This window comes from Sphaerodactylus townsendi, linkage group LG07, assembly GCF_021028975.2.
Source record: "Sphaerodactylus townsendi isolate TG3544 linkage group LG07, MPM_Stown_v2.3, whole genome shotgun sequence".
Lineage (NCBI taxonomy): Eukaryota > Metazoa > Chordata > Lepidosauria > Squamata > Sphaerodactylidae > Sphaerodactylus > Sphaerodactylus townsendi.
In genome coordinates, this window is record NC_059431.1 from 2,706,690 (window position 1) to 2,767,637 (window position 60,948).

Genomic DNA, 60,948 nt, shown 5'->3' on the forward strand with positions numbered 1-60,948 from the left:
TGATTCCCAGCTCTGCCGCCTGAGCTGTGGAGGCTTCTCTGGGGAATTCAGATTAGCCTGTACACTCCCACACATTCCAACCGGGTGACCTTGGGCTAGTCACTGCTTCTCTGGGCTCCCTCAGCCCTATCCACCTCACAGGGTGTTTGTTGTGAGGGGGGAAGGGCAAGGAGATTGTAAGCCCCTTTGAGTCTCCTGCAGGAGAGAAAGGGGGGATATAAATCCAAACTCTTCTCTTCTTCTCCTTACAGGACAGAAAGGGATGGGGGGATAAATCGAAACCCTTCTTTTTCAAAATGTCCCTCTTCTCCTTCCGTTTCCCACAAGAAGCCATAGATGCTTCAAAATCTTTATAAGGTTCTCTGCAATGAACAACCTCTCTGCCTTGAGACATTTATAAGGTTAATATAAACTTTGATTTGTTCCTCTGCAGAGATTGTCTAAGACGTTTAATTTTATTAAAAAAAATAAACCTGTCCCTTCCCTCCCTTTGGTAGAGAAAATACCAAATATATCAACTGGGGAAAGGGACAAGGAGAAGGAAAAATTATGGTCCTATTTCCCCCTCCCCTTGAAACACATCTCTGTACTTTTTCAGAGGAAATTTCATCTATAATTTACACATGCCAGCAAATGGAGTGGCATCCTTCCTTGAAATGATTTTCACGTTTGGCCTTCTCTGTTTCCAATGGGATAACAAAACTTTCCGAAATCATGTTTGGCAAAGAATAATAAAATCACGAAAACTTGAGAACCAGATGTGGTCGATGGAAATATTTAGGAGATGGGCAAGGGAAGATGTGACTTTGGGGGGGACACTTTGTGGTTCCACCAACAGCTAACAGATCTTTCTTTCTTTTTTTGAAGTATATAAATCTTTGTTGGTTTCAAAATTATAAAAACCATTATAAAAAAATACATAGATTACATAGTTTACATTTCTTTTACATATTCTACTGTAACAAATATTGACATTTTACTTCCTCCATTATTACAATCTTAAACTTAAGTCTCAAATTAATTCCTAATTTTGTATATACATTCTTCTTTTTTCTTTACTTCATTTAGCTTAAAGACAAATTTCTATTATATTTATAGCATTAACTTTGTGACATAAACTTGGAACTATATCATCTATTTCTTTCCTTTTTTTCATATATTTCAAGTGGATCACAATCTTTTTTAAGTATTTGTCAAATTAGATTTTTTGGTTGATTATAGATGACAATTGTCATGTCCAAGATATTCTATTAACTTATTTACATCCAATCTCTTTCCTCTGGGGCTCTTGGCTTTTTCCATTTTTTAAGCTAGCAGTCTTTCTAAGCCACCTTGCAACCAGAGGAAGAGCAGAGATAAAATCCTTTATTTGGCAATTTGAAAAAAAATGTTACTTTTGACAGTATGCTTCAGTGGTCTTTCAATCTGTACCTTTGGGCTCATTTTATCTTGGTGCTGATGGTTGATTTTATTAGGGACTGGGAGCTGTGATGTCATGGTGGTTTGGGGGTGGCTTGGTGCAGAAATCATGGTCATCCTCGAGAATCCCTGTTTTAAACATGTTTTTGCACCACTGGTACGCCAGAGAACATGTGATGCGTGATTGTTTTGGTCACATATGTGTGTGAGGGCTTGAGGTGTGCTGTGATGGTGGTTTGGGGGTGGCTTGGTGCAGAAATCATGGATGCCTAGGGGTCTGTGGATACTCTTTTACCTTTTTCCATTTTATTACTGATTTCGTTATTTTGACCCATTTTGCCAGTCACAGAGGGTCTTAGGCAAGCCATCATCTTCCGGCCTCAACCTGCATTTACAGCATGGGGACAAAACTACTGGTCTACCTTATAAGGCTGTTGTAAGATTACAGAAATAATGTAGGTGAAGAGCTTCTATAAAAAATTGCAAGATAAAGCACTGGATCTTGCCATCAGCCATCGATACAGAGGAGGGGGGAAATGGTACCTGGGGCAACACCTGCTCCAGCCGCCCCGCATTTACCTTAGCCGGCGGGAGCCTGCTGCTGGCCGCCCTTTGACCCAGCCCTGCCAGGCTGCTCTGCCCAGGCCCTGCCACGCTGCCCAGCAGAGCCTCCGCCAGTCAAAGGAGCAGCCTGGCTGGGCTGCTGCCGGGTGCCCCTCAGCCCTGCCCCACCAGGCTCCTCCTTCGGCCGGTGGATCTGTGAGCGCTCCGCCTCTGCATTGATCTTTCCTGTACTGCTTTCCCCTAACTGGTTGTGTTCCAGCAGGAAAGGTGATATCTGGTATCAGAGGGTGGGATCAGCAGGATTCTCTGGAGTTCCCTGAGAGTAGGATTACCTAATTATTTGTGTGTGCGAGGGAGGGTTACTAATTGGTGACTTTGCCCACATGATTTTGACCTTAGTTAGCCCCTCCTCTCAGCAGTAGCGCCAGAACTTGAAACAGTCCTAGGAGGTGCACCGGCGTGCATGGCAACCTAGATGCATTAGTTTCCAGCCAAAGGACAGTAACAGCTAGATCCTTGCCAAAACCCAGCCAAATGCCTTGCCCCAGATGCCCGACCACGCCCCGTCGTGCCCGTAGCCCATTAGCCTTCTGACACAGTTTGAATCCCACCGCCATGGGAACCTGTTACTAAAATTTTTGGATCCCACCACTGCCTGGTGTCATGAGATACATGTAGGTTAATAACCATGTGGGTCAAGGGACTGCACTGAGGAGGCAGAAGGGTGCCGAAATCTCTCTCCTGCCTCATATCATTGGAGAAGGAAGGTGTAGAACAAGGAGGGGCAATCTCCCCATCTTCCCCTTGCTTGATGCTGCATCACTACCCACATAGGTCCATGCAGCTCTCAAGATGCTGGAAATGAACATTCATGAAAGAATTACTAGAGGAAGAAGATCTAGATAAGGTTGGTAGGCACCTTCCAAAGAGTTATGCAACTGCAGATTTTTCAGGATGATTAAGCCAGCAGTGTTTTTCGGTTGAGGCATGCTGGATTTCCTTGGGACTGGGGACCAACAGTCAGTTGGTATTTGCCAAGCAGACTATCTTTGGGGAACATACCAGGAGAGACGGTCCCATAAGCAGGCCAGCCCCAGATTATTTAGGACTTTGAAGGCTAGTATAAAAAACTGCTTGCAACACCAAATTACACATCAATAACTTTACATAATTGTGGGCTTATTTAGCTGCATTAATGGGCTACACTGGACAGTAACATCCACACTTTACTTTTACAAACCTCTAGACATTAATAAAAATGAAATACCTTTCCTGGATAGCCCTTGTTATCCAATCATTCTCTCCCCTCCCTGTCCCCCAATTTTTAATTTACTATGAAACAATGGGAGAACAATATTGAAATCTTCTTTATATATGTCAAACGAATTACTCACCTGGGGCATTTTAGGTTATGAATGTCTACTTAAAAGCTTTTCCCAATACTGGGAACCCTTCATATGAATTCCTGCCACCTGCAACGAAATTAACTTTTAAAAAAATCTTGTTTTCCTTCTGAAATCAACATTTAAGGCTGAGAAAAAAATTAGGAAAAATGCATAAAAATCTACGTCTGGTCTAAAACAAAAGTGGATTTTTAGAAACAAACAATATGAAATGTTAAAATGTAGGAGTCTCCTTCCAGGCACTGAGAGGAGGGTGGGGGAGCAGAGGCAAGAATGTGCTCTATTACTTTTTAATACCCTCCCCATGAAGCCCCAATCATTTTTTTTTCAGAATACCAGCAATGTCATATGGTAAAATGCTATTATGCCCCAAACGTTCCTAGTTCATCATTCTTCATTTTCATGTTGCGCAATAAATCTAACAAGTACACAATGTAAAACCAATTTACAATACAGTTTGCAAGCTGGATAATTGAATGTACACTTCTGACAAGGTTGGCTTCTCTCTAATATAGCCAGATAATGGGATAAAACAGAGTCAAATATAGGCAGCTTAGAGCGAAATGAATTTTTTAATGCAACACTAGCATAAGTGGCTTTCAACCAGCACGCTTCATAAGGCAGTTGCGCTGTCTGGTATTATTTGCGGCAGTATTGATAGCTGGTCAAAATATCTCCTTTTTTTCTGAAATAACATTGCTGTCCCAAATTATCCATAACGGAAGTTGAGGAAACTTCTTACTGAACAGGCTTAATCTTTGCAGTGGTCAGAAAATGCTGGCCAATAACAGACAGGCTGTATTACACGCAGCTTTACATTCATAACTCTTCATACCCCCAGGCAGTGGTGGGATCCAAAAATTTTAGTAACAGGTTCCCATGGTGGTGGGATTCAAACAGTGGTAAGCGCCAATGGGTAGTGAGGTGAACGCGACAGTGGCGTGGCCGGGCATTCCGGGGGTGGGGCATTAATAATTTCTCTGTTTCTCTGTTATAATCTTTGTCTAATTGTCCTCAGGATGTAGTTCATATCTGAGAAAGCCCAGGAATCAAAATCTGTTCCTATGTGTTTGATTTTGTGGCATGTCTCTTTGGACCAGCCGAAAGGTGAGTATCTTCTAGCACAGTGGTTCTCAACCTTCCTAATGCCGCGACCCTTTAATACAGTTCCTCATGTTGTGGTGACCCCCTAACCATAAAATTATTTTCGTTGCTACTTCATAACTGTAATTTTGCTACTGCTATGAATCGTAATGTAAATATCTGATAAGCAGGATGTATTTTCATTGTTACAAATTGAACATAAAGCATAGTGATCAATCACAAAAACAATATGTAATTATATATTATGAAATATTTATTTCTAATTACAAATACATGAAATATGTGTTTTCCGATGTCTTAGGCGACCCCTGTGAAAGGGTAGTTCGACCCCCAATGGGGTCGCGACCCACAGGTTGAGAACCGCTGTTCTAGCAGGCATTTTATTGGCCTGGGTGTGATGGCTTGGAAATGTATTTTGAGCTGGTATTTGATCCCTCAGATGAGTACTTCAATCAACAGAAGATTAGCAGAATCATCTATTAAAGTTCTTGCTACACTATGGAATTGGCCTATGAGTCCTCTTCCTCACCCAATCAGGTTTAGAGGATGATCCATGGTTTCGTTGCTGGGATTAAACCAATGGGATAACTTCCTGCTAATATATTTTTTAAAAAATCCCATGAAAGAAGAAAACTGGTTTGGGGGAAAATAAAAACGTGTGGTTGACTTTCATCGGACTCACGGAGACCCCGTCCACAGGGTGTTCCAGACAAGAAACAAGTAAAAGCAGTTTGCCAAGGAAGAGTAAATGCAACAAGGAATAAATACAGCAGTAAATAAAACCTCTTCTTCCTGGTCGAATCTCGAGATGTGTGTGTGGTTTAGAACAGTGGTGGGATCCAAAAATTTTAGTAACAGGTTCCCATGTGGTGGAATTCAAATTGTGGCATAGCGCCAATGGGGCTGGGTGGGGCATGACTGGGGTGGGGGTGGGTATTCCGGGGGCGGGGCATTCCTGGGCGGGGCTGTGGCAAGGACGCAGCTGCTGCACTGGTCCTTGGGTGGGGAGGCTTAATGCAGGCGCCAGGCTGCCACACCAGCGGTGCACCTCCTGCTGGAGCTGCTTCAAGTTCTGCGGCATACTGCTGAGGGAGAGTAACTAAGGCCAAAAAAATCTGCATTGGCAAAATCACCAATTAGTAACCCCCTCTCGGCACACACAAATAATTAGTAACCTATTCTCGGGAACCTGTGAGAACCTGCTGGATCCCACCTCTGGTTTAGAACCATGATTATTGAATCTAACACGCAAGATCTTACATATAGCACAAGATGGGGGTGTCTGCCACGCAACCGTATTCTCCTCCTGCAGCTTTGCTTATTACAGTCACTTTGGTACTTCGCACTGATTCTGGGCATGCTAAACCAATTGTACAAAATCTTGGCTCTGTTAACCGTCAGACCACTAAAGCAATCATGTTCCGACGCTTGCAATTTTTGCATTCCACAGAAAGGGATAGTATTTAATTATTGGAAATGTGAAAAGAAGAACGGTAATGAAATTATGACCTTCTTCAGGGCAGCGACTTCCCACAGCACAAAGGAAGTCCTGTTGCAACATCCTAATAAATCAAATCTATTGTGCCTTTTTGCATTAAAAGTTGATAAGCGTCTTTATTAACTCCCCCGCGTTTCAGAGTCCCGTGATCAAGCGCAGCTAGTGGATCAGAGCGGAGATTTTATTAAGGGTTAGAGAATCCAAATGTTATAAAACTGATTTAGATTTCTCGCCGTATAATTAACTGACTTCCCCGCTGAAACATTCACTCGCCAAGCTCTGCCGAGGGCAACTTGTAATGCCAATAAGGAGCGCATTTACACTTGACAGCAAGCAAGGAGCTTTAAAACATATAAACACAGTTAAGCCAAACGATTCCGCTCGACTTACCCATTCTGGAAGCGAACAAGCCATTATGTGTGTAAACGGAATAAGCCGCCAAAGCTTCCATTAGGTTACACTTGACGTTTTCAGGGCAATTGCGTACATTCAATTGCAACCGGAGGCTAGTAACTAGAAGAAGACATTTGGCTAGTTATTATTTGTTCTGCTCAAACCTCTGGCCTTACAATCCCCGTTCGGGAGGTTGAGCCGGATTGCCAAGGAGGATCACAGGAAAGACATCAGAGCAGTTAATGACTTTTCCTAAGTAGCTAACCTTTTTTTTTTTAATTGACACATCAGTCTGAAACATTGTTCATTGTCGGCCTCTTTGAAGATGGCTAAAAAAAAAGTCAATGCACAGCCCACTACACACATAAACATATGAAGTTGCCTTATACTGGTCCGTTCCGCACAGAGCAAAAGAGATATCTGTGGGACGTCTTTAAAAGAGGCGACTGCCACTTTTCATTCTGCACACCTGTCACCGCTGCTGCTCGGGTAACAATAAGTGATTTCAGCTCAGCAACGTAATGAGGCGCAGGAAGCCGACGTTCTTCAAAGCAAAAGGATTTTATTTGCAGGTGATGGTCACAGCCCGGTCAGGAGAATTGCGCTCTTGCAACCCCGTGCAAGAACTTTTATTCCCACACTTCAAAGGGGCAAAGGGGCAGGGAAAAGGGGAGGTGAGGGGGCAAGTCCCTCACCAAACACCAATAGGAAAACAAACAATACAAAAGCAAGATACAGTCAGCTGGGTGTTGGTCTAAGCTGCATTCCAGAGCCACCTTTCTTGTCCCATAGTATCAGCTCTTACAGGCTACTGCTTTTGCTAACAGACACCAATTTCAAAAATAGCATTTCTAAACTTAAACATTAGGGAAACCTTAAGGGATAAACACATATACTTATAGGCAAGACTTTCCTAAGTTAACAATAACAGAACCTTAAACTAACTGGAGAAACTAGTCAAACAAAAATCCTAAACAGCAAGCACATCATAAATTCAACCAAAGAGGGGCTTAATACATCTTAAAAGGGCATAAGCAAGAGGGAAACCATATATCCTTGGCACAATCATGCATATACATTCCCTGTGGGCCTTATGGAGGTTTATGAACTACACAAGTCTCCGCATCCGGGCATGGAGCCAGTGTAGTCAGGCAACCTGACTCAGGAAAATATTTTGTTTATTTTCCTGTGGCGGTAACATACCCAAAGTAAGACATCTAGGGGGCATCGTAAAAAGAGGCAGCTTCTAGTGTGCTTTTCAGACAGCAAAGGTGTCAGAGGGGGAAAGAGGTTATTTCCGGCCCAATCATTTTGCTCTCTGATCAGCTTCACCCTCAGCAACGCACCGGACATTTTGTGTCCAGCTGAAGGGATTCTCTCTGCCGCCATTGGCTGAAAGTTACCCCAGGATGTTTGCTCTGCAGGCTCAAATCCGGGTGACCCTTTAGGCCTAAAAGTACATATGCTGTTGTACTTGGCCAATTACAACAATATATAGTTTTTATTATTTTTTGCATCTTGTATTTTAAATTATTTTCAATGAGCTATCTCCGTAGCTACTCAGACACACATACAAAATTGTAGCTGCTCAGAGGCGTATCTACCTCCCACTGAGAAGCATTGGTGGGCACTAGCAGCCCGGACCACTGTCGGTCCTGCAGAGGGGCAGGTCAGCTATTCTTCTAAATGGAAGGCAGACAGACCTTCTGAGAGACCACAATTCTTTATTTATGTTATTTGTATTTAGCCAGAAGAAGAGGAGGGCCGGGGAGTTTGGTTATATCCCACCTTTGTCTGTAGGAGACTAAAGGTGGCTTACCATCCTTTCCTTCCTCTCCCACAACAGATACCTTATTGAGACGAGGCAGGGCTGAGAGTTCGGAGAACTGACTAGCCAAGGTCACTCCGCTTGGGAATGTAGGAGCCCCAGTCCAATGACAGATAGTGATAGAAAGCCATCTGGCTTCCTGTCCCCACAAGATACTGGGAAGTAACTGTTTCTCTTGGGACAGGATGCCAGGTGAAAGTTTAGTTATCTACAAAGTGTGAATCCATAAAGTAAAGATCAAAGGAAAGAGTACTGATGGCAGTAGTGACATATAGCAGGCTGGTTGCATATATCTTATAGCTGCATTGATTAAGTGTTGCAAGCAGTTACATTGAGGGAGTAGGAATGCATCTCCAATCCCGTTACTATCTCCCGACACATCACTTACTGGCGAAAATTTTAAACTGGAATGAACCTGGGAACTGCATACCAAGAAAGCTCTAAGCTTATTGTTTCTGGAAGTTGCTTAATGTTTGTGAACACTTTCCCATTGTCTGACTTAGAAACATTGGAGAATAACTACCCAACGCACCTTGCTGTAGTTAGCTAATTACAGCGTTAGTGCTAGGGCTAATACAGACACTGTGTTGAAAGCATAATGGCTGATACTACTGTGCCAGGCAGTTCTGGGGAGCTGACCCATTTGGAGGCACAATAAAAGCAGTGTGGATGGGATTTCTCTACCTTCTCCACCCATTGCTTTCTGCTGCATGTTCTTCCATGCAAGATAACCATTGCTCAGAATATAGGAGACAATGAATAGGACATGCCAAAGAGATCATGGGATGGACCCAAGGGTCCCTTCATAGGGACTTCAATGTCACTTCTTGGACAGGAAGACCGATTCTACTTGCGAAGAGGCACCTTTGGTTCAGGCGTGTTCTGCAACCAACTCAAGCGGTATGCACAGAATCTTACAAAGGTGTCTTTTCAATCAAAACCTTTGCTATGCTTCCCAGGTTGATGGTCTCAAGCAGTAGGTAGGCAGAGAAACTTCCATTCTTCTTGACTGTTCTGAGTCTCCAACTCTACCGTTGTGTTCAGCCTCCTTGATATACAGCAGAATGAAGATGCAGCGATGGAAACCACAAAGATGAGAAGAGGGATAAAGTAGTTTGATAAAACAGCAGTCCAACCACTACTGGCAGAACTGACCAGGAGAATAAGGGAGCATCCTTGAAAACTATGGTCGAATCCCACTTGAAATTTACACATGAGTCAAACCTGTTGGATTTGTGAAGCGGTGTCCTCTTCATGAATTTCTCCCTCCCCACACATGAGCACAGCAGACACCCAGTTTGCAGAACTCTTAGCAATCCCACTTTACCAGGTGAGCTTGCTTTGCTGGTCTCCCTGATTGGCTGGTGTGCCTTGATGGGGCGGGACCTTTTCCCTGGAAATGTACATTGTAGGGATGTGATCAAAAACCAGCAATGTAAAGAAGTTTAGCGTTTAACTGTTTAACTGTGCAAACCAGTTATCGTTAATGATTCAGTTACATGTTTGACTGTTTAACGTTTGCATCCTTCTGCTGGCTGATCGCCAAGGAAACAAAACCAGGGAAAGGCTAGCATGCATGCCTTGGCTGATTGGTTGCCAGGTCACCATCACACTCCAGGGGCGGGGGGAAACAAGTCAGGGTTTCAACCCTCACCTCCCCTCGGATCAGTTCTGAACCGTGTCAATGGGGTCCTATGCCACTTGCAACCAGGAGTCCCTGCTGGGCAGCGGATTAGCAGGGAGAAACGGCCAGAAAGCGAGATCTGCCCGCATGAAGCCATGGGAGGTCATCCCTCAAACCTGGTTAGTTTGTGTTCTGAGCCTGGCTAAGAATGTAGTGGGGAGTTGACCTGTACTATTTCATCTTTCCCCCTGCAATGAGATCACCCAGCTGTACTGTTGCATATTGACAGTTACCGAACATTGCACAGGTACAATTGCAGTGGATATTCTGTTGTTGGATTACATTGATTCATGTCTAAGAGTCAGTCTACTGAAAAACGCGGGTGGTTTGCAAAGGTGGAGGCATAAAACAAGGGATAATAAAATAAACATGCCAATGAATTAAGAACCACAAAAGCCATAAAAGCAGAATAAAAGCGATTAAAGTAAACAGCGGGTTAATCCCAAAGGGTCAATCAAATCTAACTCAAAAGCACAGAAAGCGTTGGCGGCCATAATTGTTTTAAAGTTGATATTAACAGCGAACTAAAGCCAATATAAATAACACATAAATATTGTATTAGTGAAGTCTTAAGCTGAAAGGGCAGCTATTATCATTAGCATCCAAAACCGATACAGTTTATGGCCGGGTTGATAACCTTTACTTTCCAAAGCGATTTTGCCCTCCCCACAAAGAAAAGTCTGGAGCCGCCAAACATATTTGAACCTTATGTTGAAGGTAACACAAGCATTAAGTCTAAATTAGCCTATAAACATTATTAATAATTCTGATTGAGCATTTATTAATATGTTTTGCCACGTAATGGCTATCCTTGGCAGTGAACTATTCATGATTACCTGGTACTTTAGCTTTGCATTTCCATTACAACAATACCATAGATCCAGCAGTCTAGTCAAGATAATGTTGGCAACAACTTCTTTATACAACACACCAATTTAAGAAAATCATCAGTCAAAACACTTTGATTATCATTACAACACATATACTGCTTTAAAATGGAATTAGACAAGGTCATGGAGGTATACTGTTAGCCATGTCAATAGCTTAGAACTACCAGAGCGGCGCTGCCTGAAAAGGTTGTTACCTTTACCTTGTGAATGTGGAATTCGAGACATAGGCGGACCTTGATGTGATTGAGTCAAGGTTTTTCTAACATGTTGCCCATCCATTTGCCTACATGTCTTGAAAATGTGCGAGGTGGGATCAAAAATTTAAGTAACAGGTTCCCATGGTGGTGGGATTCAAACAGTGGCTATTAGCTCAATGGGAGCTGGCGGAGGCACGACGAAGTGGCGGGCATTCGAGTAGGGCATTAATAATTTCTCTGTTACTGTAAAAACTCTTACTGTGAAAAAAAAGTTCCTAATTTCAGCTGGTATCTTTCTGTCCATAATTTAAACTCATTATAGCAAGTCCCTATTGGCTACTGCCAACAGAAACAACTACTTCTCTTCTAATTGACTGCCTGTCAAATGCCAATACTTTCAAATGCCCAATTTTGTTTCTAGAAATCAAAGAAGGATACTTTCCTGAAACAGAACTTTACCATATTTGAAACATGTTTTTAAAACAGCCCAACAGGGAGGAGTATCCCATTTCTGTAAGCTAACCAGCCACATAGGAAACAACAGGACTGTATGATTTTTTGGACCCTAATGGAATTTCCTAGCGGAAAAGAAAGCAGACCAATGAAGTAGCTTATCTCGGCACACACAAATAATTAGTAACCCACTCGCCGGGGAACTGGTGAGGACCTGCTGGATCCCACCTCGAATGTGATAAGTGCCGTGCCAAAAGACTGCTTTGTTTTCCAAACCTGAAAAAAAATTGATAAAAGCCAAAGAAAGCCGGCGAGTATCCAGTTTAGTGGGTTCTACTGAAAAAAAACCCAAATTTAAAAAACCCCAAATTTACCAAGCACAATTGTTTGTACCCAGCCCTAGTTACTACCACCCATACTGTACTGTATTGTATTGTATCCTGAACTATGATTTTACTGGTTCCCCTTATCCGATTTCCACTTGCTTGATTTTTTTTTGGTTTGAAGTTCCTTTGTTTCCAAGACCAAAGCAAGACCAAGATTTACTCTTTAACTGTAAGGGGTTTGATGTCCAACGAACCCAACTGACATTGTAACATTGTAATTAAGCCAGAAATTCCAGAGGAAGAGAGGGGTGGAGTGTGGATGGAGGTTGGGAGGCGGGGTTTTGTCAAGCAACAGGGACAGGCATTTGGGAAGGGGGGGTGGAGTAAGCATACAACATTGTGATGATGCTCAGAAACGGACAGAGCAAAAGAACTTCAAACTAAAATCAAGCAGAGTGGAAATCGATGGGCAGGGGAGAACTGTGTAAAAAACACATCTAGAAAAAAAAAACGGGAAACTCCCCCCCCCCTCCACACACACACACACGCACACACACACACACACACACACACACACACACTCTCGCTCTGAACTCAAAGCAAAAGCAGGCAGGACAAGATCTGTGTATTTACCCACAGTAAGCTGATGAAGTTTAAAGGGCTGGACTCTCAGAAGTGAACACAATATCAAAGTCCACAGGTAGCACGGGTATATACTCCACTTGCTTTCCTACCATCAGATCACAGAAGATGCCAGCCGCGAATGCAGACGAAGCGTCAGGAGAAAATGCTACTGGGACACAGCCATACAACCCGGAGAAAACCCACAACACTAATATCAGCGTCAACTTCCAGGGGAAACGTCAGGGCAGGATTTAATCTCAAAAGTACTGAAAAAAACCTAAGGAATGGCAAAAAAAAACCCCTAAGGCAGTGATGGTGAACCTTTGAGACCGAGTGCCTAAATGGCATAAAACCTACTTATTTATTGCAAAGGGGTGTAGCATTGGCAATTTAACCTGAATAACCCCATGAGGCAGGGCCAGCCTGCTGTTACTTGCCTCCAACAGAGTCCCACATCGCCACTCTGCACCTCTCTAGCATATCTGCATGCCCCCCCCTCCCGGCAGCCACCCTGGAGCACAGGCACCAGGCCCACCAATGAAGTCCTCTCTGCCAGCTGAGTTGCACATCAAGTCCAGAGGCCAGGCCAGCCAGATGTGGGGGGGGCAATTTCCTCCAAGTGAATTCTGTGGCATGCCCACAGAGGGGCTCTGAGTGCCACCTCTGGCACCTGTGCCATGGGTTTGCCTGCAGCCCTAGGAATAGCAAAGGAGGAAACCTGAAGCTAAACACCAAAATGAGTGCAGAAATCTGAAGTAGTATGGGGTCCAGAACCGACCCGAAAAACCCTATGCCAAAACCCTAGGTCCTTTACAGGTCCTTTGCCTGCTCTCCTCTATGCATATATACAACATTCATAATTGATAACAGGTTTTCTGACCTTTCCCGACCTTCTGGACACCCTTGTCATCATCCCAATGCAAATTGAACAGGTACATGACATGTAAATTAGCAGTAGGGTAGGCAACAACTTCTTACTGGTTGAGGGCCCCTTCCATACACGCAGAATAATGCACTATCAATCCCCTTTCACAATGGTTTGCAAGTGGATTTTTGCTATTCGCACAGTTCCAAAGTGCATTGAAAGTGGATTGAAAGTGCCTTATTCTGCGTGTCGGAAGGGGCCAAAAAAGTCTACACACAACAAAATCAGTTTCCCTCACAATGGGACTGCATTGGTGAACCTTTGGCCCAGCGTTTGGGACTCTTTAGTTTGGAGAGGAGACGTCTGAGGGGGGATCTGATTGAAGTCTACCAAATTATGCATGGGGTAGAAAATATTGACAGAGAGAAATTTTTCTCTCTTTCTCACAATACTAGAACCAGGGGGGCATTCATTGAAAATGCTGGGGGGAAGAATTAGGACTAATAAAAGGAAACACTTCTTCACGCAACGGGTGATTGGTGTTTGGCATATGCTGCCACAGGAGGTGGTGATGGCCACTAACCTGGATAGCTTTAAAAGGGGCTTGGACAGATTTATGGAGGAGAAGTCGATTTATGGCTACCAATCTTGATCCTCCTTGATCTGAGATTGCAAATGCCTTAGAAGACCAGGTGCTCGGGAGCAGCAGCCGCAGAAGGCCATTGCTTTCACCTCCTGCATGTGAGCTCCCAAAGGCACCTGGTGGGCCACTGCGAGTAGCAGAGAGCTGGACTAGATGGACTTTGGTCTGATCCAGCTGGCTTGTTCTTATGTTCTTATGTTCTTATGGGAGGCTGAGGCTGAGCTCCACCGTAGCCAGACGGTCCTGCAAGAGAGTTGGCGGCTGGTGAGCAGCACTCGGGAGCAGCTGCTAAAGCAGCAGGAGGCACTGACCACAGAGGTCCAGGAGAGACGGGCCGTGGAAGAGGCGCTGAATGCCACGCTGGCCACGGCTTGTGCTGGTGAGCTCATGAGCACCCCCCCCCCCCAACACACCTCCTGGGGGTGGGGAGGAGATGGCCTTCCTGGGCACAGGGAAGAATTGCGGTTTAATGGAAGAGGTTGTCCTGGGGGAATCCTGATGACTTGCTGCAAACCAAGCCCCGGTCAAGGCCAGAGTCACTCCGTGCAAGACACCCAGTGCATCTTCACTAGCTTACCTGCAAGAATATTATGGGGCACCTTGTCAAAAGCTTTACTAAAATCAAGGTATGCTACGTCCACAGCATTCCCTTCATCTACCAAGCTTGTCACTCTATCAAAAAAAGGAGATAAGATCGGTCTGGCATGACGTGTTTTTCAGAAACCCATGCTGACTTTTTGTGATCACAGCATTCCCTTCCACGTGCTTACAGACTGTCTCCTTAAAGATCTGCTCTAGAGTCTTTCCTGGTATTGATGTCAGGCTGACTGGGCGGTAGTTGTTTGGGTCCTCTTTTTTTCCCCTTTTTGAAGGTGAGGACAACATTAGCTCTCCTCCAGTCCGCTGGGACTTCTCCTTTTCTTCAAGAGTTCTCAATGATTATAGCAAGCTGTTCTGAGATTATTTCTGCCAGTTCTTTTAATACTCTGGGATGTAGTTTATCAGACACTGGAGATTTTCATTCAATTAAAGTATTCAGGTATTCCTGTACTAGCTCTTTATTCTGTGCTGAATTTCCCCTACTGTATCTACTGCTCCATTTCCCCCCAATTGAGCACTGTTTTTCTTTTGGGGGAAAAACCGAGACAAAGAAGGTGTTGAGTAGTTCTGCCTTTTCTCTGTCCCCTGTCAGAATTTCACCATCTCCACGCACTGACCCTATCATATCCTTTTTCTTCCTTTTGCTATGGACATAACCCAAAAAGCCCTTTTTATTGTTTTTAACATCTCTCACAAAAGTCTGAGCTCATTGTGAGCTTTGAGTTTTCTGACTTTCTCCCTGCACCTCTTGGCTATTTGTTTGAATTCCTCTTTAGTAATTTCCCCCCTTTTTCCATTTTTTGTACATGTCCCTTTTATATCTCAGCTCTCTTGAGAGATCTTTAGACATCCATCCTGGTTTCTTTAGACACCTCCCATTTTTTCTCCTAATTGGAAATGTTTGAAATTGTGCCTTCAGGATCTCACTTTTAGGAAACTCCCATCCATCTTGTACTCCCTTCTCTTTTAGTATTCTTAACCATGGGATCACACCCAGAAGTTTCTGAAGTTTTCTGAAATCAGCTTTCTTAAAGTCTCGAACGCGCGTCCGACTAGACCTGGCATCCCCTTTCCATTGTATAACGAACTCCAGGAGAACATGAGGTTTTTTTTAAAAAATGCTGCCTCGCCAGGGAGCTCCCAAAAGGCTGCTTCCAAAACCGAACATAATAATGACATGTGGCTACAGCCAGGGGTGAGCACCAGGCCCTGGCCCAAGAGAAGAAAGGATGAGATGACCCACGGGCTCATGGAGACCCTTGTTGGTCTCAAGGGCGCCACCACAAATGGAAACTGCTTCCTCACAGCGGGTACCACACCTGGGTGCCATGCCTCCGGCCACCTGAGCCACGCCCCCACTGGGGCTGCTGATGCTGCTTTGTGAATTATTGTGCGACCAGTTCATAGTTCAGGTGACCCGAGGGTGGCTGGAGGCAGCCACAGCCCGTGGACGGTGGCTTCAGCCTGGATTCTGGAGCCAGGGCGAGAGGAAACCGAGGATGGAGGGGCACACCATCGTCCCGGGCACTCACGTCGACTTGTGTCTTGCGCAGGTTGGTGCCCAGAGGAGGCCTGGCTGCTCCATGGGGGAAAGTGCCTCTTCTTCTCCACCCAAGAAAAGAGGTGGGCAGAGAGCAGCGCAGACTGCGAAAAGAGGGCTGCTCAGCTGCTTGCCGTCACGTCCAAGCATCCCGCAGAGATACCGGTACCGTGCAAATGGTCACAGCTGCCCCACAGAGGAAGCCGGCAGAAGGCCCTCCTTCACAGTTCTCCTCCTCCTCCTCCTGGCAGCCAACTGGTCCCCTCCCCCTTTTGTGGGCTCTCTCTTCCGTGGGCTTTGGCGGGTGGGCACTGCAAGTATGTGCACGGATCCCGCGCTTTTATCGCAAGGACAGCCAAAGGGTTGCCAGCCTCAACAAACCGGAATTGCTTGTGACTTCAAAAGCAGGTTGAAGTGACCGAGAATTGTGGTCAGTGAGCTGGATGCGCGGCCCTCTCGGGAGCCAGGGCTCAGCTCCAAGGAGCTCGCCTGAAGGAGGGGCTCCCCCAGCTGGCTGGCTCTCCGTGGGGGCTTCTGGGCGGCCTATTTGCTCTTGTGTGAAATGCCAGGCGTGAGGAGCAGGCAGGGGTCAGCTGGGGGACGGAGCGGGCTGCCCTTGAAGACAGCCTGGGAGCTTTGGGGCAGCGAGGGCTCTTCCGGGGACCCCCTGCAACGAGCACATGAAACCTGCAGCCACACCGGTGCCCACCTGGCTTCTGGCGCAGGAGCCCCCGCGAAGGTGGCGCTTTTCACCTTTAAACCTGCCAGTCCAAAGTGCCCGGAAGGCCCCCTTCTCCCCCCTCACCCCCCTCTCTGGGTCTGAGGTGGGACTGGCAGGGGGGGCTTGTCCCTGCCAGGTTGTGGAATCCCCTCCCCGAGAGGCGTGCCTGGCCCCGTCTTCCCAGGCCTTTGGTGAAAGCAGGGGGCAGCTCCACTTCCTCCTTGTGCCAAATTGCCCTTAAAGATTGAAGTGGAAGCGGGGGTGACACCAAACCTCACTTCATACCGATTAATGGCGCATTACAGATCTTAACTGCTTCTATGACGGATGTGAGTGGCAGGCATGGGGGAGGGGGAGGGGCAGAGAATGTGACTGAATAAACACTCCAAATAAATGTTATGCAGGTTGGCACTTTCCTTCTTTTTTTTTGTCCCAGAAACCTCTGGAATCAAAAGTCTACTGGATCGGAAATAACAGCACATGGACTGAAGAAAAGAGCGTTCACACCCCGCAGCGTGAAAGGTAAGCACAGAGGAGGAGGAGGCTGCATTTCACCCTTAACTGGCAGGTTTAGGGGAACACAGATTGGGCCTCATCCGCCGGATTCCTCCGCCACGCGACCTGCCACTCATATTCCGCAAACCACTTGATCATTTGGGGCTGTCAGCTTGGATTTAGCCACACGATTTTGGCCAGAGGGCATTCCCAGCCCTGCAAGTGCAGGTCAGACTGAGCTACTAGAAGCCAAACAAGGGCTCTGCTGTTGAGTGGTGGTCTCTCTTGGCAGACTCTCCTGGCCCGCACAGCTGGTGTGGGGCCGTGGACAGAGTGCTGGGCTACAAGCCCGAATTTAAATTAACCAATACTTCGATCACGGCCATGCCAGCTTCCTCTGGCCTGGAGGCCTGTTTTTTTTAAAAGGGCAATTGATGATGATCATAAGACTAGAACTGGTTGCTTATCAGGTTCTTTGAGTTCCCAGCAGTCTTTTTTTTAAAAAAAAAAATAAGCCTCTAGTCCATAGGTGTCAAACTCGCGGCCCTCCAGATGTTATGGACTACAGTTCCCATCAGCCCCTGCCAGCATGATGCTGGCAGGGGATGATGGGAACTAGTCCATAACATCTGGAGGGCCGCGAGTTTGACACCTGTGCTCTAGTCCCACTAGCTGCAGAGCCAGGAGGAGGAAGGCGCACCTCCGACTCGAAAGGGGCTGGAGACTTTTAAAAAACGACGACTGGTCACTCAGATAATTTGATATGCACACTGAGATAACGTTACGTTGCTATTTAACTGTCTACTGAAAAATGGCCCCGGGAAGGAAGGACAGCGGCGGCCAGGAAAGCGTGCTGTGCAGGAGCCCGGTTGCCACTGGCTGCTTCGGCAGCTGCAACAGCCACAGGGATCCACAGAAGCCTGTCCCCGTGTGGAAAACGCCAAAGCCCTGCAGCACACTGGCTCTTCCAGGACTGTTTTGTTCAGGGGTGCCCAACTCTGGCGCCCCGGATGTTCATGGACTACGATTCTCACCCATTGGTCATGCTGGCAGGGGCTGATGGGAATTGTAGTCCATGAACATCTGGGGCGCCAGAGTTGGACACCCCTGGCTTAGTTGCTGCTTAGTGGAGATCTGGGATCCCACCTCCCCCACCAGGAGGCAGCGCTGAGACGCTGCTGCTAAGCAGGAGACCGTGGGAGACGACGGGAGGGTGAGCAGCTGAGCAGGAGATTCCGCCTTCCTCTCTGACAGTCGGCAAGCCAAGTGTGCCACACTGAAGAAGGGCAAACGGGCCCAAGACTTTTGCCAGAAGAAGCGTCACTACATCTGTGAGCAGCCAGCCTCGCCTCCAGCCCCGGTGCGCCTTCTGAGACGGCTGGCGGGAGACCCGGAGGGCGCCTCTCCAGCCTGAAGCCCCAGAGAGGCCCAGGTAAGTACAAGAGCCCCCACGCACCCGGGGGCGCCTCCATTTCCTGCCAGCTGCACAGAGGCCCCGCCCAGTCCCACCTCTCCAAGCTGAACAAAGCGAGGTGAGAGGGAAGGCATTTGTCAGCTGCTTCAAGACTCCTTGCAGGACAGAAAGGCAGGGGACAAACCCAAACGCTTCCTCTTCTTTCAGCCCTTTAAAAGGGCGCCCCCCCCCGGCCTGTTCAGCTTGGTAGGGAAAGTGAGAACGGGGGTGGGGGTGGGGGCCCTCTGGGCTTCGGTTCAGGCATGATGGGGAGGTGGGGTGAATGGAGGTGGGGGTATGAGGTGGCGTTCTTCATTTCAGAAGGCAGCTGCTTTGGTTTGCAGAAGAACAGCAAGACTGGAGTCCAGAACACCCCAAAAGTCTCCTGGGTGTCTACAGTACTGGGGGCGGGGGCGGGGCCGTGAGAGGTTGCTGTCAAGTCGTCCCTGACTTATGGCAGCCCCCCCCCCCCCGGGGCTTTGAAGGCAAGAGATGCTCAGAGGTGGTTTACCACTGCCTGCCTCTTGTGTAGCAACGCAGACTTTCTGGATGGTCTCCCGTCCGAATAATAACTGGGGCCGACGCTGCTTAGCTTTGGCGGTCTGAGGAATCAGGGTTCACCTGGGCCACGCTGCTCAGGAACCGCCCCCTCCGGTGCTGCTGTACTCCACTCCAGCTGGCTTAGCTCAGGAACAGTGGTGGGCCCGCGTGTGCCAGGCTTTATTGGGGGGCGGGCAGCGCAGAGAGCCACAGGGGCCCCCACTGAGAGCACCTCTTTGAGCTAACTGGCAGCAGGAGGTCCACCAACTCTTCTTCTTCTTGACACAAAACCTCTCCCAGACTCTGCGGAAGTCCTGAATGTGATCCCCGCTGAAGTCGGACTGCGGGCAGGATATGGACTTTCCCGACCCTCAGGGCTGCCTCCCCTTCACCTGGCTCAGGTAGTCTCTGCTACACTGGCTCAGCATTTCCCCCATGCAGCTCAATGGAATAAATTCTGCGATCTAGATACAAGTGTACAATTTGGTCCAAATTCTTGCCAGAGGCACCAAACCACCCCCTCCTCGAAGACCAGGGAAACATTTTAAGCTCCCACAGCAGCCCCCCCACCCGACAAAAGAGTCTGTTACTGCCAGATGTTTTCCAGACATTGAAAGAAGCCCAGCCAGAACGGTCAGGTGAGGACCAAGGCGCACCCCCCCCCCCCGCCCGCATCGCTAAGGTTAGCTGAGACACATAAGCACAGGATACAAAGAAGGGGGCAGGGGGAAAGGAAGGGTGGGACCCAGGGGTGGGATCCAGCCGGTTCGCACCACTTCGGCAGAACCGGTTGTTAAAATGGTGCTTGTAAACAACCAGTTGTTAAATTATTTGGATTTCCACCACTGGAACCGGTTGTTAAATTATTTGAATCCCACCACTGGAGGGACCCCCCCCCTTCCAGCAGCATTGGCCTCAAGCCCAACAGGGACTCCTTCCTGACAGAAACCTCTCCCCACCCCCACCCAGCTAACAAGCAGACCGTTCTGGCTCAGCAGCAAAAACCAACCCTGCAGGGCGGGGAGACACTTGTCAAGTTTTATTTCTGGAACACTTTAAATAAGGTGAATATATTAAGTAGCATTTGCCATCATTAAAAATGCAGCCGCGTCCTCCTCTGCCAGTGCACTGAATACGGGGGGGGAGGGGGAGGGGGGGAGCCGGGCCTCATCCAGAACGACCCCCGGCCACCATTATTGCTCCAGTGCAGAGGTGTTGGGCTGCGTGTGCTGGGAGTGTCCCCCTGGGACAGGCAGACCTTTCGGCTGGGAATCTCCTGCCCCCCCCCCTCTTCCGCAGCAGCCAAGGGCTTCCCCCACTTAAGAGTCTTGAGGACGCCCCCTCCCCCCGCCCCGTTTCTGACCCGTGTGCAAAGGGACCACAGGGGAAACCAACCACAACTGCTTACAGGACTCTCAGTTCCCTTCTCTGTTCTCCCTCCCCCCCCACACACACAAAAACAAAAGGTCACGTCTGGGCAAAGACGACCCAGCCCTGGAAGGGGGTGCCCCCTCCGCTGGCCCAGGAGGCAGCTGCAGCACCAGCCTTGCAAGGAAGATGGCTTGGGGATATTGGGGGAGGGGAGGCACTGAGGCCCGAGGGAAGTGACTGGGGGCTGCCGGTGGGCCGTCTCCTTCTCCCCCATGGAAGCCACGGGATGTGCGCAAGTGTGTGAGAGAGACGCAGCCCTCTTATTGCACTTCCAGCAAGGACTGGGGAGGGGAGGGGCCACCCCCCTTCTCAACAGCACCTGCAAGGCTGGGACCCACAACCCCTCTCTCGCCTGGCACCAACCCAATGGTACATGCACAGCCCCCACGCCCCAGGTTCCAGGGCAGGCCGAACACTGCCTTGGCTCTGGCCCACGCCTTGGCCCAATGCTGGGGGGAGGGTGCCCCATGGAGGCTCGCCCCCCCTCCTGCCCTGCCCTGCCCTGCAGGGGGACTCTGCAGCCTCTTCCTCGGCCCACCCTTAGGACTGGGCTTCGGGCAACTTGAGGCCGGGCTCGGCTTGTCCCGGCCCGGGGGGCTTGTGCTGCCGCGGGTGCCGCTCCGGCCACAGGAGGCTCTTGGCCTCGCAGCCCAAGTTCTGGTAGCGGGGGGTGGTGGTGGCTGGCCGGCGGCAGACGGAGGCCAGGCTGAAGCCGAAGGGGCCGAGGCAGCAGGCCGGGCAGGACAGCACCTCCTCCTGCTCCGCCACGCCGCCAGGGCCACTCAGGGCCAGCGCTGCCCCGGCCTGCTCCGGCTGCACGCTTAGCTCGGAGAGCCCCCCGCCCCAGACGTGGGGCTTGCTGTTATTGTTCAGGAGGAGACCGTTGGGGGGCCACAGCTGCACACCGGAGGTGGCCGTGCTGATGCAGCTGCCGGGGGCCACCGGCGGAGGGGCCGGAGCAGCCGGCGGAGTCTCAGGGCTGTCTGGGCCGTGGTCCGTCGGCTGGCGAGGCGGGCCGGGGGCGGGTTCGAGGCTGCTGCAGTCAAGCGCCAGGAGGCGGTGGCTGCGGGGCTGCGGCTGTCCTCGGCGAGGCATCTCCGGAGAGGTAGGCAGCGAGCGGCATCGGCGCCCTCGGGAGACGGGCTCCGAGAAGTCACACTGCGCCTCCACGGCAGGAAGCCCGCAGCGTGATGGGCGTGTTCCAGCCCAGGGAAAGGCCAGTGGAGAGGAGGCAAGGTCCGAGAAGGTCAGGAGATCAAGGGACTTGCTGGGCGCAAGCTCGAAGAGCTTGATCCAAAGCCCCCCCTGGGAGGAGTCCCTGGCGGGCCCGGGAGAAGGGGTTGGACTCCCGCTCGCGGAGTGGCTCTGGAGCCTGGGGCTTGAAGCCCGCAGGGCGAGGGCGGGCGGGAAGACATCCGACTGGCTGCGGGAGAGGCGCTGGTCTGGCGGCAGGAGCTGCTGGGCACGCAGGCCGGAGGGCGGCTCGGGGGTCGCGGGCTCCTGGGCTGCTGCTTTGCCTGAGGACAGAGGAGGGGGGGCTCAAAGCTGAACTCCCGCAGGACGAGCCACACCCAGGCTCCGACCCACAAAGCAGAGGCTCCAACAAGGGGAAGGGGGTGATCACCAGGAGGGCACGAGGATAGCGGGGGGGGGGGGGCATGGCACACTTCCTGTCAGAGGAGGAGTGGCGGCGCCAGCACCATCGACCCAGCTGGGCAGCCAGCGAGGGGGTCTTCCCTCGGAGCCAGAAGGGCAGCTGCACAGCAGGTAGGCGGGCGGGCGGGGGGGGGGCACCATACACTGCTCAGGCTGGCAGGTCAGGCTCGTGCCGTGCACAGGGTTCCTTACCAGGTAGGCTGTGGGCACGCACCGTGTGAAGGGGGTGGCTGTGGGGGGGGGGGGCGATTTTCCGCAGCCCCCAAGCGACCCAATGGCCTGCGCCCAGGGACCTGTAACCCCACGTGTCCCCAGCCCCCCCGCAGTGGGCCAAAGCACAGCCCCAGCTCGTGGGTGAGGGGGCAGCCGTACCGGTCAGGGCTGCCACGGGGCTGGCGGGGGTGCTGGGCCCGTCGCTCTGCAGGGTGGAGGCCCCCCCTTTGCGCTGCTCCTCCAGGATGGCTTCCAGGCGCTGCGTGATCTCCAGGAAGGAGGGCCGGGCGGTGGGCTCTATCTGGAGGGAGGGGAAAGAGAGAGCAACTTCAGTATGGAGCCCCCCCCCTTAACTGATCAGCCGCCAGCTAGGCAAAAAGTGCTGCTCAGAAGGGCCCCCCTCCCCAGGCCCAGAGTGGGGGGGCATCGCTCAGAGAGGTCTTATTCGCTTTATGCTCTTGGGTGGGGGGTGGTGGGGGGCAGCCATCTCTCACTGAGTACAAAGCCCCCTCTGCCGCTCACAAGAGTGCTGGATTTCAGCCCAAAGGGTTTGGACCCTTGGCCAGGTATGGAGGGGGCGGGGGGGGGGGCATGGCTCACCCGTCAGCACACAGATGCAAAAAGCAAAGCATGTGCCCCTCCCCTGCAAGTGGGGTGAGGGGAAGGGAGGGGGGCGTGGCAGGGAACACTTACGCTGCAGCAGTGGAAAGCCAACTGGAGGAAAGGCGCAGGGCAGTCGGCTCCGACCAGAGTGCAGAAGGCGGCCACGTCCAGCCCAAAGTCCTGCAGCAGACGAGAGGGCCGGGGAGGGGAGGGGAGGGGAGGGGAAGAGAGGCAGAAGTGGCAGGTCAGCTGGGGCTGGGCCCTGGACAGGCCACGACAGCCACTGTCTCGTATGGTGGTAAAAGTAGACTTTGCCCAGGAGGGGAGGGGTCTATCAATGACTACTCTCCATTTTGCCTCCTTTCCCACTGAGACTCAAGGCAGACGACCACACCGTGAAAGTGGCACCGGAGGGCCAGGGAGCCTGAGAGTGGACCTGAAACAAAGCTCTGCAGCCCCCGCCCCCCCGGATCAGACCATCCGTCCCCCAAAGCCCCCTCGGACGGGCCGGACGGGGCTCTCCTGGGCCTTTCACATCATTTGCAACGTATGCCTTTTAGCAGGAGAGGCCGGGGGTCGAGCTGCATCCCAAGCGAGCCTCCTCCCGCCAGGAGACAGGGATGCTGGGCCGGAATTTCACAATTAGAAACCAACTTCCTTATTTAAAAAAGCAGCAGCACTCAGGGCCTGATCTATTGCATAGCACAGGCCGGAGCCCAGGCACTCCAAGCAAGGCGGCACAGGCGGAAGACGGCCGTCCTCCTCCCGCACTGCCCATCCGCCTGGCCTGCGCCCGTGAATGCCGCCATCCTGAGCCCTTGATCACTGTGTCCTTCTGGACATTTCTGCACCTTTTTCAGCAGCCGCATTCTGGCCCTGGAGGCACTGGGGGTGGGGCCCGGGGGACTTCTGGACGCCACACAGCCAGCCGCAGCCCCCTCCTCAGTTCGCTAGCGGTCGAACGGCCAGAGCCCACCCTGAGTCAGGAGAAGCCCAAGCTGGGAGCTTCCACACGTCCAGCTTCCAGGGCCCCCCCCGTTCACCCCGGGACCATCCAGTCCACTCGGTCAAAAGTGATTTGTCCACAGCCAGCTCAGACAAGGTCCTGGGGCTAATCATGGGGGGGGGGAGGGGGCTGCAGCGTCAGGGGCTGCCTCTCACATGGCCAGGTGCAGAAGGCCAACGGCCACTTTTGGAGGAATTTTCATCCAGGACAGACTGGCCAGGGATGCTGGAGGGGGTTGGCCTTGGGGCAGGGGGGGGGGATGGAGGTAGTTGTGAATGTCCTGCACAGTGCCGGGAGTTGGTCTAGATGACTCGGGAGGTCCCTTCCAACTCTGTGCTGCTGTGTCTCTACTTCAGCATGGAGGCTGGGGGCCTCCAGCTCTGAGCCTGAAATCGCCTCCGCCAAGTCAGACTGCTGCCCACCCAGCAGAGGCAGCAAATGAGCAGACTCGGCCTCTGGAAGCCAAGAGAAGAAGAAGACAATCCAGGCCAGCTGTAATTTCCACCAGGAATCCATGGAAGGGAGGAAGGTGGTTGCGCACCCCCCCCCCCCGAACCTCCAGCGGGGGTTGATGAAGGACTGCGTGACTGAGAGAGACACAGGCACAATTTTCCTTTCAGGCCTCCGTCAGGCACAGCCATCACAGATCCCTGCCTGGCAGGGCCACCCTCCTCCCGCACTGCCCAGGGACGAAGCTTCAGAAGAGACTGCTTAAGTGTGGGGGTTTCCAGATCAGACATGAAGCACTGAAAATAAAAGAAAATCTAACGCATAAATGAAAACAATACACGTCGTCTATTCAGGCAGTGGCGTAGCTGCCACGGGAAAGGGTGGGGACAAACGCCCTGGGAGGGCCCCCATTCGGTCATGTGGGGGGCGGAAAATCGCTCCCCACACCCCTCCCTCTTCTCACCTCAGCTGGGCCTGGCCCCGCCAGGCGCCCCTTAGCCAGATACCCGTCCCACCAGGCCCAGCAGAGGCCACAGCCGACTCAGGTAAGTGTGGGGAGGCGAGGTCGCCATTTTGCCCCGGCGCCATTTCCCCCCGCTATGCCTCTGTATTCAGGTCTGTTCTGAGCAGCAGATTCTAAATTCTAAAGACCCTTTAGAAACCATCTGCAGGTCAGAACAACAATGCCAAGCCAGGCTACTCAGAGGAACCTCTCCAACCCCCGCCCCCCGGTCAGGTATGCCTCTTCCCTCCACCCCACCTGTCGCCCCAAAATGGCCATCTCTGCGCAGATGGGTCATGACCAGAGCAAGGTGTAACTCTTTTCCGTCAGTACATCTTCAAGGTCGCTTCTCTGGTATTCCACAAAATGAGCGTTGCTGTCGATTTTGTCCTGATACAACTGATACACTTTCTCATATTCTGCTTCATTGTCCAAAGTACAACAACATCAGAACCGATTTGAGAACTGTGTTACCAACAGGATTTATGCTCCTTTCTGATAAAATAAAAATGGCTAAGCTTCTAAATAACTCTAATGTTGAAATCTCTGAAGCTGTTGCTATATTTTTACTCTGTGTACTGCAAGTTGCGCAATAATGATCTTCTTATTGTATTTGAAATTCTTGACACACACCGGTTTTATGCCTAATAAAGGTTTTGGATTTGGATTTGGCCATCTCTGCAATGCACAATTTGACCACAAGGCGGCACTCCCTTCTCAGCCAGAAGAGGCTCCAGGCAGAAGACCATTGATTGGCCTTGAGACACTCAGAACTCCACAACAAAGTTTTTCACACCTTGTTGTTCTATTAATTTGTGGGAAGATGGGGAGGCGCATTCCTGCCGTTTGAGTCCTTGTTGCCAACCCAATAAAGACTTCTGATTTTACATCTAGAGTCAATTTACTGATCAAGACCTAACGCTTTCCCTCATCTTTTTATCTCGAAACAGTTGCTGAAGAGTTCTGGTCAATTCAAAAGCTTGTACACTTCTAAGTATCATTGGGTGGGTCCTCCTAGTAAACGACACGGCATGGACTGTGTTTGCAGGTAAAGGGAAGGAGCAGCTTCCTTCTGTCCCCCCCTCCCAACCCCATGTGACCTCCTAAGAGCCCCTCCCACAAGACCAGCTGCGCTCTCACTGGAGGGACAGCAGGCAGGGCAGAGGCATGTCCCCCCCCCCAGCTCCATTTCTGATTATCAAGCCAAGCACCAGCGGGGGTGGGGGGGTGGGGGGGTGGCAGAGAAGGGGATTCCACAAAGCCTTTGGATCAGAGCCGCATCTGAACTCCACGCCGAGCCAGGTAAGAGCTGAATACGTTCCCAAGATGGAGCTCCCTGGCCACAGGCCCCATATGAGAATTTTGCGACAATGTGGCTCAGACGTACACATTTTCCACAAATCCTGGCTCGTCTTAACCATGCGCACGGCCAACTCCCCCCAGAAGGGCCAGCCTGGAACAGGAGCAACGAGCTCCTGCAGCTGCCTCCGCATGCATGCCAAGGACTGTGTGGGGCGCAGGCAAACAGCAGCCGCGTCAGAGAAACCGGCAGGACCCAGGAACAGCCCCGGTGACCTATCTCCATCCCTGTTGAGAGGCTGGGGGTGGGGCTTGAGGTTCACACGGGAGCACGCCGTCCTCCTGAGGACCCAGGTGATAGCAGCCCCCCAGGGCCCAGATCTCTGGGCTGTGGGGGCCAAAGGAGATTCAGCCTTGCAGTCAGAGTCTGGTCACATCAGGTTCTTTCGAGTTGGGATCTGGGCAACAGCGGAGCCTAGAGCACCCTAGACAACTATCAGGGCAGAAAGAGGGGGCAGAGCGCCTGGACTACCTTGTGCAGACCGGGAACAATAGCAATATAAGGCACATACACACAGTGAGACCTTAAGGCACAGACAGTTTTAAAACCAGGTGGAGGGCACGGCCAGGCGAGTTCCTCCTCTGCTCCGCCTACGGAGAACGCTCATCCTGCCTCCAGGGTGACCTACATAGTTATGCTTCCTTGTTTCATCTTCACAGCAACCCTGCAAGGGCTGTGAGCCTGGGGCGAGGGGAGTCACCCGAGTGAGTTTCCTGGCTGAGTGAGATCTGAACCCAGATCTCATGTCAGAGAGTTGACACGTGAACCACCGCACCACACGCGCTCTCAGAAGCACCGAGAGACTTCTGGGCCAGCCACCGGTCACTCCAGCAGCACCTACACTCCCTGCCCAGTCTTAATGGTGCCCTGCGGGCCAACGCATCATTAAACAGTAGCCAGCCTGTGCCAAGGAAGCCACAGCCCAGAGCCACGCCAGAGCTGCACCACGCGAGGAGGTAGCAGGCGCCGAACCAAGCAGGAAGTCAGCAGCTCTTTGCAGAACGCCCCCCCCTCCCCAAAGCAGGTGACTCTGGAGGACTCATGCGCAGCCCCTTCCCACGGCCCAAATCTCCTCCAGCCAGAAAGCCATGAATAATCTCCCTGGTGCGGGGGGGTTGGGGGGTTGGGGGGCTGCTGGAAAATCCTGCCTCCTCAACTTTGGGGAGTGATTTGAGCAGATTAACACACATGGGGGTGAGGCTGACTCTGCAGACATTATCTCCTGGGACTTTGACAAAAGGCCTTTGACAAGGTCCCTCACCAAAGACTCCTGAGCAAACGTAGCAGTCCTGGGATGAGAAAACAAGTTCTCTTATGGGTGCAAAACGGGCTGGATGGCAGGGAGCAAAGAGGAGGAATCAATGGACTGTGCTTGGGCATCTTAGTGGATAGTTCCATGGGAATGTCAACTCAGTGCATGGCAGCTGTGAAAAAGGCAAACTCTATGCTGGGGATAATTAGGAGAGGAGTTGATAATAAAACCGTACATTTGCTCATGCCCTGTTATAAAGCCGTGGTGCAGCACCAAGAGACTTGGAGGATCAGGCTGTGGGTTCAGTTCTGGTCGCCACATCTCAAAAAAAAGGATACGGAGGAGATAGAAAAAGTGGCGCGAGGCGCAAAATTTGAGTATTATTTTGAGGATCTGGTTAATCTTCCTTATGAGGAGAAAAGCGCTTAGGGACTCTTCTTCATTTTGGAGAGGAGACGCCCGAGAGGGGATAGGATTGAAGTCTATAAAATTATGCATGGGGTAGAAAATGTTGACAGAGAGAAATTTTTCTCTCTTTCTCACAATACTAGAACCAGGGGGCATCCATTGAAAATGCTGGGGGGAAGAATTAGGACTAATAAACGGAAACACTTCTTCACGCAACGTGGTATTTGGCGGCGGGTTTCTGGAATATGCTGCCACAGAGGGTGGCATGGACGCTAAACCAGGATAGCTTTCAGTGCTAACTTTGGACAGATTTATGGAGAAGTCGATCTTTGGCTACCAATCTTGATCCTCCTTGATCTCAGATTGCAAATGCCTGAGCAGACCAGGTGCTCAGGAGCAGCAGCCGCAGAAGGCCATTGCTGTCACATCCTGCAGGTGAGCTCCCAAAGGCACCTGGTGGGCCACTGTGAGTAGCAGAGTGCTGGACTAGATGGACTCTGGTCTGATCCAGCAGGCTAGTTCTTCTGTTCTTATGAAATGGGGGAAAGCGAGTGGGGGCGGGGGGAGTCCCACAAGGCCCGGTATTGAGGTCAGTGCCACAGTTGTGGATGATTCCACATTGTTCAGGATGGTGAAAACCCAGGATGGGAGTGAAGAGTTCTTGGAGGGTCTCTCTCAGCTGAGCAAGTGAGCAGCTGCGTGGAAAACAATGTCCGTGGTGGGCAAAGGGAAGGGGATGAACGCTGAGACAAAAAATCCAGACTTCGGGGATAGGCTACTGAGGTCCGAATCTGCTGGGACTGAGGGGGGGGGGAAGACCCTGGGGGGTCCTAGCAGGCCGTTCAGTGGGAGTGCCAACCCAGGGGGCTGCGGCGGCGAAAAAGGCAAACTCTGGTTTGGGGATTGTTAGGAAAGGGGTTGAAAATAAAACAGTCGAAACTGTTGGGTCTCGTACAGGGCAGCGGAGGGCCTGCAGTCTGAATGCAGCACAGTATTACACCAGGTGTAGAAACAAAAGAAGTCTGGGGCGGCCAATGAAATGGATGCCAAATTGTCTCAGGACAGACAAAAGGAAATATGTCTTCACGCAAAGATAATTAAACTGTGGAATTCCCTGCCAGTCAAAGCAGCTGCGGCCTGGAGCACTGACGGGTTAAAAGGAAGGAGAGGCCCATCCGTACCTACTAAAAGGAGCCTCCACAATCAGGGACAGGAAATCTCTGGATCCCGGTGCCAGCAGGTGGCATCAGGGACCGTCTCGGCCTCTACGGCCTGCTTGTTTGGACCTCCAGGACAATTGCTTGGCTTCTGTATGAAACTGGATGCTGAACGAGCTGGGCCATTGGTCTAATTCAGCTGGGTCAAGGGCAGCGGCGGTTTTCCACCAAAGAACTGGTTCAGAGAAAACTGGTACAAACAGGTTTTTAGAAGGGAAATAACACCTAAAGATCTAGCCAAAGTAGATCAAAGTTATCATGCAAAATGTGGGAAGTGCTCGAATGCTGGCATATCCGGTGGACATGACCAAAAGCAAGAAAATACTGCATGATGATTCATGGTGAGATGCAAAAGATACTGAAAGCAAAATTTATATCAGATCCTAGATGTACGTTATTAAATATCTTGCCAAATAATGCATCAACAGTGCATAATCAATTGTTTAAACCAGGGGTCTTCAAACTATGGCCCCCCAGATGTTCATGAACTACAATTCCCATCAGCCCTGCCACTTGGCCATGCTGGCAGGGGCTGATAGGAATTGTAGTCCATGAACATCTGGAGGGCCATAGTTTGAAGACCCCTGGTTTAAACGGATGGTGACAGCAGCTAGAATTGGATTTTCAACAAGATGGGAAGCAGGCCTTGTGGAATGGATGAACAAGTCAACAGAATAGTCCAGAAGGGCAAAGGTGATGTCCCAGCCACGCAGCAATCCCTCCGCAGAATACGAAAGGAGCTGGGAAGCTTTTCTGAATTATGCTAATTGAGGAGCTGGGATAGTTATATAAATTAATGACTTGTACAATTAGAGCGTATGAGCATATATGAACTAGAATAAATGACTGAGACGGTATAATAATTTCTTGAGCCTTAAAACTATGATTGGAATTTAGGATGAACATAAGAACATGAGAACATGAGAAAGAGCCTGATGGTTAAGACCAGAGCCCATCTAGTCCAGCACTCTGCTACTCGCAGTGGCCCACCAGGTGCCTTTGGGAGCTCACATGCAGGAGGTGAACGCAATGGCCTTCTGCTGCTGCTGCTCCCGAGCACCTGGTCTGCTAAGGCATTTGCAATCTCAGATCAAGGAGGATCAAGATGGGTAGCCATAGATCGACTTTTCCTCCATAAATCTGTCCAAGCCCCCTTTAAAGCTATCCAGGTGAGTTGCCATCACCACCTCTTGTGGCAGCATATTCCAAACACCAATCACACGTTGCGTGAAGAAGTGTTTCCTTTTATTAGTCCTAATTCTTCCCCCCAGCATTTTCAGTGTATGCCCCCTGGTTCTAGTATTGTGAGAAAGAGAGAAACATTTCTCTCTGTCAACATTTTCTACTCCATGCATAATTTTATAGACTTCAATCCTATCCCCCCTCAGACGTCTCCTCTCCAAACTAAAGAGTCCCAAACGGCTGTAAAATCAAATGATCCAGATGCAGGCAAGCTTCACAAGGATATGTCTGATTTTAATTTTGTATTAAAAGCAACAAAAATTCAGCTGGCTGGTCTCAGGTTCTTATGTTAATTTCCACGGAATGGGGAGAAGTCAAGAGAACTACCCCCCCCCCCCCGGACAAAGTGCTTTACATTTCTGCATTCAACTCTCATAGCAGAGCCCTACAGAGCGCATAGAAGGGGGCTTAGGACTGGCTCTGGACCATTTATTCCACCGATGAGAGTGGTGGGGTGGGGAGGGGCAGGCCTGTGGCTCGGTGGAAGAACCCGGGCTTTGCACGCAGAAGGTGCCAGGTTCAGCCTCCACAATCTCAATTTGAAAAGGATCCGGCGGCAGCAGAGGTGTCAGGCCTCAGGGGGAGACCCTGGGCAGCCGCTTCCAGCCCGAGCAGGGGATATTGCCCTTGATGGACCACCCGTAGGCTGGTTCAGCCGAAGGCAGCTTCATGAGTTCATGTTTGCCAGAGAGGCGGAACTCTGCATCAGGCACGAGGGACCAACGACACAGAGCCCGGCTCTCTCCGTGGGCAGCAGCTCACTCCAGCACAACACACACAATCTGCAGGAACCTACAACCGGTCCGAGATCCCCACTCCTCTCTGGCACTCAGCCCCTGGGACTCCACCGCTCTGCTGCGTAGATTCCGTGCAAGCAGGGAACATCTCTTCATGCCAAGATCTCTGGGGGCCCCCTCAGACTGTGGCGCGCTGCCTTCAGGAAGGCTCCAGAACCCCTGACCTGCACCTGCCCAACGAGAACAGATCTGCTCTGCTCTGCTCTGACAGCCAGCGTTGCCCCCCAGGGCCTCTCCGCTCTCTCCTGACTCAACAGGCAAGAGCCTCTTCCAAGTTCAACCATCAATCAAATCTGCACATTCCGGGGCAGGCAGCGACCTCTCTGCTCGGCTGGGTGAGCCAGACCTCTGGGGTTCCTCCCTGCAGGGAGTCTTGGGGACGGGGTGGGGGGGGGGGCAGACCATCAATTACTCTCCTTCCTCTCCCGGCAAAGGTAATTAAGTGTCCGCCTGACTCTCCTGGGGAGGAAGCAGAAAGTGGGTGTGGCTTCTCCGCACTATTCCGAGGAAGCCGAGGGAACGGCCCTGCGCACCCCCCCACGTCCCCCCCCCGGCCATCCTGAACAGCCTCAGGAGGAAGAACGGGCTGGGAACTGAACTGGCCCCCTGGCTGCAGAGAAGCAAGACGGGTCTGGCCAAAAGTCAACTGAACAAACGGGGCGTCTTCCGGACAACGGAAGCCGCACCTGAGACTGTGGAGCCCCCTCTCTTCTTCCCCGGAGGCTTCCCCTACCTACACAGCCACAAGGAAGGCCCCCCGTGTGGAAAGGGTGGCAGGTGCCTGAGTGGCTTCATGAGAGGGTGGGCCGTGCCGTGGCCCGTGCCCGCAGTACAAGAGGAGCACTCCTTAGTAAGAGCCAGCGCCACCGACACGGCCTTCTGTGGATCAGGTCAAGGCAGGGGGCCCAGAAAAGGGTCTTACCTCAGTGCGGGGCAAGTAGTCTGGGTCAGCCGGCACCCGGGCCAGGATCTCACAGAGGATGATGCCGTAGGCGAAGACGTCAGCCTGGGCGGGTGGAAGAAGGAGGCTGTGAGCTGGGAGAGCAAGAGGGAAGCTGCCCCATGGCCTCCCTCTTCTGCAGCCCCCGCCTCCCACCACCCCTCGCCCCCCGCAGAAGGTGCCGTAGAGCAAAGGAAGTGGGAGAGCGGCTCTTCCCCCCCCCTTTCACACCGACAACCAGGCCCAAATCTCGCCCCCATCACACCAGAAAGCCCCCCTGCCCATGAGTAGGCCCGCACGAACATGAGAAGCAGGGACCCGGTCCCCCTTCCCCGTTACCTTCTCATTGTACAGCTCCCCACGCAGAACCTCTGGGGCCATCCAGTAGGGGGAGCCCACCACAGCCAGGGGTTCCTTTTCCCCACCCTCACTGGGGGAGAAAAAGAGAGGTTAGTGCAGAGCCCCACCCCCCACCCCGGGTGGGGGCAGGGAAGGCAAGTCAGCTGGGGGCAGCCTGGAAACCTGCATTTTGCTGGAGATTTGACCTGTGCGAAACCGTAGTTTTTAGCTCTAAAGAGTTTTTTTTCTCTCTCTTTGCATAGAACGGGCAGAGCGGGGGAAATCTCGCTGTACCCAACCAGGCTTTAGAAACGCTAACAGCCTCCCAGCCCAAAGACCACCCACAAGAAGAAGCGATCGGATCTGGGATCCTGCAAGCCGCCCCTGCCCTGTGGAGGAGGGCGGCAGGCCTGACCAGATATTCCACTGTAAGGGGAAGTTTTTAAAACACTGTAACATCTAACTTAAGGAGCCTGTCTTAGAATAAGATCAGCTAGGGCAATTGGCCATGCTGGCAGGGGCTGATGGGAATTGTAGTCCATGAACATCTGGAGTGCCACAGCTTCACCACCACAGAGCTAGGGTGTGTTTAGAAAAATGGCACGCTTACACCTTTCCGAAAGAGGGAGAGAAAAACTCCCTGGGGGGTGGGGAAGCCAGGCAGAAACTTGGGCGGCGGCTGGTGTCCAGATTCCTTGGCGGGCAAGACACAGGGCCTGTGGGTCGGGGGTGCTCTTCTGCTTCAGGAAAGGTCTTCAAGACTCACCTGTAGGTTGGGATCTTCTCAGCCAGGCCAAAATCGCCCACGACAGCAGTGTAGCCGTTGTCTTCACATTTCACCAGGCAGTTCTGGGACGGGTGGGAAGGAGAACCGCCTACAGTAAGGGCCCTCAGCAGCCTCCCCAGCCCAGGAGAGGTCCTGCAGCAGTGGCAGGAGGAAAGGGGGCAATCTACCTACCTTGGAGGTGAGGTCGCGGTGGAAGATGCCCTTGCTGTGGAGGTAGCGCAGGCCGCGGGCGATGTCCAGGGCCAGCTTGCCCCGCACAGGCCAGGGCAGGGGGGCGGGGCTGTCCAGCAGCTGCTCCAGGTTCCCGCCATTGATGTACTGAAGGGAGACATGCCCGGAAGGGGTCATGAAGGCGCAGCACCTGCCGGCAGCCCACCCCTCTTCTCTTCCCACCTCAGGAGCCCCACACGTCCCTCGGCCCCGCTGCAGCCACTGCCCCCACCAAAAGAGGCCTGATCCAGCCCTCCCCCGCTCCGTTGCCCCACAGCCCAAACCCAGCCGCAACTCTCACCTCCGTCAGTGCATGCAGCTGGCCCTGGTGCACACAGACACCCATGAACCTGGAGGGGGCAGAAGGAGAGCACAGAGGTCAGCCCTCGAGCCCGGGACGGGCCCCTCAACTGGGCACCTCAGCGACATGAGCCAAACCACGGACCGGACCGCTGCAGCGGGAGCAGTGACGTCGCCCCTCCTTCCTGGCTGAGTCGGCAGGTTGACTGAGAGTTCACAGCACTTTTCAACTGTCAGTCAACTCTGTTGCTTACCGGGGCTCTCATCTGGGACAATTAGTTGAAGCAGCTACAGGAAAAAGTCCATCAACTGCTTTTTAATGGAAGAGTTCGGATTTATATCCCCCCTTTCTCTCCTGCAGGAGACTCAAAGGGGCTTAATACCTCCTTGCCCTTCCCCCCTCACAACAAACACCCTCCAAGAGCTCCAAGAAGAGCTCCAAGAAGCTGTGACTAGCCCAAGGTCACCCAGCTGGCATGTGTAGGAGTGTACAGGCTAATCTGAATTCCCCAGATAAGCCTCCACAGCTCAGGCGGCAGAGCGGGGAATCAAACCCGGCTCCTCCAGATTAGATACACGAGCTCTTAACCTCCTACGCCACTGCTGCTCCATTAAGAAGTTAAGAGTTGGGCTGGGCCTCCTCCTTCTCTTGCTGTATCAGGTCATCTCGTGTACGCGGCGCGCTGACTAGCTTATTTGCCCTCACGTTACTTATAACCAGCAATCAGATCTTTAAATGTGATCACGTCATTATAAAAGATCAGATTTAGAGAATGGAAAGATTGATATTTTTCTAGAAGTATACATTTCTGAGACAAGCCCATCAGATTTCTCTGGCTGGAAGTCCGAGAGCAAGAATGGGTCAGATCTCAGGGCGAGATTTCTGGGCAACTTGGGCTGCTCGATAATCCCTCAAAGCAATCAGACAAAAAGCTAATTCTGATTCGTTTCTTAAAGCTATTACTTGCTATAATATGATTAGGTGAGGCTGGGAACTTGGTAATGTTAGCATCTGTCTCCACAGTGACTGCAGGGCTCACTTTTCCATGCCTGCATTTTTTTCCTGTCCTGCTCAATAAAAATAGCCTTTTTTTCTCTCAGTCAAGGAGAAAAGTTCTGTCCTGGTTTGCTGGTTAACAGTTCGAACTGCCCAACTGCCCTCCTTACTGTTTTGGTCTTATTGGGGTTAAAGAGTCCTCTGATGAGGGACTCTCCCCAGGACACAGCCCCTGGCCCTTTTCACAGATGGATGGCCAGGCTAGTTCAGTGATGGCGAACCTTTTCGAGACCGAGTGCCCAAATTGCAACCCCAAACCCACTTATTTATCGCAAAGGGCCAACACGGCAATTTAACCTGAATACTGAGGTTTTCGTTTAGAAAAAAAGGTTGGCTCCAAGGCGTGCGTTACTCAGGAGTAAGCCCCATTGCCAGCAACCAAGCTTACTCCCAGGTAAAGGATTGCGCTTTAGTTTAACAGTGCTTAACAGGGTTACCTACACTGCTTCCTCAAAACTAGGTCTTAGGTTTAATGCTAATAATCGAGCCCAGCGGCCCAGGCCAGCCTAGATGTGTGGAGGGGGCACTCTGTTTGCACGTGCCCACAGAGAGGGCTCTGAGTGCCACCTCTGGCACCCGTGCCATAGGTTCGCCATCACTGGGCTAGTTACTGCTGGCTGTCCATGTTCTGGCATCCATGTGCCATTTAAGCATACGGTATACTTCGTTTAAACCCACAGTGCTGATTTGACACACAAACGATGTCGGGAAATGCACACGGCTCTAGGAGGCAGAGGGGCAGAACATGGCACCAAAAGTTCCATTCTGCCCGAGGGGATTTGGGAGAGAAATCTGCAGGGAAGAGGAACCTGAAATCCTCTTCAGGCTGGAGCAGCTCAGAAGGGGGCATTTCCTGCCTCCTTAGTTGGGTCAAGTCTCTCCCCCTCCCCAGCACAGGTGGCTGCAAGCCCCCCTTCCCCCCCCCCGCCCCGCTCACCGGAGGATGTTGGGGTGCGAGAGGCGGTTCATGAGCTGCACCTCACGCAGCATGTTGGCTCGGTTGCTGATCAGCTTGTTCATCTTCAGCACCATGATCTGGCCCGACTGGCGGTGGCGCACCTGTGGGGGAGGGCCGTGGTGAGTCTGAGGTGGGGGAGTGCAAGCAGGCAGGGGTGGGTTTGGAGGGCGAGCAGGACCACCACCCCCCTCCCCAACTTCCCTGGGGCGTGCAAGGGCCACCCACAGGAACGCAGAGCAGGGCCCGCGTTTCTCAGTCCCGTTGAGGACAGGATGTCCCCCCAGGACTGCCTGGAAGAGTCATCCAGAGATAAGAACATAAGAACATAAGAACAAGCCAGCTGGATCAGACCAGAGTCCATCTAGTCCAGCTCTCTGCTTGTAGTAATGCACTGCCGACCCAGCAGCACCGTGGTAGAACGTTGGGTGGGGGGTGGATCCGCGTCTCGTCTCGTTCTTACGCTGACCGCGTGGGTCGACTACACTGCTACTCGCAGTGGCCCACCAGGTGCCTTTGGGAGCTCACAGGCAGGAGGTGAACGCAATGGCCTCCTGTTGCTGCTGCTCCCGAGCACCTGGACTGTTAAGGCATTTGCAAGATCAAGGAGGATCAAGATTGGTAGCCATAGATCGACTTCTCCTCCATAAATCTGTCCAAGCCCCTTTTAAAGCTATCCAGGTGAGTGGCCATCACCACCTCCTGTGGCAGCATATTCCAAACACCAATCACACGTTGCGTGAAGAAGTGTTTCCTTTTATTAGTCCTAATTCTTCCCCCCAGCATTTTCAATGAATGCCCCCTGGTTCTAGTATTGTGAGAAAGAGAGAGAAAAGTCTCTCTGTCAATATTTTCTACCCCATGCATAATTTTATAGACTTCAATCCTATCCCCCCTCAGCCGCCTCCTCTCCAAACTAAAGAGTCCCAAACGCTGCAGCCTCTCCTCATAGGGAAGGTGCTCCAGTCCCTCAATCATCCTCGTTGCCCTTCTCTGCACTTTGTCTATCTCTTCGACACCCTTTTTGAGATGTGGCGACCAGAACTGAACACAGTACTCCAAGTGCGGTCGCACCACGGCTTTATATAAGGGCATGGCAATCTTTAGATCAGGGCTGAGTGGCCACCACTGTGCAGACGACACTCAGCTCCGTTTCACACTTCCAGCGGATCTCAGGGGAACCCAGAACTGGTATCTGGAGGCAGTTCGGATACACTGAAGCTGAATCCCAACTGGACAGAGGTGCTCCTGGGGGGCAGAAGGTCTGACTCGGGAACTGGGGTATCTCCTGTTCTGGACCGGACTGCGTTCCCTCTCAAGGGGCAGATTTGTAGCTTGGGGGTGTTGCTGGACCCAGGCCTCTGGCCTGGCCAGGTAAACAAGTTGCAGCGGTGGCCAGTGCTGCTGGTGAACCAGCTGTAGCCCTTCCGGGCAGGAAACATTTGGCCACTGTGATCCCTGCCCTGGTAAAATCTAGGTTAGATTACTGCAATGTGCCATATGTGGGACTGTCCTTGAAGACTGTCTGGTCGCTTGTCCATTCCAGACATCTTTGGAAATCCTACTTTGGGTGCTGCTGTCATCAGAGGATGATGGGAGGCAGCCCAAGAAAGGGCCTTTTTGGTTGAGGCACCAAAACTTTGGAAGTCCCTCCTGGGGGAGGGAGGGCGGGCGTCTGCCTCTATCAATATGATTTGTTAGCAGGATAAGACTTTGTAAATTCTGTCTGGCAGGCCCTTCCTAGGAGGACTCTGCCCTAGTTTTGCTGTTACGTGTGGAGGGTTTTTTAAACTTGTTTGACACATATACTTGATTTTAATCACTGGTTTATCATGGAAAATGTTTAATGTTTTGGTGCTCACTGCCACGGGAACCCTACAGAAACGTTTTAAGCACTCCATCCTAGTCCTGCAATGAAGCCTCCACCAGCGGCCTTGACTGGTGTTCAGCTGGTCGAGGACCCCTCAGTCCATGCCTGACCCCAGAAGGCAGCCCTGCTCCGCCCCCTGCATCTCTTGCCCATTCAGACCCCCAACCAGGACCCCAGCCCTGGACCCAGGCAGCCGCAGCAGCCAAACAGTCCCTACGGAGCAAAAGGAGGCGGCGGAATGGAGGGTCCCGCTTCTGAGCGCACACTGTTCAATGCCCACTCAGGAAAGCACACCCTGCAGGTAGAAACCTAGTGCCACACGCTCAGACTGGGCTGAGCACATCCCCCACAACCTGTTTAGTTCTCCCTTCAGAAGCCTTTTCTGTTTCCACACGAGGGAGCACTCAGACATATCCCACCTGCAGCCCTGCCCAGCAAAGAGAGGCATTCTGGGAGAATCTTCCATCTACCCAGAAACAACAGCTGGTTCTGAATTCAGCAGACTCATCCTGGTCAGCAGCCAGCCGGTGGGGACCTTTCCTGACCCTTCTCAAAACAGCTCTGCAGCCGGCCCTTTGGTATCAGGGGCGTTATTTACTCCACTTGTCCGGAAAATTTATGCCACCTGTCCAGGAATCTACCAAAGGTGGCTGACAACATTAAAAAAAAAACCAACGAAAGGATATTACCGGTAATTAAAATCCAGCATTAAAAAAATAGCCCAACACAGACCACAAAAACAGACCACTGGCAGCTTAAAATAACAGTTTCCAGACTTTCTTTCTCCCACCCTGGACATTGGACAGGTATCTAGACTCCACTTGCTTTACTACCATCAGATCCTCTGAAGATGCCAGCCACAGATGCAGGCGAAACGTCAGGAGAGAATGTGACTGGAACACGGCCATACAACCTGGAAACCCCACAACACCCCAGTGATTCCGGCCGTGAAAGCCTCCGACAATACAGTTTCCAGACTGTTTGAATCAACCCCTTCGTTAAAAGCCCAGGGGAACGGAAGTGTGTTTCCGGGGCCTTCCTCGGGACCCAGAACCTCCGCCTCCCCGTGGAGAAGCACTGATTTCTTCCTGGACCCAACCGGGTCCAATGTGCTAGCACTAGCCACAAAGGGCAGGAGCGCACTCAAGCCCAGATGTGGTGGGCTGCACTCAGTCGTGGGCCAGCCACACCAGCTGACAGCATCCCCACCCAGACTGAGCCTGAACAGCCCCGCACTGTGGAATCGCATTGCAAGCGCCCCACCAGAGGCCTGTAGGTGTCTGGGCCGACAGTTCCACTCAAGGTGCTGATGGTGGCCAGGAGAGCCCTTCTCAGGCGGGAGACCCTCAGTGGCCCTTCATTCGGTGCCCCTCTGTGGCTCTCCGTCCTGTGGACGTGCAGAGTTCCAGACGAAATCTGGCTCATGGACTCTTTTTTGACCACTCGCCACCTGGGGGCCCCTAACCTGGGCTGAGAGGCAGATTCCTGGACAGGCGGAATAAAGAGCCATTTAGGTGATCAGCAGCACCTTGAATTGAACCCAGCAAGCCAGTGGTGGCAAACCTATGGGACTCCTGATGTTCATAGACTACAATTCCCAACAGCCCCTGCCAGCATGGCCAATTGACCATGCTGGCAGGGGCTGATGGGAATTGTAGTCCATGAACATCTGGCGTGCCATAGGTTCGCCACCATGGCAGTAAGCGATCAGTAACCAACACTGCAGAATCACTGTGATGCAAACGCTCCCCCTGGATTCGGATGATAACCACCAAGCTGTACCAACCTGGGTTTCTCTTAGGGGGCAGGCCCCCACCCCAATATCTTCCAGCTCCCGGCTGCACGGGACCACTACCCGCATTAGATGTCCTGCCCCAGAAGGGCAGCCCCCCGCCCAAGAAGGAAGCCCTCAGCCCTGGCCACCTGGTCCACCCCAGAGAAGCCAAAAAGAGGTCCAGAAGACACTTCCTTGATGTCATGGGGTGTTCCTGGGTTCTGTGTACATGACTGGATCCCGTCTTCCCTGCTGCTGCAGCTGAGCCCCACTCAGGAGCGAACCCCTGGGCCTCATGCAAAGCACCGCAGGGCAACAGCCCCACAGTTCCAGCCTCGGGGGGGGGGGTAGGAAGGGGAAGCTATTCCTGAGAGCAATCATCAACTGTCCAAAGAACGCAAACGCAGTAGCTGCGGCTTCAACGCTCTGACATTCTCTCAAGACAAAGCAACCCTCTGTCGCTTCACTCCTCTGCCACAGGTCCCCTCAGGTGCAAGCCTTTCCTGAAAGCAACGCTTCACCACACACACGAGCACGAGACACTCACCTGAAGGGTCAGGTGAAATTCCTGACAGCTTGCCAGGAGGACTGCAGCCTTTGGCACAGAAGCTGTTGGCTGCCAAGCAGGTCTGCTTCACGACTGTGCCCGGGATCACCAGGTGTGACACTTCCTTGAAAAGCAGCTGCCAAAGAAGGCACCTGGTGGGCCACTGCGAGTAGCAGAGAGCTGGACTAGATGGGCTCTGGTCTGATCCAGCTGGCTTGTTCTCATGTTCTTAAGGTTGCCTGAGCTGCCCTCGGTGGCCCTGCCCCCTGCCCTGCCCACGCTCTCCGCAGCCAGCATCCTTTCCTCTCTGCCTTACCAAAGCAGAAAGGCTTCCAGATTTCTGAAGGTGCCCAGCGGGGAGGCTGAGGAGGTCCCAACCAAGTTCATTCCGCTCCCAGAGCAGCTGCTACGGGGACGGCACTCGGGCACAGACAGAGACCTTAGACAAGGGCTAAGGAGAAAGGCTGTGCTGACCTCGTCCTCCATGGAGAGACAACCGGTTCCTTTTGGCCGGTTTGGGTTCTCAGTTGAATGATTTTTCTTTCGAATTGTTTCTCTGGGCCGAGGGGGTCTGCCGGGACAGCTGGCGCAACACGTTGCAAAACCACACATGCGAAAAGGACTGAGGTCAAAAGGTTTGGGGAAAGGCAGACGTGCAAGTGGATCTCTTTCTCTCTCTCTGGACTCTGACAAGTGTCATGGTTGAGTCTGATACAAAATTATTTGGGATCTCCACAAGTTGAGTGAATGGGCAAAAATGTGGCCGACAAAGTTCAGCGAGGTAAGTACACGGTGATGCTCCGTGGAACAAAAAATCCAACTCCAGGCAGAGGCTAAGAGGGGCAGAGAAAGATTTCTGGGGTCGTAGATCAGTCAATGAAAATGTCAGCCTAGTGCCGTGGTGGCGAACCTTTGGCACTCCAGATGTTATGGACTACAATTCCCATCAGCCCCTGCCAGCATGGCCAATTGGCCATGCTGGAAGGGGATGATGGGAATTGTGGTCCATAACATCTGGAGTGCCAAAGGCTCGCCACCACGGGCCTAGTGGGTTGCAGCAGTGAAAATGGCCAAGTCCACGCCGAGGGTGATTATGAAAGGGACTGAAAATAAAAGAGCCACTATTGTAACATCCCTGTCTAGATCTACAGTTCGGCCTCGATCAGAAATACCGTGTGCCGTTTTGGCTGCCGTATCCCAAAAAGGATTCCACATGGCTGGGGAAAAGGGCAGAAGAGGGCAACCAAGAGGGTTTTATGGGTGTTGGAATCCCTTTCCTCCCAGGGAGAGTCCAGGACTTTTCAGATTAGAAGAGAGACAATTAAAGGGGGCCAGGATAGAAGTGTACAAAATTATACATGGAGCACAGAGTGTGGACAAAGAGAGCCTTTCATCCCCCTTCCAGAATAGTAGCCCAAAAGAGCTGCAGGGCTGCAGGCGCAGGACAGACAAGAGGAACTAGTTCTCCACCCAGTGAGCCACTAACATGTGGCATTTGGTGCCAGAGGTGGTGGTGGTGGCGGCCACAGGCAGAGTCATCTTTAGCAGGGGATCAGGCAGAGTCATGCAGAAGGACAGCTCTTATCAGTGGCTACTAATGTCGTGATCAAGGGGAGCACCCACTTTCAGAGGCAGCCCACCTCTGCATCCCAGCGCCGGGAGGCAACTTCAGGGAAAGACCTCAGTCTCCAAGCCCTGGTCTTGGCCCTCCAGAGGGACTGGCAACTGTACGAGACGGGATGCTGGCCTCGATGGACCACCAGTTTCGTTCCTACTCTGCTGGGATGAGCTTTGCCTTCTGAACTTCCACATTCAGTCCACCTCTGCATCCCAGCGCCAGGAGGCAACTTCCGGGAAGGCCTTGTCTTCTGTGCCCCCTTTGCATGGTCCTCCAGAGAAACTGGTTGACCACTGTATGAGGCAGGATGCTGGACTAGATGGGCCACGGGTCAGATCCAGCAGGGCTCTTCTGATGCTCTTGGGCTGGAGGTGCGCCTGAGCATCCTGGAATGCCATGCGGTCGGGGCCCAAATAGTCCGGAGTGGCTGTGGGGTGCCATGGGTCGGAGAGCAGAAGTCACATCTTTTGCTCATAGACCTGTGGTGGCGAACCTTTGGCACTCCAGATGTTATGGACTACAATTCCTATCAGCCCCTTCCAGCATGGCCAATTGGCCATGCTGGAAGGGGCTGATGGGAATTGTAGTCCATAACATCTGGAGTGCCAAAGGTTCGCCACCACTGTCATAGACACTCATTTTCTCTACCATCATTTCACCCCACGCTGCCTCCAAGGGGCTCAGAGAGGGCCCAGGCTGCCCTCCCACGCTGGATTCTGACAAGAGCCTCGTTAGCTCTCCCAGCAAGCTCCACGATTGAGCATGAATCTGAATCCAGGTCTTCCAGACCCTGGGCCAATATTATAACCACAACATCACACTGTCACACACAGAGATGAGATTCCCTGTTTTCCAGACAGGTTAGGCCAAGAGAGGGTATGCCCAATACCACCCACCACCCACCACCCCAGGTGGGCTTCACAGCCCAAGTGGGGGATTCAAACTCAGCATTCTAGCTGCTATACCACACTGCCTCTCTGACAGGCAACATCTGATCCATGTGAGCTGGGCAGGCATCCCCCACGACCTCACCTTCTGCCAGCAGGGACCGCATTGTGCACCCACCCACCCACCCGCATTTCATGCCTAACTTCTCAGTTCAGCCGGCCTTCTTGAGGGCTCGGTCGGTCGGTCAACAGGCCCTCTCGGCCAGATCTCTCCCTGCCCGCCGTCCTCTCCCCACACCCTTCCGCACCATCCGAGGACGCTCCGCATTCCTCCCCCCTGCAGTCAGCTCTCTGCTCTTTCCCTTTTTAGTCAACACAGCTGCAACGCAGGTCGGCCTCGGCCACCAGCCAGGGAGGGAGACTGTTGTGGACACAGGCCGTGGGCAGAGATGAGGCTGGGTGGGGCTGGCCGCAGGAAGAGGAGGAGGAGTTTGGATTTATATCCCCCCTTTCTCTCCTGCAGGAGACTCAAAGGGGCTGACAGTCTCCTTGCCCTTCCCCCCTCACAACAAACACCCTGTGAGGTGGGTGGGGCTGAGAGAGCTCCGAGAAGCTGTGACTAGCCCAAGGTCACCCAGCTGGCGCGTGTGGCAGTGCACAGGCTAATCTGAATTCCCCAGATAAGCCTCCACAGCTCAGGCGGCAGAGCTGGGGATCAAACCCGGTTCCTCCAGATTAGATACATGAGCTCTTAACCTCCTACGCCACTGCTGCAGGAGACCAACCGGAAACAACAACCCCCCCCCCATTCAGCAGCCCCCCGAGCACCACCAGTCAATGGCCCAGGGGCTGCACACACCACCCTTCTCTGACCCCCTTCAGTTATGGAGCAGCTGTGGGGCACAGAGATCACCCGTGTCGCTCTTGCCTTCTTCCCCCAGCACGGCCTGCCAGGCCTCCACGCGGCCCAGCTGCCTGGGGTGGGGGTGGGGGAGAAAGAGGCCCATGGCACGCAGAACACCCTGGACACCCAACCAGTCATTCAGCAGGGGAATTAGTGGCCAGAACATGAAAGAGGAACAGGCCGATTCGTTGAGGGAGTTCCACCAATGGTCACTAGTCTTGGTGAGTAAAGGGAGCCTCCATGTCTAGAGGCAGTCAGTCAGCCTCTTAAGCCCAGTGCCAGCCTCGGCCTCTTCGGTCTGTCTGCCTGGCCCTCCGGGGCAACCAGTCGGCCACTGTATGAGGCAGGGGGCTGTCCTCCTGATGTCCCCGGGGGCACTGAAGAGGAGGAAAGCCGCAGCCGGCTCCCAGCCCTCTGCTGTAATGTCCCGACACCCTCCGACTCGGGCAAGGGCAGGCGGGAGACCCCTGCTCTCCATCCCAGGAACGCCAACCCTGCCTGCTCCCAACAAATCAGACTTCCTGAACCCCCAAGGGGGAGATGCCAGAGCTCTTTGGCTCCCCATTCCTTGAACGCTGCAAGGTTCCTTGGATGCCGGTTCCTGAGATTTGTCCTGAAAAGATTTCAACGGAGGCTCCTCTTCCAAAATCAGCTGCCGGGGGGCAGGCGGGGCTGTTTCCACTGGCAACAACCGACGTCCAGTATTTGCTGGTCACCCCCTGAGTGCCCAAAGGACTCAGGCAGTGAACTGGGCCAGGGGCAGCAGCAGGAACGTCCTTGGAGGTCTGGGCAGATCCAGGCCACGTCAGCCGGGCAATGTGGACTCCCTGCCTGTCTGCCCACCTCTTCCAAGGTGCTCTCGGTGGCCCACTGCTCTGGAGCACTCTGGACCGCATCCTCTTCACACCCCTTTAAGGTAGGTTACGCTGAGGAGAGGGTCATGAGTCATCCAGTGAGTTTCATGCAACAGAAGGGGTTCGATCCTGGCCCTCTGACACCTTAACTGTTACACCACAGTGGAAACCGGGGGCAGCTGGTACCCAGAGGCCTGCCTCACCTGCTCTTCTGTGAACGGGAGGGACAGACGGGTCCCTTTCCCCCTGCAATGTATCTGAGCAGACTGCTGTATGTTTCCTGCCCTTCCTCCCAGACACTCAGGGCAGGGTGCCTCCATTTGGTCCATAAAACAACCCTGTAAGGTAGGCTAGGATGAAAGAGAAAGCCACTCACTGGCCCAGAGCCAGTCCTGGTGAGTTTGAAGGCTGAGTGGGGCATTCTCCAGCCTGGCTGACAAGCCGAATTCCCCCACGAAGAGACGTCAGGGGCTGGGAGACCCAAAGCACCAGTACGTGGTGCGCAGGAGCGGCGTTCGCTCCATGAGCCCCGACCCAACCAGAACCAGGTATCCTGCCCTGCCCTGAGCCCCAACTGTCACAGCTGCCCCCCGGGAGACCCTCAGAGCCGCAGTCCTGCCCAGGAGCTAACAAACTATTCTTGGCACTTCCACAAGAACTACACTTCCCATGATCCTTTGAGGGGAAGCCAAACATCTCCCTGTCAGCAGCGTCTCCTGGGCAGGGTGCAGCTTCTCTGCTGGCATCGGCAACGCAGGGAGAAACAAGCACCTGCTGGGTGGGGGGGAGGGGAAGGCCCCCCCTCCCGCCCTGCCCCAGCCCTGCCCACGGGCTGTGGACCCTGCCCAGCACCAAAGGCCGAAAGAGCCTTTTATGGCCAAGCAACCACTCTGCAAGAACACAGCAAAGTGCGGAAGTCTGCCAAGGACACGAAACCCCACCTCAACCAAGGGCTACAACCAAAGCCCCTCTCTGCTTCCGGGTCCTCCCCTTGGAAGCTGCACTGTGGGCCAGTCCCATAGAGGCAAGCAGGGACCCACCACCCACCAACCCCGGCCAAGGGTCCCCCTCCCCACTTTGCAGACGGCCTGTTAGTCAACTCTGCTGGGAGATGACAGGGCCATTTCATAAGAACATAAGAACGAGCCAGCTGGATCAGACCAGAGTCCATCTAGTCCAGCTCTCTGCTACTCGCAGTGGCCCACCAGGTGCCTTTGGGAGCTCACCTGCAGGAGGTGAAAGCAAGGGCCTTCTGCTGCTGCTGCTGCTCCTGAGCACCTGGTCTGCTGAGGCATTTGCAATCTCAGATCCAAGAGGATCAAGATTGGTAGCCCTGTCGACTATTACTATTTCATGGAGCTTGATCGGTTATAAACGTCCCTGGTTTTAAATGTATGCTTGACTTGCTGTTATCCACCCTGAGCCTCACCGTAACAGGGAGGATATAAATCTAAATAAACACAAAAAAACCCCAAACAAGGCTAAGGAGACCCCCCCCCCCAAAAAAAACACACACACACACCCCTACATAAGTGGGACCGCTTTACTGAGGAGGCGGCAAGCCCCCTCCCCACTCCCAGAAGGCAGCTCAGCCACAGAGCCCCAAGTGGCCGCTTCTTTGTACTGGCCCACCTGGCTGCCCCAGGAGGAAGGGCCCAGGTAGCCAACCTCCCCCGCCCCGCCCTCCAAGCGCGACTCTGAGGGAGTCCTGCTCAGCTCTGGGCTGTGTGCAGTTGTGAGTCTGTGGCCTGCACTGCCAAAGGGGGGGGGGCTGTGGTTCTCCGCCACACAACAGCTGGTGGGCCGATTTCAAAACATCTGGGAGATCACAGACCAAGTTCAAGGCAGGCAGACTCTCCTCCCTCACCGCCCCGCCCCGCCCCCCAACGAGCAGGGAAGCCCCAATCCTCCCATCAGCCAAACGGGTTGGACCCCCAGCCTGCCCCTCAGGGTGGGCTGTCTCAGGACAACCCAAAGGGAAGATAACGAAGTATAAACACCAAACACGGCTGAAGAGAAAGAATCAGCAACCCGGAAAGGCTCCTTGAAAGCCTCTTCCTGCTTTCCCAAAATTTCCTTCCAAGCCACAGTGGTGCAGACGGTAGTGGAAGCATCAGGTGAAGAGTCCTGGGTTCAAGCTTCTGCTTGCTGGGTGACCTTGGCCCAGCCTCTCCCTCTCAGCCTAGCCAACCTGGCAGGGCTGTTGGAGGCCCAAAGGCAGGAGGGGGGAGCCAGATGCACTGCCCTGGCCTCCATGGCAGAAGGGCAGGCAGGGCGGGGAAGCCACACACACACTCCTTCTGCCCCTGCTCAGTGGGACCACATCAGGGACAAGACAACTCCCCCCTCCCCCCCCACAAAAAATTCCAGTCATGGGATCCTGCCTGGAAAACCTGCCAGCCCCAACACGCCTCTCCCAGGTGTCCTCTTTAAGAGGTTCCAGGGGCACAGCTGAGAGGCACGGCCCCCACCCCCTCCTCGAAAGCAGGCAGCGCCAGGCTCACGCCAGCCTCTGGACAGCAGGCCTGGTTTGCAGGCAAAGAGTTTGCAGAGGGGTAGCCGGGGCGGGGGGGGGGGCAGGGTGGACTCTGACCCCAACAGGAGTTCGCCGGGGGCTGTCTTTGCTCCTCTAAAGCCCTGCCTTCCCAAACTGACAGCCCCCCCCCACAAAAACAGTCAAGAGAAACACCCAAGTTCAAAGGAGAAAACTCTGGGTTATTATTAGAACTAATGCTCACGCTTAGGACAATATGGAGGGGTTATGCCCCCGAGCAGGAATTCTGCAACACCCCCCCACACACACACACACCCTGACTGGCAGCCTGAGCCTTGCCCCACCCTGGCCGGCCCAGCCTTTCTCCGAGGAACAAACCCCCACCCCCACCCTGCCTGCCTGCCTGCCGTGCCCCAGGGCTTGGCAGGGCCCCAGCAGCACCCAAGGAGGGCTGGCAGGGAGGGGCGGAGGAGAGACTCCAGAAGCAGGAGATACTCCTGGAAGACTCCTGCTTGCATTTGCCCCCTGGGGGCTCTGGCACCTCTGAAGCCCCAACCCCCCCCCCCCCCAATCTTGTGGGTCTCTAAGGGGCTGGTAGCCTGAAGTCTTGCTCTTCTGCTGCAGAAAAGCACGGCTGACCTCCTGGAACCATTCAGAGAAGGAGGCGCCGGGTCAGGAGGTTCCCCAAACATCCCAGGAACGACGGCCAGCAATGGCTTCTCCCCACCGGCAGGTCTCCCCATAAGTGCCAAAGCGGAAGGAGGGCACAAGCCCTCCCCTCCCCTCCTGCTCTGCCTGGGCCCATTCGCACGGCTGACACCAACCCCCTTGCCCCCCTCCCCTGAGGCTGCAAGCTCCCCACCACACACGGACGCCTTCATCACAACCACACAGAACACGGAAGTCCCCCCAAGAGCACCCCAGAGAGAGGCAGGGGCAGACCCAGATTAGCTGGCCCCCCAGCACGAAGCTGCTCCTGACACAGGAAACAGCCCCCCCTGGGAAAGAGCCACTGCCCACCCCACGGGTAGAAGAAGAGGAGGAGGGGGAGTTTGGATTTATACCCCACCGTCCTCTCCTGTAAGGAGACTCCAGGTAGCCTACAAGCTCCTTGCCCTTCCTCTCCCCACAACAGGTGCCTTGTGAAGCAGGTGGGGCTGAGAGAGTTCTGAGAGAACTATGACTGGCCCAAGGTCACCCAGCAGGCTTCACGTGGAGGAGTGGGGAAACAAATCCAATTCACCAGAGAAGAGTCTGCCACTCACACGGAGGAGTGGGGAATCAAAGCCGGCTCTCCAAATTAGAGTCCACCTGCTCTTAACCACTACCCCACGCTGGCAGGAAGGCAGCCGGTCAGAGGGCGGAGTGGGGGGTGCCAGGGGGCCTGCATGCTGGCTCCACCTCCGTGTGTGTGTGTGTGGGGGTTCTGGCTCAGAGTGAGCTGGGGAAAGACAGCAGTAGTCATTCCTGCTGCGATGCCACCCGCTTCCGATCCCCCCCCATCCCCACCCTGGGGGTCTCCGATCACCAGGCCCATAATCCAGGGACATTTCCAAAAGAGTTGAGCTGTGAGAATCTGCCATCCACCTTCCCAACCAGCCAGAAGACCACCCCGCCGCCCAAGGCTTCTAGCCTCATCCCCCCCCCCCCTTGCAACATTCCACAGTCTGGCTGGGGAGGCCTCTGCCCCCCCCCCTCCACCAAGATCCGGGCCCCAGCCCCGGAAGAAATTCCAGCCCGCCCGCATTACAGAAACAGCAGCATGACAGCCTCCGGGAGCTGAGCCAGCCCTGCTCCCCCTGCCCCCGCCCCCCTCCCTTCGACCCACAGGCATGCATGCGCACTGACTCCGCACTGGCACCCAGCACCGCCCCCCCCCCGCCCCACCCCAGCCCCAGGCGGTCCGGCCGGCCTGCGCAGCTGCCAACCCACCAGGCAGAGCACAGCCCAGGAGCCTGCGTGCCGGGGGGGGGGGGGGCAGCTCTGGAGACCTGGCTGGCCTACTCAGACAGACACCAGCACAGCAGTGGCCCAGCAGCACCCTAAACAACCTGGGGGACGGGGGTGCTGCTCAGAATCCCCTGCCACGGCCCCTTCCCTCCCAGGGCACAGACAGACCCACCCGATCTGGCACAAACCTCTGGAAACTAAGCCAAAGTTTCTACAGCCAGCTTCCAAAGCAGAGCAAAAGGTCTCCCAAAGGCCATCCAGTGCACCCCCCCCCCATGCAGTGCGCATGCAGAAGAGCAGGCTGCCCAGAGGAGAATCCTGGCAGAAGAGGCCTTCCAGCTGAGCCAGGGGAGGCTTTGGACAAGACCCCCCCCCCACAGGGGGAAAAATCCCTTCTAATGCCAGAGGTCAGGCTCAGGCCTCAAGCGCCCGGAAGCACCACTGGCTGGGATCAAACAAAGCCCTTCCGGGGGCAGCATGCGGGGGGGGGGGCGGGGAGGACGAGGCCAGTGAGCGGAGTTTCCTGGCAACGCCAGCTGGTCGGTCGCACAGAGGTTGCTCAGATGGGCAGGGATGTGCAGAGTGGAGTGGCTGCCCAACGGGGAGGATCCAACCCACGGAAAAACATTTCGGCCTGCAAATACAACAGCCAGGGCAAGCAGAGGGATTGGTACCTTCTACGGAGAACAGGGAAAGCTATTCTCCTCCCCCCACCCGCACCAATCACCCACATGCGCGCACACACACACATCCCACACCCCTGTGTACTGATGCAGCCACACTGCCAGGACTCCCGGACCCCAAGAGGAGCTAGCACAGAAAGGCCCGGCACCCCCCTCGCTCCAGCAGCTGAGCTCAGGCCAAGAGGGGGATGAAAACCAATCCCAGCAACCGCAGGACCCCACACAAGGAACCTGCAGCCTCCCCACTGGCAACGACTGGTCCTCCGGCACGCCACCGCCACAAACCCAGAGCAGCCAAGAGCCAGCGAGGTGCCGCTGCAGACAGAGTAGCAGACGAGGACGTTGGGCAACTCTGGGTTCAACCCCCCACTTCTGCCACGGAAACTGGCTGGGTAACCCCGGGTCCATCACAAACTCTCAGCCTGGCCTACCTCACAGGGCTCTTTTTGTAAGACAACGGAGACAGGAAAGCAGTGTGCTAAAAGTTTCTTGGAGTCCAAACTGTGCAGAGTGGGATATACATATATCAACATAAAAGCCTACATGCTTCTTTTCTGGTTCAGCGCTAAACCCACGACCCCCATGGCTGAAATGTGGAGCCGGAGGAGAGCGTTGGACCGATCAGGGAAGCCTGGACTAGAAAGCCAGAAAGCCCAGAATATCTGGAGCTGGGAACTCCAAGGGGCACAAGCAGGCCAGCCCGAAAGATGGAGGGCTGCATGCCGACCGACCGACAGACAGACAGACAGACCAACAGACCAACAGAAAGACAGACCGACCGACAGACAGCCTGCCTTGCTTGGCCATCTCTGCAGGGAGAGCAAGACAAAGCCAAAGGACGGGGGGGGGGGGCTCAAAAAAGAGCAGAGAGCCCCACAACCTGGGGACAGAGTCACCCGTGCTAGCCCTTCAGGAAGCCACGTGGGCCCAGAGGGGGATCTGCAAGAATGGGCCCAGTAGCCACTCAAGGTGGCTACATGCAGTGGGCAGCCACGGCCTTGGCCACAGCAACAGGGGGACACCACACAGCCCCCCCCCCCTGCTGCGGAGACAGGCCCTGCTCCAGAGGTGGGTCTGCTCAGCAGGACAGTGGCCGGCCCCGATTCATGACAGGTCAACAAGATGCAGGACAGCAAAGGTAAACATCACAGGCAGGCGGAGAACTCGGAAGCTGCCGCCGCTGGAGGGAGGGAGGGAGGGCCGGCAGCTGGGAAAGCCAGCCCCAGCGTGGGGTTCTGCCCCTGCCCCTCCCCAAGCCCAGCTGCCCCAGGAGCTGAGAGGACCTTGCCCTGCCCGCACCGCCCTGGATGCCCCTGCTTTCGCTTCCTCTCCTGCCTGGGCACCGACAGGCACCGTGGACTTTGCCCCTTTGCCCACCCAGGGCCAATCGCAGGCGGGCCCTGAGGAGTTAGGAGGGTGCCCCCGCCACCCACAAAGGGCTGGCAGCGTCACAGAAGAGACAGGGTGGGCAACTCTGCTTGCAGGAGAACCAAGCAGGGGGCCAGCCAGGGACTCCAAGGGGGTCCACAAGGCCTGTGGGGGCAGGAATGAATCTTCCCAGGCTCCATTGAAAGCCCCCAAAGCAGGTCTCTCCACTTCGGCGGGGGGGGGGGGGCGGGGAGCATAGGAAGGGAGTGGTCCTGGCGAGGAGCAGAAGGACCCGGAGGGGGCGTGGGGGGTGCCATGAGCTTCCTAGGGAGGGAATTGATTTTCTCCAGTGACCCAGCAGTCCCAACCCCCCCTCCCCCGAATCCAGCCCAGCTCCCCCCCTCAGCCCTGGCAAATTTTGACAGAACTGAGGGGTGAGCTGACCAGTCCGGCGGAGGGTGGAGGTCAGCGCTTTGGGGCCTGCATCTCGTGAGGGTAATACAGGCCCCCTGGAAGCTTCAGCAGGAACAGCTGGGGGGGGGGGGGCGCTGAGGCTAGGCCAGGCAGCCGGGCACCATGCTCCTCGAGCCATGCAGTCGGTCAGCCCACCCTCCCAGGTCTGGTCCCCCCCACCTTGGGCAGGCCACCTGCAAAGACTGGCTCAACCTGCTCAGCCCACCTGAGAGGACGCAGGAAGTCCTGGCCAGCATTTCCACAAAGCCCCACCTCCCCTCCCCCCACAGGACCACCCTGTCTGGGGCTGGCATGGCTGACTTTCTTGGGGGCCGGGGGGGGGGGCGAGACTCACGAATCAGACCAATTCAAACCCAGTTTCTTCTGCGCAAGGGGGGGGGGGGACCAGGCCTCCCCACCTTTCATCCCCTGATCCTGATGGGGTGATTTGGGGCCCTCCAGGAAGAGAGGCAGGCCGCTGGGGCAAAACCCAGCACTGCGGGCGCCAGGGGCTCCTGAGCTCCCCCACCCCCCGCCCGCCGCGCGACCCTCAGCCAGCAGCCGTGGCCGGCATTCAGGGCAGCAGCAGCAGCAGCAGCCAGCGTCGCGGGGCCGCTCCTGGGATGGCCCCTCTGAGGACGGAGAAGCCCCTCGGCCGGTCCCACCCCCCGGAGGGCAGAGGGCAGGAGGCGGCCCACAAGAGCCCAGCAGCCGGGCACCCTGGCACGCGCCTGCCCACGGCCGCCCAGCCCAGCAGCGGGGCTCAGGCAGGCCGGCTCCGCGACCCTCCGGGGCCACCACCGCGCATGCACGCGGGCCCGCACCTTCGCCACCCAAGACCCCCCCCCCGGCCCAGGCCCCGGACGGACGGACGGAGGGTGGGGGCCGCGCTGCGAGGGCGGGGTCTCACCTTGAAGACCTCGGAGAAGAAGCCGGCGCCGATCTTCTCGCAGTAGAAGTCGTCGAGGCGGGCCAGGGTGGAGACGGCGCTGCGCAGCGCCCGGTACGAGGAGGGCCGCAGCCGCCCCGCGCCCGCGCCCGCCCAGCAGCCCTCCGCCTCGTCCAGCCGCAGCGCCAGGCCCGGGCCCCGCCGGACGCCCGCCTTCTCCCACTCCATGCCCGCCCGGCGGCGGCGGCGGCGGCGGCGCCCCTCCCTCGCCCCCCTCACATGGCGCCCGGCGCGCCCGACGGCACCGGCCAGGCCAGGCCAGCAGGGCGCAGCGGGCGGGCGGCTCGGGATCGCGGCGGCGGCGGCTGTGCGGCCCGCCGAGCGGAGCGGAGCGCAGGGCCCGGCGGGGGCGGGGCGAGCCGAGCCTTAACCCTTTCCTCCCTCCCTCCCTCCCTCGCTCGCTCGCTCGCTCGCCGCCTACCGCCGGGCCGGGCTCTGGCTTGTGTCGTGTCGTGCGCTGCGCTGCGCTGCACTCCCGGCGGCCAGGACGAGCTGGCTGGAGCCCGTCCGCCGGACCACCCTTCCCGCCGCCGCCCTCCGGGCCTCCCCTGCCTGCCTGCCCGGCGCATGGCCGGAGCCGGGCCTTCTTCCCGTGCAGCAGCAGCAGCAGCAGGCCCTGCGGAGCCTGGGAGTGGACGGGGGCAAAAGGCCACCTGGACCCCGAGGCTGGCGACCCACCCTGGCGTCCCAGCCAGCCTGCCTGCCTGCCTGCCTGCCTGCCTGCCTGCCTGCCCTTGGGGCGAGCGGGGGGGGGGGGGCGGAGGCTGCTCAGCCGCTGAGGCTGCTTGATTCCGCGGGCTGAATCGAGGCCCTGTTCGGTCCAGGTTCCGAGCCAGCCATGCAGGTGGGCAGCCGGAATGGGGCGGGCGGGGGTCCAAGAGAGAAACCCCGAAGAGTTTGGGGTTTTCGAGAGCGGAAGCTGTGCGTCTCCGCTGGCAAAGGGAGTTTGGCAGTGGTGGGATCCAGAAATTTTAATAACAGGTTCCGATGGTGGCGGGATTCAAACAGTGGCGCCTCCGCACACGCGCCCCTCCAGTCCCTGTTGGGCAGGGAGGTTGCTTTAGGAACCCCTTCTCGGCACTCAGGAAAAACTAGTAACCACTTCTCTAGAAGTGAGAACTGGTTGGATCCCACCTCTGAAGTTTGGGCTCTGGACAGTTTTGTCCTGGAAATCATTCAGGTGCCGCTGAAACTGCCTCTGCCACCCCAAAGGGGCTACCTGGAGGCCAGGTGTCCGGCATCACCTGCTCTCCTATGTTTAAAGGCTAAAATATGTTCTGTTCTCTGGTGGGTTAAAGGTGCTCCTCTTGTAACAGTGTTTCGTCTGGACTTTTAGTCTGGCGCCTGGTTCCACCTGTTCAAATACCTGCTTTTATGTTCTGGCTAGGATTTTAAATTATGGATTTTGTTTAATAACTTTTGACATTTTGTTTGTATTTGATTGTATGAGTTGTCTCTGGCAGGTAGCATGAACATGTTCTAAATATATTGTTGAAACTTTCATGGCCAGAATCATGGATTCTCCGGGCTGTGTGGCAGTGGCCTGGTACTTTTGATTTCACCTGGATCGATGGCTGACATACGCAGAGGTCTGTCTCACCCTGACATGTCTCTGGAGACGCAGCCATGGATGCGGGCAAAATATTCAGAGCAAAAACCGCCAGACCACGTTGGCCACAGCTTGGGGGAAGGAGATGCTGCCAGCCCAAACTGTTCTCCCCTGCCTCCGTGGCAGAGAGGCCTGGCTGGACTCAGCGGGGGGGGGGGGGGGGGTGGCCTTGCTTTAACCCCTCACAGAACATAAAGGGCCCCAGAGCCAGAGAGGCCCCCACAAGCAGGGCCCACGGGACCCGTGCAAAGGAGCATCCCTGCCCCAACTGGCAAGCCGGGGCTCTGCTGCCCGAGGGAAGGGAAGGCCCTCTTCCAACACTCGGCCCAGTTCTGTGGCCCTCTGCCCTTCTGCTGGGCTTCATTCATGAAGAGGGAGCAAAGAGAACCAGCTTCTCCAGGAGGTCCAGCTGGGGGCAGCTGGGGGGTGGCAAGCCCCCCCCCCCCCGGCCACCAGAGGAGCTAAAGAGTTGGGATATTCCCATCTAAGGAAGCAAAGGTGCTCTCTTCTCCGTGTCTGTCTGTCTGTCTGTCTGTCTGTCTGAAACTACATATTAATATTCTCGATATGTTGATTACTGGAAGGGGGGATGGCGTTTAATCGGCTGTTAGCCTATGTTTGGGGATTTTGCTGTGAACGTTTTCAAGGGATGTTATACAAACCTCCTTGATTGGCTGGAGAGCCTGACCCGCAGGTCGTTCACCTCACAAGGACTCCGGCCTCGTTATGAAGTTACATATTAATATTCTAGGGCTCCGCTGGAGCTCCTGGAAACTCAGCCGGGTGGAGCAGAGCGGCCGGCCTTTTCCTCTCTACGGGGCCTGACTAGGCTGAAACCAGAGGGGCAGAGACCGTGCCGGCACAACAGGCCTGAACAGTTATAGCTTCATTACTGTGTTATGCGTTGGCGCACGCCAGAATGCACCCCCTCTTGGACTGGCTGAGGGCACCGCTAAGGAAAGCTGCTGGGTGGGGTGGGGTGGGGGTCCAGATTGCCCTTGGCCCAGGTGCCAGTGTCTCTTCGCGTGCCGCTCCCCGGGCTGGCTGGTTGTGCCCCCCAGGGGCCACGGGACACCTGCTCCAGCCACGGCCTCCTCGGGGACCCCTTCATGGGCTTTCAAAGGTCAGGGCCCTCCTGTTGCCGCTGCTGGGTTCCTGCTGACTCAGCAGAGCAGCTGCCCTGGAAGGGGGGGAGGCGGGGGGCGGGTCTGGCTTTTTCCAGGCTGAGGCTCATTCAGCACTAAGAGGGTGGGCGCAGATAATCTCTACGGGCATTTTCCTTGGCAGACAATGCCACCACCACCACCACCATCCGTGCCACCCAGGCTGGAGCTCCTGGTAGGGCAGAGCGTGTGTGTGTGGGGGGGTGTTGCTGTTTCCGCCCCCACCCGCCCATTTGCAGCTGAGTCTGTGGGTCGCACAGGATGGGGGGGACATCTCGGGGAGCCTCTAGCGCAGGGGTGGCGAACCTTTGGCACTCCAGATGTTATGGACTACAATTCCCATCAGCCCCTGCCAGCATGGCCAATTGGCCATGCTGGAAGGGGCTGATGGGAATTGTAGTCCATAACATCTGGAGTGCCAAAGGTTCGCCACCAAGGCTCTAGTGCAGGGGTAGGGAACCTGCGGCTCTCCAGATGTTCAGGAACTACAATTCCCATCAGCCTCTGTCAGCATGGCCAATTGGCCATGCTGGTAGGGGCTGATGGGAATTGTAGTTCCTGAACATCTGGAGAGCCGCAGGTTCCCTACCCCTGCTCTAGTGCCTCCACCCCCTCCTGGTTGCAGGGCTTCGTCCCTCGCAGCTGGCCCCCCAGGTGGGCTGAGGGAACACTTTGAGTCTTCTGGGTGATGGGTGGACTTCTTCCCTCCCCAGCAGGGATCCAGAGCCCCTTCCCTCAGCCCCTCCTTTCCCATTTTCCTTGCAACGAGGCTGAACATGTGAGGCTGACAGACTCACAGGCACCAGCTAGGAGAAGAGGAGGAGTTTGAGTTTATTCCCTGCTTTTCACTTCCTGTAAGGACCCTCATGGCAGCTTACAAGCTCCTTCTTCTTCCTCTCCCCACCACAGACTCCTGGGGGGGCAGGTGGTGCCCAGAGAGTTTGGAGAGTGGCTAGAGCCCAAGGACACCCAGCAGGCTTCATGAGCAGGAGCAAGGAAACAAACCCGGTTCCCCCAATCAGAGTCCATTACTTGTAACCACTACGCCTGGCTGGCTCTCCAGCAAGAATTGGGATTGGAATCTGGAGTCCCTCAGACCCCCGTCCAACACTCTGATCCCTGCCCCACACGGGGGCTCCCTGGAAAGGCTGCAGCAGAAAAGCAGGGCAGGGGAAGCTCTCTTTGGGAGGCGGCGGCAGCCCTCCCTCTGCCTGCGCGTGCTGGACAGGGGCTCAGTTGGCTACAGCAGCAGGGCAATGGGGGTCTCTCCTGCGGCTCAGAGGGGGCCGCCAGTCCCAGCAGGAGTCCATTCAAATGCTTGCACCCAACCCAGGCCTTCCTTGGTGGCCTAGAGGAGCTCTGTGGGCCCCAATCCAGGGGCCTGGTGGCTCTTCTGAGACCTGGGCTCAAAGTGCACTCAGTTTCCATTTCCTGAATCCCACACGGCTGCACGCAGGGCTTGGGGCAGGGGGGAGTTGCTGGGTTCTGCCAGCGGACTTTGGCCAGCAGGCCGGAGGAGCTGCTCCAAATGCCCTCGGCCTCGCAGGCTGTCTGCTGGGCTGGACCTGGGCTTTTGCAGCCCTCGGGGGAGGCCAGAAATCTCGCCTTGTGCAGAATGCAGCAGCCCACGTTTGGATGAGCTCCGGGTGGCTCTCGCTTGCCAAACCAGTTCTGCAACCGTTGCACAATTCCAGGTGGGGCTTCTTAACCTTTTAAGCCCTTGCTGATCAGCACCCACAGACTGGAGCCCTGCCCTGCGTGGACACGGCTGCCAACCCCGGGCGTCTCCGCATCCTCCTTTGAAGGTGCCTGCCTTTTGGGAAGCCCACGTGGGTGGCTTCTGCCAGAACCTCTGCCTCCTCTCGAGCAGAACCTCCCCCCCCCCATAGGCACAAAGAGAGCCCCCTCCCCCCGGTTAAGCCTCGTATTCCAGCTGACGTTTGCACGTCTTCAAAGGACAGATAGGGTTGGGGGGGTGTCTTTATATAAGACTACTGAGAGGTGTGATGTAAAGTTGTGGCAGTGAGCGCGGGTGCGGGGGACAGGAGTTCTGTGCCCCTGGTTCTTTCTCTGGGGTGGAGAGCAAGGCTAGATGCGGGGGGGGGGGCAGTGGGGGCAGCTTGGTCTTTTTTAGCATACGCTGAACTTGGCAGCACTGATCTTAAAGCTTCTATCAGGCTGCTGCATGAGACTGGTTTCTGGGAGTTTTCCTTGCATGAGGTTTGCAACCTGCTTTTGTGGTAGACATCGAAATCCTGGCATGCCTGGCATTCAAGAACAGGATGGCCGTGGGCAGCTTCTTGGGGCTCCACTGCCTGCCCCGTGTGGACGGGTCTGGCATCACCAGAGTTTCATGGGAAAAGGACCTCTGACCACAATCAGTCACAGAGGCTAAAAGGAGCGGCCAAATGTGGAGGCCGGACATCTCTGCATACCAGTGCTGGGCAGGGAGGTGGCGTCGGCCTCCGCCTCTGTGCCCTCTTTATTGGCCCTGCGGGGCAACTGGCTGGCCACTGTGCACACAGCACGCTGGACTGGATCGGCCACTGGTCGGCCCAGCAAAGCGCCGCTCCTTTTCTTATGGTCTTAAACTGCATGACCTAATTAGCTCCACAGGTCAGTCTGATGGCTGCAGGACGGGAACAACAGCCAGGAAACAGAAGGACTCCGGATCAGAGCCTAATTGCACCTGATGGGGCATTGGACACCTTGCGGTCCTGCCCTGGCCAGCCCACACACAGCAAGGACCGGAAAGTCCTCCTTGGATGCTGGCTGCAGAGTGATTAAGAAGGGAGCACTGTCAGTGGGTTCGACTCCCCATTCCTCCACATGAAGCCTTGGGCCAGTCAGTTCTCTCGGGACTCCCTCAGCCCCACCTACCTCACAAGGTGTCTGCTGTGGGGGGAGGAAGGGAAAAGCAGTTTGTACTTTGAGGCTCCTTAAAGGTGGGAAAAAGCAGGGTACAAACACCAACTCATCTGCTGCTGCTGCTCTGGCTGCCCACAAAAGCTGCTGTTGGGATAAGCCCTGGATAGTCTTTAAGGAACCTCCAGGCTCCTGTTTGTTTCACCTCTGATGTGCCAGACTTTAGCGGAGGGTGGGTGGGTGGCCGAGGCCGCCACGCTCGCCCCAACGTCTGCGTCAAGCTTGGCCAGAAAAGACCCCAAAGTGGCTGGTCCCCCGCGAAGCACCAACTATTATTACAGGTCAAAAACCAAATACTGTCACAATTCTATTCTCAGATGTCAAAATCAAATACCACTGGACGGCACAAGCAGCAGAGGCCAACTGCCTGGCAAACCCTCTGGTCTTCCGAGGATGACTGGAAAGTGATGTCTGGTGTATTGTGTTTCAACACTTTGTCCGTTTGGATTAGAAAGTCCCACAGGATCTTGACCTTCTCTATTATTATTATTATTATTATTATTATTATTATTATTATTATTATTATTATTATTATTATTATTATTACTCAATACACCAGACATCACCGTGATCGAGGACAAGAAAGTGACCATCATCGCCATAGCAGTCCCCGGTGACAGCAGGGTCATTGAAAAAGAACACAAGAAGGTCACTAGATACCACAATTTGAAAATCGAGCTTCAGCGTCTATGGCACACACCAGCTGAGGTCATCCCAGTGGTAATTGGCACGCTGGGCGCCATCCCAAAAACACCAGGGCAGCACTTGAAACATCTTCGAATTGACAAAATTAACATCTGTCAAATTCAGAAGGCAGCCCTGCTGGGAGCCGCACGAATACTATGCTGATACATTACAACTTCCTAGGTCTCTGGGTGAGGCTCGAATTGTAATGAAGGCCAACAACCAGCTAAAGATCTGGCAGCTGTGAAATCTACAACAACAACAACAACAATAATAATAATTTGATTTATTAGACCGCCCTACCCCCCAAAGGGCTCAGCAAATAGTGCAGCAAAGTCCCTCTGGCTGGAATGGTTTTGCCCATCCCACCTACCCAGTAGCCATTCCCTTGCCCAGCAGCTATGACCCCCAGTGAGGCTTTGGGACATTTCAATGAAACAGTATAACTCAGAAAAGGTCCTGTGCGGGTGCAGAAGGATCGTGGCCACTTGGACTGGGGCAGGGAGGCTTCGGGGGGGGGGGGAATGCCTCTTGGGACTTCAGTTGCTGGGTCTTCCGTAGGGCCTCTTTCAGGGCCACCTGGCCATTCAAGCTGCAGGGGAAGTTCTAGTGGGCCAATGACCCCCTCTCCCGAGACCCCCCAAGTGAGCAATGGGCACAATCCACTGCCAGCCCTCGTCACCCACCCCCACCAGGCATTCAGAAAGACGCTGTATCTGACCATGGAGGCTCCATTAGCTGCCATTGAGCCTTTCTTTCCCAACCCCCTGTAAAGTCTTCTGGAGTCCGTGGCTGTCTCGCCGCACCTTGGGGGAGGGGAATCCATGCTCACAGGAATGCTTCCATCTGTCTTTCCCGAAGTATCGACTTGGTTTCACCAAGGGAAGCATTGCAAGTGTGGGAGGCAGCCTTTTGCCATCTCATGAATGATTTTGCAAACCTCCACTTCTACCCACCCACTCCGGAGAGATCCTTCGTGAGTTCTTTGATGTAGCTGGGATTTCGCCACCCAGAACAATTTGGAACTTGGCTTCCTCAGGGCTGATTCCAACTCCAGATAGTTGAAGAAGAGTGTTACCCAGCTTAACAGTATACAAACTTATTTCTATATAGCAATGGGGAATTACTCAACTTGGCTATGCAAGAGGTAGGCTGGGAGGGGATCTTTTTAGACAACTATACCAGAAATGGCTTGAAAACATATCCGCAGAGAATTCACAACAGACCAAATTGCAGTTTAAATGTTTTTATATAAGTTTTGGTTGCAAACAATCACAACGTGAGACTTTAAGGCTCATACACACAGTTCCTAGATATATGGATAGGGAGGAAAAGGATAGAGTTGGATGATAGAATGGGAGTTGGGGAAGCAGGGGACTTATACGTTACCTAAAATCTGCAGAGAAGTTCCAGAAGAAGACAAGGATCTCTATGCCAGCATAGGGACCCAAGCGAAGGACAATATATCGTGTCTCACACCAACTTGACCAAGGGAAGTTCAGGTTAGAAATGAGCACTGAGGGTCTGGTGAGCAGAACTTTTATACCCCTTTGTGCAGGTAAGGCGGGAAATTCAAACTTAGGTTTCGTTTCTTTGCAACTGCTTGGGCTTCCTTGCTGGACTTGCGGGGTTGAGCTAATTATCAGCTCTATCTATTGTCTCTACTCGCCAGGAAAATGGGGTCAGTTGGCCCTAGATTATATCAGTGATACCTTGAATGGTTTATGCAGAGGTGCTTCCTAAAATCTCTGCCTTAAGTATTCAAATTTGGCTGAGGCTTGAGTGAATCAGGAAGGGATCTTGTTAGGGAGATCGTATCTGAGAGGTGGGGGAAATGCAGGGAAGGGGCAATTGTTTGGAGAAATGTTTTCTCAAGAGCACAGTATCAGGGGCTTCCCAAAAAACAGCTTAGTGAGGTGTGGTGTTCAGGAGTTCTACAGATTCCATTATGTTAACAGAGTACTCTGGCAGGGTGGGATAATCAAAGATGCATGCCCTTGTTATGAGGCGTCCAGATTGTATCACTGGAGTAACTCATAGATCTAATCTCTGCAAACAGACTGTTTTGCCTTAGGCTTGCTTTCAGCTTGGACACTCTGCTATCCACCCATACAAACATGGAAACTGGCATTTTGAGAAATAATATGAAATCCAATATTTCACAAGGCAGGGGATAAAGGCCATGCTAACAAGAGGCTCTCTTTTTTAAGGGCAAAGAATCAGGTGAAGAAGGTCGGGGGGGGCACCCCCC

The 60,948-nt window shown here is 54.1% G+C and overlaps 1 protein-coding gene across 2 annotated transcripts; it reads right to left on the reverse strand.

Annotated features, from left to right (window-relative positions):
- Nucleotides 1-20,264: 20,264 nt before the first annotated feature.
- Nucleotides 20,265-52,621, reverse strand: TESK1 (testis associated actin remodelling kinase 1). Of its 2 annotated transcripts, none has more exons than XM_048504476.1 (10): nt 52,278-52,621; nt 35,948-36,069; nt 33,955-34,003; nt 33,615-33,761; nt 33,423-33,505; nt 32,657-32,747; nt 32,300-32,383; nt 23,234-23,323; nt 22,700-22,841; nt 20,265-22,188 (listed from the first exon to the last, which is right to left on the reverse strand). In XM_048504476.1, exons 1-10 carry the CDS (start codon nt 52,482-52,484, stop codon nt 21,212-21,214), a joined length of 1,992 nt encoding a protein of 663 aa, XP_048360433.1. In that variant the 5' UTR covers nt 52,485-52,621; the 3' UTR covers nt 20,265-21,211. The 2 variants fall into 2 exon arrangements, with proteins under 2 accessions (XP_048360433.1, XP_048360434.1); XM_048504477.1 differs by lacking the exon at nt 52,278-52,621 and adding an exon at nt 34,208-34,241 and having other exon boundaries at nt 35,948-36,036.
- Nucleotides 52,622-60,948: the final 8,327 nt, after the last annotated feature.

Coding starts and splice junctions, on each gene's coding strand:
- TESK1 (XM_048504476.1), bottom strand. CDS start 52,484: ATGGAGTGGGAGAAGGCGGGCGTCCGGCGGGGCCCGGGCCTGGCGCTG. Junction 32,384..32,656: donor GGGAGCTGTACAATGAGAAG/GTAACGGGGAAG, acceptor CCACCCGCCCAG/GCTGACGTCTTCGCCTACGG. Junction 23,324..32,299: donor ACTACTTGCCCCGCACTGAG/GTAAGACCCTTT, acceptor CGTCTGCTGCAG/GACTTTGGGCTGGACGTGGC.